The sequence below is a fragment of the Amblyomma americanum genome, chromosome 5, assembly GCF_052857255.1.
Source record: "Amblyomma americanum isolate KBUSLIRL-KWMA chromosome 5, ASM5285725v1, whole genome shotgun sequence".
Classification (NCBI taxonomy): domain Eukaryota; kingdom Metazoa; phylum Arthropoda; class Arachnida; order Ixodida; family Ixodidae; genus Amblyomma; species Amblyomma americanum.
The window spans coordinates 159,600,364-159,672,005 of record NC_135501.1 but is presented as its reverse complement, the minus strand read 5'-3'; the positions used below and the strand labels follow the sequence as shown (position 1 = coordinate 159,672,005).

General features: G+C 43.8%; 4 protein-coding genes and 2 pseudogenes across 4 annotated transcripts in view; all 6 read right to left on the bottom strand.

Moving 5' to 3' along the window:
• Positions 1-21,130: 21,130 nt before the first annotated feature.
• LOC144132857 (sulfotransferase 1B1-like) lies at positions 21,131-26,775 on the bottom strand. Its single transcript, XM_077665560.1, has 3 exons — positions 26,605-26,775; positions 24,406-24,881; positions 21,131-21,832 (listed from the first exon to the last, which is right to left on the bottom strand). The coding sequence occupies exons 2-3, from the start codon at positions 24,859-24,861 to the stop codon at positions 21,344-21,346; spliced, it is 945 nt and encodes a 314-aa protein (XP_077521686.1). The 5' UTR covers positions 24,862-24,881; positions 26,605-26,775; the 3' UTR covers positions 21,131-21,343.
• Positions 26,776-28,931: 2,156 nt separating this feature from the next.
• Positions 28,932-32,028, bottom strand: LOC144134290 (sulfotransferase ssu-1-like; annotated as a pseudogene).
• A 2,429-nt stretch (positions 32,029-34,457) lies between these two features.
• Positions 34,458-36,597, bottom strand: LOC144134289 (sulfotransferase ssu-1-like; annotated as a pseudogene).
• A 2,567-nt stretch (positions 36,598-39,164) lies between these two features.
• LOC144132856 (sulfotransferase ssu-1-like) lies at positions 39,165-41,445 on the bottom strand. The gene is made up of 3 exons (XM_077665559.1): positions 41,371-41,445; positions 40,473-40,957; positions 39,165-40,062 (listed from the first exon to the last, which is right to left on the bottom strand). The coding sequence occupies exons 2-3, from the start codon at positions 40,926-40,928 to the stop codon at positions 39,577-39,579; spliced, it is 942 nt and encodes a 313-aa protein (XP_077521685.1). The 5' UTR covers positions 40,929-40,957; positions 41,371-41,445; the 3' UTR covers positions 39,165-39,576.
• Positions 41,446-49,973: 8,528 nt separating this feature from the next.
• Positions 49,974-58,328, bottom strand: LOC144135202 (sulfotransferase 1B1-like). The gene is made up of 3 exons (XM_077667944.1): positions 58,173-58,328; positions 53,095-53,577; positions 49,974-50,733 (listed from the first exon to the last, which is right to left on the bottom strand). Exons 2-3 carry the CDS (start codon positions 53,548-53,550, stop codon positions 50,248-50,250), a joined length of 942 nt encoding a protein of 313 aa, XP_077524070.1. The 5' UTR covers positions 53,551-53,577; positions 58,173-58,328; the 3' UTR covers positions 49,974-50,247.
• Positions 58,329-65,946: 7,618 nt separating this feature from the next.
• The window catches only part of LOC144135201 (sulfotransferase ssu-1-like), a 6,715-nt gene continuing 1,019 nt past the window's right edge, over positions 65,947-71,642 (bottom strand). The window contains exons 2-3 of the mRNA XM_077667942.1: positions 67,768-68,237; positions 65,947-66,510 (exon numbers count right to left, since the gene is read on the bottom strand). Of these exons, the coding sequence (XP_077524068.1) occupies positions 66,025-66,510; positions 67,768-68,223 (942 nt within the window). The 5' untranslated portion in view covers positions 68,224-68,237 and the 3' untranslated portion in view covers positions 65,947-66,024. The remainder of the gene's footprint in view (positions 66,511-67,767; positions 68,238-71,642) is intronic.

The window sequence follows — 71,642 nt, the reverse complement described above, 5'->3', positions numbered from 1 at the left end:
CCAGTGAACTTTGCTCCTCTCACTCGGAGCGTAGTTTTAAGCGCAGAACATTATAAAGCTTATCCATGAGTATTGTCTTGATTCTTCGCTCCAATACTAGGACAACAAACATAGATTTAAATTGTGAGATATAGACTTGCTCTCTTGATTAATACGAACAAAATGCCCCTTGGAGTTTAAAGGAAAGAAGGTATGAATAATTTGTCCACTTTGGTCCCGGGAATCATAATTACTGACACAGCAAACATAATTGAAGTGGACGTCAGTGCATCAGGGCTGTCAGGACGTCAGTGCCGTCAGTGCATGCACACAAACGCATTTTTTTAATTGAAGAAAATAAAGCATCAAGCTAGCCTCATGCATTGCGCGAAAAAAAAGTTCTGACTACCAGCCGAGTGCGCACGCTCAGGAGACGCTATGCGGATGTACAGGGGGGGGGGGGGGGAGGGGGCACGGTGGCGTTACTAGAACGGCACAGACGACGAATGTTCGTTTTCATGCGTGCTCACTGCAACTGTCTTTTACAAAAGGACCCAAGTTCTGGTTCGCCAAATTAGGTGCGAAACCAAAAGCGCCTAATTTTTTAAAAAATTAGAAATAGCCAGAAATCCATTTTTACAGTGAACTATATTTGGTTGAAGCTGTCCTCTTACCTAAGCTAACTTTGAAAATGCTTCCCTTGCACGAATGGTTTCAATAAATCAACAATAAAAGGTTTTTATGCTTGCCATATCAGCAATACGACATAAAATCAATTAAACTTTGCCATCGTAATAAGATACCTCGGAACAGTTGTTTGCCAAGAAGTGTTTTTTTATTTTCAATGAAAGACAAATGGTTTCACGTAAAGAAGACGCATATATCCTGACTCATGCCGTGTTTTATTGTCCGCTGCCTTAAATATTGTATTCTAGAGGCGCCAGGTGCCGAGCGGCGATGCAGTGGTCCCAAGCTTTCCCCTGGCCAGGTGCTCGGCCGCTCAGGAAAGAAATCTGGGAAATGACAATTTGAGCACAGTCTTATCAGCAAAAAAAAATATCTTGCGCCGTGGCGCTTTTTGACCAAGCTGCTCTCGCGCCAACACAATCTCTCATCCTCATTATCATCATCATCATCAAGAGGAGCCGCGATCGAGCAAAGGTCGCTCCCCTAACTTGGCAACCAAAAATAAACAAAGGTCGCCAGAGCAACTGCGTTCCAAGTATGTGCAATTATTCATCGCTGCTTATGCACCTGCGCCAGCTCCGGGCTATGACGGGTGCCTGCGCCACCCGGCACGACCATGACAACGACGCGTCTTTCCCATTGCGACTATGCCTAGAATCGCACGCGTATTTGAACACTATGCGAAATGCATGAAAGCGGCGGGACTCATCCGTTGCCGAGTCGTGTAAAAACGTTGTCGCAGCGTTCGCCTGCCTCGAAAAAACCCGGCTGTGAGCTGAAGCTAACGGGAAGGTCCACTGCCCTCCAAGAGACGGTCGCCTCGTAGTACACTGCCCTCTCCGTATTACCAGCTATAGCGTGCTTGGCATAAAAGCTTCATCAAGGTGATCTCTGGACTCAGAGGTCACTTTACAAAAATAGCCATATCTAGTTAACAATTTCGCACTAACACATTAACGTCACTTTAAAACGATTGCCGTTTAGTAACAAGTATTTTTGTACTATTTTCACATCGCAGCTCAGCCGATTTCATTACTATTTTCTAGCTTTTTGAGTCAGACCTCTGTGCCAGAAACATTATGCAGCAGAAACGTTTACCTGTTGAGCGCGACCAGCATTAAAATGTCATTTTTATCTGCATTCCATTTCCGTGAAATCTTGTGCCTTCGCAAAGGGAATAGGATGAAGACGAGAATATGTCTGTACAGTTTACGACCACCAATTTGCTTTTATTGAGCTAAATTATTTCTGATAGTATGAAATTCCGCAGTTTTTAACATTATTGTGTCATCTTTGGCAAGCTTTATAATAATGTTGAAAGCTTTTCGTTTTTGTGAATCTGCATTCTCTGTGGTTATTTCGCACACTGAAATACAACCGATATCTAGTCCACTCTTGCGTAAGATGAGCCCGATAGTTTTCAAATCTTTACATCGATTTAGCAAAGCCAAAATTCATGCTGTTTAGTTAAATCTGCCCTCCTTTCAAACTGTATTCCCTGGAACAGTGGTACTTCTTCGCTTTCCGCACTGGGAATAAATATGTATATCTTGTTGTCACCGAAGTGAAAAATATGGCAAAGAAATCCGGAACACTGAATCTTTTCTGCTTGTGACCGCTGCCAGATGTGCGCTTAATTGCAGCTAGCTATTACAAAAATTCATGAGAGGGCAGCGCAAAAAACTGCACGGAACACAGCAGACAAACAGAATACACGAGAGCGCCCGTCCTGTCTTCCTGCTTCTGGTGTGTTCAGTACCGTTTTCTGCGCTGCCCCTTTATTATATAAAAATGCACCAGCTAGCCCAAAGACAAACTTTAGTTGAATGCAATGAATAAATTATTTCTCGAACGAGGCGCTCGACGTCTTTTCCGAGCGCCGCGATATTGATGTGCTTTCCTTTTCCAAACTGATACCGCCATTGATGTAGCAAGTTTCACGGACAGCAAATCGGAAATTGCTGCGCGTTTCCTGCCTCCAATCCTCTGCGTTCTTTTTTTACATTATTATGGTGTCCTTGGAGAATTTCTATAACCATCAGATGTTATACTTACTCAATATAAATGTTTACTGAATGTAGTCAAGCACATTTCTGTTGGTTAAGGAACAGGAAAGCATTAGTGCCGATTGATAATTGTCATTTTTCTGTCCTTCATACAGAAGACGGAAGAAGTGGACATATGCAGACATGTAAGTGCAATTAGCGTCTGACGAAACGCCATGCGTTTTTAGTTCCGGTTTCTCCACACACGCCGCGAACGTCTCTTTCTCCGCTTGTCATATCTCCGGACATAGCCGGACGACAGCCGCTTCATCGCTCAATATATAAGGGTCGCCTCTCAGAGATGGTCAACTAGGTGTCGGCCGGCAAAAGCGCCTTTCATTACGGACACCGGCTTTTGTGTGCGAGCTTCTTCTTCCGTCAGTTCCTGCTCTGCAGTTTAATTGTTTAAAGCCCATCTAGATATTTTGCGCACAACCAAGAGAGACCAGAGACTCAAGAACAAAGAAAAGGTAAGAACCAGTTGATTTCTTTTACTCGTGTTATAGATACGACATCGCGATCCTTTTTTCTCACAAGAAATGTACCCCAACACTTAATATTGGCCCAATCATTTTTTCGCAGTTAAAATATAGATCAGTCATATTCTCTTACATATCCACATTGTATTACATGCACGTGGATGACGCTACCCTTTCATCCAGCAAACCTTTCAAAACCTTATATTCAAAACTGACATTTCAACTTGCTAGACTTGTCGAATCGTGTCACCTTAATCACATAATTGTGAACTTTGTAGTAAATAGATTGATGATGTTTAGAAGCACTCAGGTATGTGTGCTTAGTTTTCGATAAAGAACACTGGACGTTCACGCCACTCCTGTGTTTTAATCCTTCGCGTAAATTTGTAATCACAGTTATACTTGTCTGTGCGCGTGCCTTCCTGAAGCAGAAAATAAATTTCGCTACATGGTCACTCCTCAAGCGATCTCTTGTAAGTTCTTCTGTGGTGATACTATATGGCACCATTACAATTTTCATTCACTGATATTCGTATCATTTATGGCGCTGTATCAAACCCTGTTAGCATCTATCATGTGTTCAACCAGAAGGAAACAAAGCGCCAAGAATTATTAGCAACACTCCTTTTCATTTTAATGTAAGCCAATTGCATCGCTCTTAATCCTCTTTGCCAAGCACCAGCACGTTAACTTCGTATTGAATTCACCGCCGAAGTTCTGTTCATAAATCTCAAATGTCGAACGTTCGCTGCAATATAATCTTTCTACTTCTTAAATGTAGAACTAGTTATAGAAAGCTCACTTCTCAATGTGCTTCTAAGCATTTATACAGTAAACTGAATTATTGAGTGAGATCAGTACAATCAGGACATGCATTTAAATGCGGTCTGAACTGTCCTTTATATACCAATATTTAATTTCTGGTTAACATATCTCGTCATTTTATTTCGTGCTATGCATTGTGTATTCTGCTTTGTGGGTAGTTAATTTTCTGCTGTGGTTCTTTTAATCATTTTATCCTCCTGCAAACCTACCCACTTTCTAACTTTAGTCTGTGAGCACAGGACCATCCCTGTTTTATTGTTGGAAAGTTCTACGACTTCATTTACAGTATAATTAAAGCTAAAATATTCGGTTTATACAGGCGAAGAGAACCGCTTGCTTGCAGTGCTGCCTGACACAGAGAGTAAGTTTTGTTTGTAATTGCTGGCAGGGGTTAAAGATTTCCTGAGCTTATGTTGCTCACGTGAAACTTAAAATATCTGCCCGTTGTGGAGACATTACTCAGGTCCCACATGTGGCTCTACCAAATAACAGGGCTCTCTTTTCAGTTTCAGCAAGTATAGACTTTTGTGTCAGCACATAGAGCGAACAATATTATCTAGAAATAATGTGTACAGTACACATGGTTTCTTCCAGTTTAACAGTCATAAAATTACGGTATTTTCATGCGGAAGTCAGAACATCACGTAACCTGAACCCTTTGGATTCTTGGAGCATGAGCACTGAGGTTCAGTTTGGTTTACAGGGGTTTGAAGCACCACACCTTTTAGACTATGAGGAACGCCGCAGTGAAGGGCTCTGGAAATTTCTGTCATTCACCGTTTCTTTTTCTTTTTCTCTTTTATTTCACTACCTTATTCTCTAATCTTATCTTCTTTCACACTCACCTGGAGTACGATACCATGCCGACAACCAGGCAGACGTCTCCTGTTCCATTAAAGTCCTCCTCTTCTTACTGACACCGCACATTACACGGGCCTCTTGTATTACACCTCCGTCGAAATGCCACCGCACTAGCTGTAAAAGAACCCCTGTCTTTCGGGTTAGCAGCCGAGCGCCATGGCCACTGTGCTACAGCAGCGACTCAAGGGCACTGAGGGTTACATTATACAACCGTGTGATCCTGAACTCCTTAAAAGATGCCCTGATTATGTTTAAAACTTGTAGCACTATTGTACACTTTAGCAACGAGCCATTTACCCAGATTTGAAGGTCTTAATTGTAAAGTTTACTACTTTCAGTTAGGTTTAATTTAAGTTTTTACTACTTTTAAGCTAATCGGCCATACTAAAAAACTACAAAGGCAGCAGGATGCGGTTCACACCACCGCACAAATCCATATACAGAGAAGCTTTGACATGGAGACTTACATAATTGGAACTGGTAGGCTGATGTGCAAATTCTTTTAAAATTCCTCGAGGTGTTTTTTACACCAAAATGCTGTCTGTTATTTTACTCTAAATATCCTTCTGCCGCTTTTATTGATACATTTTTTTCAAAATTCACGCTTGGTGCTAAAATTTTGTCGTCACCTCCTATGGAAATTTACTTGTTTATGCCACTACACTTTGGCCAATCACCCCATGTGGGTGTGTGCCATATGTTAAGAGGACGAAGAAGAAGAGACCACATTCGCGGTCATATCCAAACCTAAACACACTAACTAAAATTCACCCCACACTTTACGGACGTATTGGCCGCGGTGCCATGAAAAACCTGCACTTTATCACATAACATGGGCGTGTCAAAAAGTCGACGTCGTTTCAATTATACCAAACTCAAGTGTGGAGCAATGGGAGGTATGCTGTCCAGTGACTGCCGTGTTGACCAGATTGGTCTGATAAGCTGATGGCAGCAACCAGCGGAGCCCTGGATTAGGTTCAACCGACCGTTGCGGAGATGGACTCATCTGAACCGTATAAATGCACTTGCGCTAGAGGTAAATACAATTAGCCTGTCTACTTACTTTCATGAAAAAAGAGACGTTTAAAATATATGATGCAAACTAATAATTTGGCTTGCTTCTTAAGCAGAATTATTCGACAGAGGTCTGCCTGGCAAGGCAACGAACATAATTTAAGTAGGAATAGAACGCCATCCAAAAATGAAATAACGAGATGTTTCGGAATCTGGTCGCTTCCTTTATCAGGTGTGACTACGGGGAAATTGCCGCTTGCGTTTTTCAGTTCTTCATATATCCGTCATCACTATACGTCGGCTTAAAATAAAGGCCAGATGCAACTTTGCAGTCATATCAGATGAAGGAGCCGAGTAGGTTTCGAAACGTAATGATATATTAATTTTTGGCTGGGGTTCTTTTCTCACCTAAATTAGAATCTGTAACAATGAAGCAAGATACTGTAAAGTAGGCACACGTTAATGGCTCGCCGGTACAAGCGCAATACAACACTCGTAATTTAAATGTAGATGAACTGGTATCGTCCAGCTAGGAAGTATGAGGCAGAAAAGCGGTATGAGGATGCCAGCTTTTGTGTAAGGGATAAAGAAGGCAACGCTTTGAGCCACGGTAGCGCGGGGAATTCAGTACTTCGTTATTAAAGTATATCAGATGCGTCATCTTGGAGCCTGTTTGCCCTTTGCGCCCGGGCCTACTTTTCAGCTGCTCACATCAAATTCGATTCGGTTATCTAACGAAAAATGGTAACGGCATTGCATCCACCGCCTTAAAACATATCTATATTTTTCTAGGCTAAAACATTTAAATCAACGCACATTGTTTGCGCTGAACAGCTAAGCAAGAATCTCAATTTGATCAGCTTAATTGTTGTTTCTTTGCTTGCTTGCTGGTTTCCTTGACGCTTGCTTGTTTACTTGTTTCTCTCCTTGCTCGCTTGCTTGTTTACTTGCTGATTTGCTCGCTTGTTTTAAAGGAGTTTAACGTCCCAAAGAGACTCAAGCTATGAGGGACGCCGTAGTGAAGGGCTTCGGAAATTTCGACCTCCTGGGGTTCTTTAACGTGCACAGACATAGCACACTACACGGGAATCTAGAATTTTGTCTCCATCGAAATTCGACTGCATGGCCGGGATCGAACCCACGTCTTTAGAATCAGCAACCGAGCGCCATAACCACTCAGCCATCGTGGCGGCTTTAATGGCTTGTTTTGTATAATGGTTTATTTTGTGCGTTTTTTGTGAGGCAATGTTATTTATAGATAAATTTAGTTACAGAAAAGCAGAAAAGTTCTTTTTATCGTTGAATATTGTACTAGAAAAAATCGTTCCCGATACTCTACATAATCGGAGTAACCACAGGAGCGTTGTATTTTCTTTAGATTCTCCGAATGATTTAGGAATATATGTTTGTTTTGGGCAAATGCTAATAATTAAACAGCTACCCACGAATATTAAGCCCACAAAACATATGTATTGAACAAATTTCGACGCTTTCTTTTCGGCTGCTATTTTTTTTAACCAAGGGAACGGAGCAGCGCAAAAACAAGCAATCACACAAGAAGGACAAGACACGAGACGAGCGCTGACTGACAACTGAATTTTATTGAGCGGAGGCATGCCTTAAATGAGGCGAGCAACAGAGGTGAAAAAGGAGGAGAGCGGACAATCAACAAGGATATCAGCAAGCACTCAAACGTTAGCTGCTTCCAAAAAGTCTATTTCAGCTACAAAGAGCGATAACGAGGGAGTGCTGATGCAAGTGTCTGCATATTTCTTGATATAGTAGGCTTCCAGGCTAACACGCGCAGTCTTGTCGGTACTCTTGCCTAGAATCCATTTACCAGGAGTTTGGTACAGCAGTCTACTCAGCTTGTTTGGCAACCACGCAAAACAAGAATAGAAACTTTCATTAGTGTTCATTTCTTCCTGTAACAGAAAATATACAGATAGGGAAGGTTCCAACCGAAAGCAGCTTTATCTTCGTCGTGTAGCATCAGATGGTTCGGCTAGGTCACGACCCATTCGCACATGTACACACATTGGCTTATAGCCCTGCAGCGTGCGACTGAGTAACTCTATTGTAAAAACGTGCATTTTGGTGAATTTTCTGTCTCCAGGTCACCAGCTTTCGCGGCGTTTCCTAGCAGCACTCTGAGATATCTGATGGTGTTTCGTCAAAAAAAAAATTACGGACGATCAGTGGTTGCGTAATGTCTTTCTAAGCCACTGCCATCCTAGCCCAGGTGCCAGACTCAACATAAGCGCAAGAACATACAATTACGTCAAGAAATTTCTGACGGGGTGGACTACAGAGCAATGCGCCGGTGATCTGCGGCTCCAATAGAAAAAGCTCAGCAGCGTCGGGACCCTCCAGGGCTCGGTCAGCTCGCCGTTGTTATTCAACCTCGTTATGATCGGGGTGGCCAAGCGACTCTCTCAAGTCGAGAGGGTTCGGCACACTATCTACATCGACGACATCACGCAATGGGTTCCGGGAGGAAGCGATGGTCACATTGAGAACACGCTGCAAGAAGCCGTCGACGCCATCGAAGACCAGCTAAATGTATCCGGTTTGATCTGCTCACCAGGCAAGTCATAATTGCTGGTTTTACCACCAAAGTACATCAGACGTAACAAGAGCAAACCGGGACACTACGAGGCCATCAAGATCGTGACGAGGAACGGCCAAGTGATCCCGGAGGTCGACAAAATCCGGGTGCTCGGCATGATTATCGACAAGCGACGGGGCAACGGCGAGACCATTTCCCGCCTTACAGCCAAGATTATCAACGCAATACGTCTCATCAGACGGGTCGCCTACCGCAAGGCCGGGATGAAGGAGGAAAGCTTGATTCGGCTTGTGCACTCTTTCGCAGTCAGGCACGTCACCTACGTTGAAGCTTTCCACAACTGAATGCAATGTGAAAAGAATAAGATCAACGCCCTGATACGCCGAGCTTACATGGCGGCGCTTGGACCATTCGAGTGTACGAACACCAACAAGCTTCTGAGCCTGGGGATACACAACACCCTCGAGGAAATTGCGGAAGCGCAACGAACCGCCCAGCTGGAGCGGCTCTCTATAATCGAGCCCGGCAGGCGTATACTTTAATGTTTGGGCTTCAAGCCCAGGGCGAGAAAGGCGGGTAGCTACGTTCCTGTCCCGGACAGGACCCGGAGCCGGATTCGGGTAGATCTCATCCCGAGAAACATGAACCAGGAGTTTAATAAGTAGAGAAGAGCGGCGAGGGCCAAGTTCCTCATCGACTGTCACGCGAAGGACAAGCACGCCAGGTTCGTGGATGCGGCAGAATACCAGGGAGTCCGCGCGGCGTTTGTAACTACCGTCATCGATGCGTCGTCAGCCGCCAAGAGGGCAACGGCGAGCTTACTGGTCCGAGAGGCGTGTCAGGCGGAAGAGGTGGCCATTGATTTGGCCGTTGCTGATCCCGGGTGCTAAACGGTGTTGTGTGATTTGCGAAGTGCAGTGCGGAATTATGCCAAGGGAAAAGTGTGCGGTGAGGCTGTCCGCGTTCTGTGCACGGCTGACCTGCAACGAGAGGATAGGTGTGTTAAAATCAAGTGGTTCGCGGCGCATGCGGACAACGATGCGTCGGAGAAGCACGATAATCACAACGAGACGGCACACGCAGTGGCGCGAGCACTAACCAACCGCGCACTGGAACCGACCGCCCAGCGTGGTGTAGTCCCAAGGACCACATGACGATGTTCAACGAACTTACACAGTTTCACCGCCTGGCTCGAAGGACTTTAATTAATTCCCACCCCTGAACCCGTGGCGGAGGCGGTGCTGTTCATATAATTACAAACTGGTTCCTTACACACCCCAGTGTTAATGAATAATCTGTACCTGAAGGTATACGTGAGTGATGTGTGCCGCATGTGCCAGCGGAAGAGGGCGACCCTGACGCACATCCTAGGGAATGGCACCAAGTTTCCCGACGAAGCTTCGACAAGTGAAACGATTCCGCCGCGACTCGCGGCTGCGGCGGAATGCTATTACCTCGAAATCCAAACCTCGGCCGTCCAGCAGGACTCGGCGGCTCTTGAAAGACAAAGGCCGAGCGAAACCGACGGAACGTTGCCCCTCAGGTCGACCGCCCGCGGGAGTAACACGCGCTGGAGTTGAGTAGAGACCACCCGCTGAGAAGGCGTCAGGGTCCGCGTCCGGGCACCATTTAGTCATGGTGTCGTTCTGCAGGCGACTTAACAAAGTTGTTTCCTCCTCCTCCTCCTCCTCCTCCTCCTTTCTAAGCCATTCGTCTCTTTCCAAATGGCACCGCAAGTGCCCGTTGTCCTTGAAGTAAAGGTAGCGGGCAAGGCAACTATTTTCCTTTTGAATAACAGCGTAGGATAAATTTTACAACTTAATCAGTTGCAAATTACTGGCACCATATCCTAGTAACAAAATTTAGTGTGTCACAGCAAACTACCTTGAACTGAATAGACCTTACCCTCTTATATACACTTGTATTCACCGAGGTGAAGCGAGAACTTTAGGATTCTGTGTAGTTAAGCACTCAAAACATTACTATGTGAATCGAAGATGGTATAAAAACTTGAAAAGTATAAAAAAAGTATAAAAACTTGCTTTCTTTCCGTTTGTTCCACACAGAGTTTGGTGAACTGGGACATGGACCGAAACGCAGCGCTGGGAGCTTGCGTGTGCCTGCTGATAGGACTTGAAGTCGCCTACCCATGCGTTTGTAAGCTGCCCAGGAGAGCATTGCTACATTTGCATGACAGAACTACGTTATCAATCGTCCTCTGTGAAGTGTTTTAAGTAATTTTAATGAGACAAAATGACCTACGTTCACTTTATTGGAGATAAACTTCAGTGCTTTCTAAATGTTTGTCGTCCTAAAAACGCCCGTGCGTGCTTTCTCTAGGGAAACTAATTTACAATGCAATAGTATAGAGATAATGTGATAAATAAGTTCTATAGCCGGCATATAACTGTGTTCTTTGGTCTGATGGTTCTGCTGCCATATTTATTGTGAGAATTTTCATGGCGTTGCTATAAAGGTTGTCGTTTATGGAATTACGAAGTTTTAATTTTGAAGAACGTATTAAAGTAGTTTTCGGTCAAGAGATTGTAATGAGGTTGATTTCATATTTATTTACCAATATGATATTTACTAATGAAGCGGTCGTTTCGTCACCACTTGTGCATTTGTGTTTTTCGCACTACGAGTCGCGTTCCGTGACTAATCAGAAAATCGCACGTAGCAATCTATTTCTCCCCACATAGCACGCACTGTATCTATTAAAATACGCCCAGCCGAGCGCACACTGCTTACTCGTCTACATTGCTATTAAAGGTTTTAGCCTATTTCCTGTACTTGCCCTACGTTTCGCACGCGCCATATTCAGCGTGCTATGAAATATTACCTTGAATTACAGTACGCCTTCCTGATACAGCGCTGGGACTCAGCCACGATATCTCAGGTAAGGACCTGTAATATTAAAATGAAAAAATCATATAACGCATGCAACTGCACCAGTAGGGGACCTGTCTTCACGTGCATTTTTTTCGGACGCTCATGGATGTAAACGAACGAAGAACCAGAGTTAGCGTCCGTTACCCACTCTCTCAAAATTTGCATTTTCTTTTACTGACTGATTTCACCACATGAAGAAAAACAATAACCATAAAAGTGCAATTTTTCTTAGAAGATTATAATTTCATTTCTGCTTTCTTAAATATGAGTCTTTCCGCACTCCTAATTTGGCCCAAAGTCAACCGCCAGTTGTGCGGACGGGAATAAATTCATAAATAAAAATTCAATAACAGTACGAATTAAAATGTCTAAATTTTAATAAATGATATCGTTTTTCCTCGGTACTTATTATGTCCAATATTTGCTCGACATTTCAGTTCTGTAGCTTTGATTTTATAATTCCTACCAAATATTTTATAATTACTACTTTTAAAGTTTCATTCACAATAAATTGAAGCCTTCTTTTGTCTATTGCCAGATTTCTGTGACTCGTACTACAACAGCCAATTGGAAAGCGCCCTCAACTCCTCCCTCCAGTTTCCTGCTGTGGTCTCTTCCGATTTTGCTTCCGAGAAACAATATATAACTTGGAAACCATTTGTTGTTACTGGTTTAAATGGTCTACGACTCATGGGACCACTGAGTAGCGACTGCAACAATGAAATGAGGGTAAGACCAAAGTTGTATTACTTAAATCTGCAATTTCGTCACTTCGTTAATCATCAGCTGCAGTCTTAGAGGCCGCCTGTGAAGTAGTCAGTACTCCTTTTTTTCTGAAATCTGATGTCGTAGGCCAAACGAAATGCTCTATTGCATAGCTCCAACTGCTGTGTTGATTTCTGTTTCTCAGTCATTCCAAGATATTGTTTTTAAAAGAAAGAGGACGCTGCCTTTTCTTGAATTCTCCTAATGTTTCACGAAATATTAATCCAGCTGGAAGACCAGCCCTTCTCCACGTGGATTTTCCAATGCATGACATAAATATATCAATAGGTACACCCACACCGAGTGAGCTGCCACTGCGATCATTAACTAATGCTGCGTACAATAATGGTTGGTTGGCAGCTAAATGCCATCTTCAACGCCAACGATTCGAAAGGTAACATACATGCCTCACCTTTGTGGGTAAGAAAACGAATATTTTGTCCAGAAGCTGTGCGTTCACAGATGTCACTCGTCTACTAAGACGACCTGAAAAGTCTTCCAGCATATTGTGTACCGACACCATGAAGCATTACGCATACCTTAAAGAAGGCATGAGTGTATGAATCGCAGGGGACCACACCCTACTTTATGCTAGAGTGACTCCATTCTATGCAGCACACGCCGCCATCTGGTAGTGTGCAGTGTACTACACTAGCAATGGCAGCGTGTGGCGCATGGTAAGCGGTAGTGGAAGCAGTCCACGATGCGCTAAACCTGCCTAAATGCCGTGGAAGTGAATATTAGCCTTGCCTAACCCTTCTTCTGCGTTCCAGACTATGCTCAATCAACGATAAGTTTCTGTTCTAACAGGCACTCTGTGCACGTAATTACATTTACTGCAATTTTTTACCGTCGGTAATTTTTGCCTAACTGGTAATCACGAAATTCATGCATTAGCTTAGCCCGGTGGCTTTTAAATTTATAACTTTCGCCTCCCGTCTCGTACAGCTCTTTAGTGCTACCTCAAGGCTGGAATGAAAACTTATTAGGAGTCAAATGAAGCAATAGTTAAAAACGCCTGGAAACCAGTCGCGTATTTGAATGTTTTTTACAGCGCAGCCAATAGTTACGTACGTAAAAAAAGACACACTTCATCCTATACCTGAAATAAATTAGTTAATTTCAGGTGTTCCTTAGACAAAAACGAACAAGCCACTGTTTCCTGCCTTTATTCAGGATTGTCGCAGTACTCGAGCAAATGCTATAACTGAACAAAGTTAAATGACCCAGAGCTCTTCTAAGATGCACAAATGTTATATTGCTAATCATGAAAATGAAAGTTGACAAATGCCACCTCATGTCTTGTAGGTGCTCAAGTTCAAGCTAGAATCTACGATACCGGTTACGACATCGCTGCAGTGGGGCATCGGGCCTGACAGTCCCATCAACATCACGCATCAAGACTTAAGCATTACTTTGGAAATACCCGTGGATCGTTATATCTCATCGATTTGCAAAGCAAGCATTCGTGTTTCTGCCAAGCCAACGGTGGTCTCACTCCAATCATCACTGATCACTGTTGTCGACCAACATGGAAGTGTAAAGAACGCACTCTGGAACTTTATTGCCAAAAGATGGGCACGCGCAGCCATCGTGAAGTCGGTAGTAAAGGACCACATCCTAGAAATGATAAATGGGTGAGTTTTGAAGTGAAAGTTCACACCACTTTCTGTAAGACCTCTGTCGGAGGGCATTATTTAAGTCAGTAAGTTTCACAAAATTACCTAAAAAGTAAAATGGCGGCTTCATCTTCTGAAAGCTTCTTAAAGCGGGAATGCAGGGAATGTGAAGTTTCGCATTTTGTTAGACTAGTTCTGGGCCGGAAACCTATATTCTGCTTCGAAATTTGAATCTTTTTTGAAAAGCTGCACGCTAAATGGACTGCTGTCGTCTCTACTTTTTTCCTGTGAACGTCTATTTAGCACTCAACTTTTCTAAAACATCATGTGCCAACTATCCCGTCAGAAAGTCTCACTTTAGCACAAATAGGTAGCAAATAAGTCATTTTAACACTGAATTTTTCGCTCCTTCAACAACTTAACGAGAGTGAAAGCTCAACCTTAGGGAAGCGTAGGAGCTTTTGCAGCATTACGTCGAATTTTTAAAGAGAAAAGTGGTATTCTTATGACTGAATCGAAGATTTACGACAAACAGTAGACAAGACAACTAGGCAACCTCGTCTTCCCAGCATTCCTGCTATTGCTAGGCCAAAAGGACAGGACAAGAGAGAAGAACCACATGAGATAAGCGCGAAATCTACTTCAAATGCATTTTAAAATGATAACGTTTCTTGTACAATACCATGTACTATATGGAAGCCAGGGAGGCTGATTACAGGCGACGGAAGATCAAGGGCATATGATGGCCGCAGTATGTCGGGGCGCGCAGTTCTTGTCGCTGGTGTTCCTTGGTAAGAAGCTGTAAAAAATTTTGCACGGCCACGTGGCAGTGATACTTGCTGTGGTTGCAGCAGGTCAATTACAGACTCACCTTTCTACTGCATATCACGGGAAATATTTTCAATTTGAACAACTTGGGAGGCAACCTGCAACACGAAAAAAATCAGGAAAATAGTTGCTCGCTCACATAACGGTAATTTCACAGTGACCAGCGACATATTCCTTTATTGCTGATTATCTAAGCCTATTTCCTTCAGACAGGGAGTGGATCACACTATTAACAACCCGACGAAGCATTGCGTGACAGCGCGAGAGCTTTTAAACCTTGTGGAATTAATTCCATAATTGAAAGAGAACGAAACTCAAGTATGGACATTTTCTAAGCGGTCAACAAAATTTACAGTGATCATTTTGACGTGAGGGTAGCCGTAAAAATAGATTCTTTCATTGTTTCCTTTTCAATTATTAGCTTGTTTAAGACAAACACTGTCCATGTCTAGAATACGCAAGGAGGCTTTCAACATAATTTAGTCTGCACTTTCGGTCGTGGTTTATTTTATTACAGCTTAGTTTAAAGTAGCAAACACACACCGTAAAACGCGCCGTTGAAAACAAGAAGTGCACCATGCTTTGGCGCCACAGGCGGATCAATGTTGGCGATAAGATAACGGAAGTAAAATTTTATTCACTTTAACTAAGGGCACAAAGTGCTATTCTTCACTGCTCACCTTTTGAACCACGCCACGTGCAAGAAAGGTACCTAAACCAGCCATAAAAGAGTTCGTTCAGTTCGCGATAAATGGCGGAGCTAGGAAAAAATGCCTTGCTTTTAAACCTCGTATCCCCTTAAACCGAAAATTGCCTGAAGATGCCACTCAGCACTCCATTCTGCAGGCACATGCGCACGAGCATGGCTACACCAACTGTGCAAACTCTGGCATAAAGTGATAATCTAGACAGACATCTCCTTTCCGAAGGTAATTCAAAAGAGGTGCCCTTTATGTCTGCGCGGCTGCTGAATTTTCCGCTGTTTCTCGCAATGTTAGAAAATTGCGCCTTTCACAGCTCCCAGCAGTAAAGATACCTGTGTTTTATTTAAGCCGTTGGAGAGAGCTGTTTTGGATTGAACTCTGAAAGTTATTTGGTTTCAGGTATTTAATAAACTCCAAGAACGAAACCTACAGGCAGTACTCCTTAATTTATGAAATTTGTGCCCCCCAGCCTACCACTACGCAAAATTTATTCTCATGTATTTCCCGAAAATTTCCTGCATTGATTTTTTTTCGTTGCATTTACTTGTGCAGAAAATCATTTTCTAACGCATACACTAACTGCGGCCGCTCTGTGGCATTTCAGAAAACGCCTCATCATATGAGGTTTACGGAGCAACACAAAGATTATCCCGGAAGAACATTATGAAGCACGTATCTCATCTGTATCACTCATCTTTTCGATCGCCGATTGAGATCAATTGATGCGCAGAGACTGCTGTTGACGATTGACAGTGACAACGAAGCTCAAGTTGGGCAGATTGGACGGCGCTGATGGCAGGGCCGCTACCAAAAGACTTCACGCTTTAGCCTGTGAAAATTCATCGTTCAAGGCCCACAAACTCCAGCTTGGCTAGTGTGACAACAGCTGACTTTGCAAAGAGACACAAGGCTCCTGCTAGCCTCTGTGTTCTCCTTTATTGAGATATGATGTAAAATGTTCTACATGTTATGAAAGCGGAATGTGGCCGACGAATAAATACTAGACATGTATAATAACTGCATTGGCTCTCTTGTTAATTCATTGCTTGAACAGTACTCTTACTTTTTCCACACATTTTTCATATATTCCACATATTTTTATACATGAATGTCACCTTTAGACCTGTCGCTACAAACCAAAATTACTTCCTGCACGTCCCAAAAAAAAAACTAGATACTTAAATTGACCCTATGAAGCCGTAAACCTAGTGCAATTTAACACATCAGATTCACTGAGCTTCGACCGTTGAGAAATTAGATCATCCACCACTTTGGTTGAGAGGCGTATCCTGATCGCAGAGGGGGGGGGGGGGGGGGAGCGCAGCTCTCACTACGTATGCCCTGGCATAGCTTAGCTAAGCCACTAGCAATTTTTTTTCTACCACATTCAGTGCCTCTTCTTTCTCATGCGATGTCCTCCCTTTTTTCTTTTCCTTCTTCTTTATAGCTTCATTTTTCTTTCACTCTCTTTAGGATTCATTTGTGTCTTCATCTATGTTTATTTATACTTCTATTTCTTTCTTTTGTTGTCCGTACTCTTTTTCGACTCCTAACCCTGTCTCCCCTTCTTGTACTTCTTTTTTCTTACACTTCGCTTTCTTGACCTGGTTTTACCCTTGTCTTGCCTTTCATTCGCTTGCGAAACTCTACGACATCTATTTGAAAGGACTTTTATGAAACGACTACTCGGGGTGGAGTCCCAGTAACAGCTGCATGTCGCCATAAAATAAGAATTGTCACAATCCGTTGAGCTCACGTCCACAAGGAAGCATTTCTCTTGGTTACTTGATGTATGAGAATTCGTGCACAAAACACATATTTCGTCTGTTATAATCTACGCAAAAGCCTACAGGTCAGAAAGACGACGAGAACGAGGAGAAAAAAGAACAAATCATTTTTGTTTCGTACTATGACAATGGTACACGTCCAAACCCTGTTGTATTGGCGGGTATGCTGCGATATTAATGTAAAGTAAGGCACAGAGACGACTAATAACAACATATGCTGTAGCAAAGTCATAAGAGTTTACGAAATCAATTGTTAAAAACTCTTGATTTTTCTACAAAATTTCGGCAATTTTCTCTTTTCTGTCATCTAAATGACTGCTGAACTATTACTTCGCATCAAATTTATAAATCTTCCATAAAATCAAATACTGTTCAGGAAAAGATACAGGCACGATTTACTGTTTCGACCCCTTAGCATAGTCTTTTGTTGCACAGAATGCGTTGTGACATTTTGTATATGCATTACTCATTTTATGATTGTTGGCGCAGAGTGCCTTTCCTGCCGCAATAACAGAAACACAGGCCTGTACATTTTGCTGAGCAGGATGGATGTGTAGAAACAGAATTTGTCAGGTGCTTCTTTGATTTAGAATGTTGGCACTCATGTACTTTTTACAAAGGTTCGCTGTCAGGCCAGCATGTGACGCATGCAATAGACCGCCATCATCATCATCATCATCATCAGCAGCAGCAGCAGCAGCAGCAGCAGCCTGACTACGGCCACTGCAGAGGAAAGGACTCTCCATGTCTTTCCAATTATCCCTTTCCTTTCCGGCAGCTCCCACCGTATGCCAGCAAATTTCTTAATTTCATCCGCCCACCTAACTTTCTGTCGCCCCGTGCTACGCCTGCCTTCTATTGGAATCCAGTCCGTTACCCTTAAGAACCAGCGGTTATCATGCCTTCGATTTACATGCCCTGCCCAAGCCCATTTCTTCCTCGTGATTTCGACTAGGCTGTCACTAACCCACGTGAATAATGCTCCTTTATTCACAAGGGCAGTTGAGTAACATTGTACTCACCACTGTTCCTTCGTACGTGTCCTTTGTACTTTAAAGGAAACGAATGTCGGCCTTTCGGTGCATGGCACGAAATATTCTTCCGTTTGAATCCAGATCACGAGAACACCTCCGGTAGTTTAGTTCATAGCGCGAACGGATTAAAAGCGGCTGAATGCTCACGGTACAGCATTTCCTACGGCAAACTACTTTAGTATAACGAATAATGAAAGTAGCGTAAGGCTCACTGCAGATATATGATTGCTCAATAACGCAAAATCTCCATAATATGCCTGCAGTTTAGGATTGCTTTTAGTTTTGCATCTGCTTGGGCGTCTTGTGCTAAAACCTTTCGCACAGTAACAGGATTCATTTCATTTTTCATTTCATTTTATTACCTTAAAGGTCCGAAAAAGGGGTGTTGCATATGGGGTGGCAAGAATTAAAAACACATATTCACAATGAGAGGAAAGTTTTTAGATTTTAAACGAAAAGACTTGGGCAAGTGATGATGGCAACGTTGTTTGGAAGACCGTTCCAGTCTGCGGCTGCACGAGGAAAGAAGGAAGTGGAAATAGTAACGGTGCGTGAGCGTGGACGGGCAACTTGTAGATGATGGCTGGTGCGGTGAGATATGCGTGCTGGGGGAAGAATATAAGGTGCGACGTGCATAGGGCTGTGGAAGAATTTGTGAAATAAAGACAGACGGTCAATGCGACGTCGGAGCGATAAGGGGGATAATCCCAATGCCGTTTTTAAGGAGGAAACGCTGATGTCATAAGAGTAGGATGGATGAATCAAGCGAGCAGGGCGATTTTGAACAGATTCGAGGGCATTGAGGAGGTTTGCTTGATGAAGGTTTCAAATGGGCGATGCAAATTCTAGTTTGGACCTGACGAATGACTTGTAAGCTGATAACTTTACATGCTGGGGAGCATGGTAATGATGGCGCTTGAGGAAAACTAATGTCTTATTTGCTGACGATATATTGTGTTAGTAAAATGCAAGCTTCAAGAAAGTTCGCTAGAAATTGTTATGCTTATATACTTGCATGACTAAACTAGCTGTACGGGGACTTCAGGTAGTACGTAAAAGAAGATTACAGGATTACGGCGACGTCTAATGGACAAAAGATTACGTGGGTTAAGTTCCATTAGGCAATTATTTCACCACTCCTAAGCAGCATTAAGATCATCTAGAAGAGGAGATTGGAAAGCAGTGGTAAGAATAGCACGATAAAGTACACTGTCGTCAGCGAACGCGGGTATTTTAGATGTTACGTTTGAAGGCAGATCATTAATGCATATGAGAAACAGTAGTGGACCAAGCACAGATCCCTGTGGGACGCCCGACTTTATCAAGAGTGAGTTAGAGTTCTTATATTTAACAGAGACAAACTTCGAACGATTAGCCAAAAACTCGTTAATCCACTTCAAAATATGGATGTGAAAATTTAATCGAGAAAGTTTTATCAGCGGGTGTTGATGGGGTACTTTATCAAAAGCTTTGGCGAAATCTAAAAATACGATGTCAGTGTGTAGAATAGAATCATGGTTAGCCTTCAGATCGTGAATGAATGTAGCAAGTTGGGTCTCGCAGGAATAACCACGGTGAAACCCCTGCTGAGCAGGATGGAAAAAGCTGTTCTAATCAAGGAATGCCATGATGTGGGTATAGATGATATGTTCCATGACTTTGCAGGGAATACTGGTTAGAAAGATGGGACGATAACTAAGCGGCGAGTTCTTGTTGCCTATTTGTAGACTGGAACGACCTTCACATTTCTCTAGTCTATCTGCAGGTAACAATTGAATAGTGACTGAGCGAATAACAAGCACAACAGCGATGAACATATATCTTTGGTACTAATCAGTACTCAGCGTTGATATTGTCAATTCCAGCAGAGCATGAAAGTTTAGTATTTTCAATTAGTGACAAAATTACTGCTTAAGAAAATGTAAGAGGAGGCACAGTATCTTGAATATTTGCGGTGTTCGGAAGAAATTTCGGATGTTTCATTAGTAAACACGTATGAAAAGGCTGTGCTGAACATGGTGGTGCATTCGGTTTCACAGTCAGTTGGACCCAATCGAAGCATCGCTGAGGGAAATAGTGCGTGTGTGCTGGGGATTAAATGACTTGCCAGAACATACGGGGGTTAGTTGACAACATTTTAGGCCAATTGAAGTTAAAAAAGAGTGTTTGGCTTCTCGAATACTTGATAAATACGTTTTTTCGGCTACGTAATATTTGTCCTAAGCGTTCTGACTAAGAAGCAACTTGGCCGACCGAAAAAGACGCTTCTTTTCTTTTTTTCAAGACGTTTGAGTGTATTTGTGGGCCATGGGTTTTGAGCCCAGCCAAGGGATTTTCGCTAGTAAAAAAATTAAGACTACTTTTTTCTAGTCTCTCTTAGGTCTCTTTATAAGTTCTTCTTTTTTCCGCTTCCTGTTTTAACGTAAAATTGGACGCTTCTATAGTTTTAGACATGTGACCCCTGGCCTTAAGAGCTTCCACAAGACACCCAGAAGCTTTCAAGGCCAGAAGTCTTTCCTTACGTACATACAACCTGCCACAACCTGAAAGAGGTGAGTGCACAGCGACGAGCTGCTGCCCTAATAATGACGTCACGTTTGACGGCACTACGCTCTCAGAGAATAAATGGTTGTTTCTAAGAAGAAAACCAACGCCATCGAAGCTAAAGGTCACAATGCATTGTTTGGCGGCACCAAACGATGCACAGCAGCATGCAAGCAAAGGCAGCGCACATTTGAAATTTTGCCAATAATGACGTCACTTCTAATTTTCTCGCACATCACCGACGCAGTGAGTAGAAGCCTGAACATCGTCGCGGTTATAGTCAACGATTACGTCACCTTTTAATATACTAGGGCAAAAATTATTTGCATGCTTTCCCTAGAAGCACAGTAGATTCATAATATTTAATAACCTCGAATTCCAGAAAAATGGTTTTAGCTTCCCTAGAAGTCAGTTTGGAATATTTATTTGTTCATTTGTAGCGTGGCAAAGAACGCATCATGGCAAGGCCGCACGAATGCAATCAGCAGAACTCAGGCATTAGCGCTCGCGTTCAAGCCAGACACTTTTATTCACTTAGTTATTTATTTGTAATTCCTTACACGCTACAATGCATTCAGTAAGGGGAGCACGAAATTCCTGACAGGCATTGCGAACAGAATAAACAGTGAAAAAGGAAAACATGTAACCTAACTTTGTTTTCACCGTCGCCATTCCAGGTACCGGTTAGAATGTTATACAGCAAAGTGGTTTTCACGGCAGGTCAATGTCGCTCCAAAGATCCATAACGGTACTTCCCTCTGTCTTTCTCGCAATCCAAGCCTTTGTTTGCCTGATCTGATCGGGCGTAAAGTAGTTCTTCCAGTCACCCACGATTCCTTTCCTAACAAAGCCCGACCCCTCGTGCATTTCGCAGCTAGCCTCTCGCAGACTTTCTGGTAGCTTCGCGGACTCAGGAGACGTCTGGAAGGCCTTTTCGAGTACTTCTTTCACCTTGTCGATAGGTTTCTCTTTGAAGAATTTCTTCATGTTTTCCAAGCTGCAGGCGTCTAGGATCTTCCGGAGCAGAGCTTCATTATGTCGCAGAGCAGCGCCGTGCTCTTTGCTCAGGAAGTCAGCGATCCTCAGCACTTCCTTCTTAGTGTCCGCCTTGAGTTGCTCGTAAGTAAGAAACAGGACGTTGGCGTCTTGCCGGCGCTCGTACCACGGCAGCAGGTGATCGAAGTAGTCACCGTAAAGGACCTGGTCATGAAAATCAAGCACACAGTACAGACGACAATCAGGTTTGCGCGAATTTGGTGAGTGATTATCTTTGTTAAAACTAATTTATGACCTCTCGTTTTTGTTTTTGCGTGTATGCGAAATAATACAATGCTGAATCCTGCATTTGATTATCAATAATTCTGCATTATTTATCATGAGAAGTAGATTAATTAGACACGCGTCCTCAGAGCCCCCGAGATGTGCGCAATCAACTTATTCTTCTCTGTATTGCTTAGCAGCACAGCGAAGTAATTCTTATCCTATAATAAGATTAAAGTCAATGCCTGTTACCAACCAACAGCCGCCGCGTTGGCTTAGTGGTTGCAGCGTTCGGCTGCTTACCCGATAGACGCGGGTTCGATCTCGGCCGGGGCGGTCGCATTTCGATGGAGGCGAAATTCTAGAGGCCCGTGTACTGTGCGATGTCAGTGGACGTTAAAGAACATCAGTTGGACGAAATTTTCGGAGCCCTTCCTATTGCGTCCCTCATAGTATAAGTTGCTTTGGGATGTTAAACCCTCATAAACCAAGCCTCTTACCAACGTCACCCAAAATTTGTAATTCACAGTTTTCCTCACACTTCTGATTGCCATCATGTTTGGGGCACAACATCAATTTCTAAGGTCTCTAAAATCCATTTATTCTATAAATAAATGTATCGTTTCCTTTAAATAGATGCACTATAACTTGCACATTGCAGGGCTTTTCACAAAGTGGAACATAACAAAAGTCATTATCTTTGCAGTAGAGCACTTGCGTAGCTACTACTTCACCCAAAAACATTCCTACAGCCGAATAACAAATACAACAAACTTAAAACAGAATACGGCCAAATATCATACAGGCACTGAAAAACGGTGCATCCCGCTTTCCCGAAAACATTATTATCATAAATTTATCCCAGAAACATTGCTCGGCTACGGGATTCTAAGTTAGATACGGGGGTTCACATTCAATCCTCATGTCTTGCATGAATTATCATTTTAAGCGCTGTGGTATACATTATTCTTGTGATCTGAAGCAATTCCGAAAATGTTTCTATTCCGTCCACCAATATGTAAACGGGGGCCGCGGACCACTCAAGCTGTGAAATAACGGCTTTTACCTTGGCTCCCGTCATTAACTAGTGAACGGACCCCAAAAAATGAACTGAAACTCGGTGATCGACCCGCCACGGTGGCTCAGTGGTTAGAGCGTACGACTACTGATCCGGAGTTCCCGGGTTCGAACCCGACCGCGGCGGCTGCGTTTTTATGGAGAAAAAGCGCTAAGGCGCCCGTGTGCTGTGCGATGTCAGTGCACTTTAAAGATCCCCAGGTGGTCTAAATTATTCCGGAGCCCTCCACTACGGCACCTCCTTCTCCCTTTCTTCTTTCACTCCCTCCTTTATCCCTTCCCTTACGGCGCTGTTCGGGTGTCCAACGATATATGAGACAGATACTGCGCCATTTCTTTTCCCCCAAAACCAATTATTATTAAACCTCAGTGATCGCTTTCAAAAGCACAATATACGCAAGTGACATCAATTCTCTTACCATGATGATGGTCAATCTACTAAACAACGATGATGTCGACACGAAAAGCATTATAACGCATATTTTTTAACACTGATATGGACTAAGAAATTATGTTAATAACTTCTGCAAAACCGGTCGTGTGTGATCAGTAAGCGTGTGTTACCAAAATATGGTAAAAATGGGAATAAACGCGAAGGGTTTATGTGGATAGAGTGTTGACGTTCAAGTTAATTGCTTTGTAAAGTGGCTTCAGCGTATTCGTAGGACCAACGAAGGCCAGGATAAACGAGCTCGTGGCACGGGAACGGTTTGTAAGGTCAGACCAACAATTAAATGTGTAATCGTTAGATCACAGAAGAGTTCATAATATTAACAGAATTATTAAACATCGCTCCCACCTGGTGATAAAAGGTCCTTTATTCGCACCTTGAATCTGTACGAAAGCAATTTAGTCAATTAGGAAACAAGAAATCGTGGAGTTGAACTTCCAGAAGCACCGATGGAATACTAGGAACCCCGCAGTGGACGACTCCTGGTTAATTGCATCCACTCTAAACCTTTACTGTCTGCTTAAATCTCTCATCACAATGTTGTTTTTGCACTTCGCGTCGATCGCAAAGGTTCCACCGCGGCGGGTTCTTTGAGTGGGTTATTTTTTACGAGGACTGCGAGCCGTAACATATGGTCACAGCTGGTGGCTTTAAGTCACGCCTGCTCACGTTGTAGCGAGCAGAAAAATGGTAGAATAAATAAACTCTCATGAAAATTCTTGATATCCTACATAAAACACAAAAAAGAAATAATACATGAATACATGCACTAACCTACCTACTTTTAAACAGGAACAGGAAGTGAACACAGATATTAAAAAGAATATTCCCCCAGGGAAGTAAGAAACAAACAAGGCTGAATTGGTGGCGAAGCCTCCTGCATAATCCACGTGGAGAACGTCTCACCAAACACACAAAAAAAATTGTAAATCGCAACGAAGAACTTGCGAGGAAAGAACACATGGGGCCAATAGTAGCAACTCACCTTTCGAGACAGGAACAGGGAGAGAAACCTTTCAAACGACACGTCGGTGAACGACTTGGGCGTGAGTCCCTTGAGGAAGTGGTAGTAGGACACGGCGCAGTCATAAGGGTTTCTAGCAACGTAAATGTACTTTGCCGACTCAACGGGTCGAAAAACGCTAGGTGGCAGGTGCGTCATTATCGGTCCGCTTTTTGAAGGATTCTCGGCGGCTGCTGCTCCTACCATTTCCAAGTAAGGACTCATGAGATTGAATTCGCCGAAGTTTCTTGGCTGCTTTGCTTCGTTCAAGATGTTGTAGACAATGAAGCGTGCCCAATTCGTGCCGCATTTAGGGTATGTAACGAGAAACACGTCCCCGGGGCGCGGCTTGTACTTGATGGCCGACCGGATTGTTTCATCGCGAAATATTCGGTGCATCCACACGCCTTCCACGTCTCGGTACGGTCCTTCGTCCATTGTGGCACCTTTTTCTGCCCCTAGAAACACAATAAGCAGTCATGGTACAAGTCAATTTTAGGGCCATGCATATTACTGGCAAAGTACACTATAGCTTGCAGATCAAACTGTCGCAAATACGGTCAGTTCTGAGAACAGCCAAACGCCTATGCTTAAGTAGGGCGTGAGTATGGATTCGTTGTTGCTGACTAACGCACCGCGTATAACAAAATTGATCGACATGGACGCATAAGTTTTCATTTGCACTTATGTAATGGCTTATGGTAACATATCTATTGCATAAACTTTGAATCGGCATCTCTCTTGGCTAAGTAACAAATTCACTGGAAAACAACTGCATAAAAAATAGCCCAATGCTCTTCTGGCAGTAAAACGGCCACAAATCGAAGCCCCTAGGCTGGGAGTTCCATGAAACTACACCGCCTGCAAATGAGAAGTCAGAACGTTCGCCCAAGTAAAATAGAGGAATCAATTTTGCTCTTAACCATTTACACGGGAGACAATACTCATTTTGTTTGTTGCTTGTTATTTTATTTTTACTGAAATTATTGGACGAAACTACTTCGACGCCATTGAGACACGTACGTTCAATAAACAAGCTAGAGTTATTTCAAGCATTTTTTATCGCAATGGGAACGTTGGTGCATTGGCGTATTTCCATTATACATTAATTAGAATTCAATTTGAAACAGTAATTGTCGGTGAACTTTGTTGGCCGTATGTCAGTGCTTAACGTACGTGTAAAATTTCAAAAAATTCTAGAGATCGCAAAAATCTGTTACCTTCCGATCTCCCTTCTAGGTGTACAGCATACCCATGAGTATATGCTGCCGTATTGTCATCAATCAAAAAATGCAGAACCTACGTTTTCTGTAGAATAAATACTACTACGCTCCAGTGCACTACGGTATTGCGGTGTTTTGTTTTCTCTAATGCTCATGGTCCTAGAAAAATGGCATCCTACCCTAAAAAAATTTGGTTCACAGCTTTTTAGGTGAGGCGCCGTCAGAACTGCTAGAAATCATAAATGTCAACTTCGCGAAAACAAATTTTCTTTTTTTTTGGGGAAAGACGAAGGCTTTAACGGAAATTTTGCTAGGTTGAAAATGTCTAGGGCTTGAGGGCGTGCTTTAAAGATCCAGTGCTCTGCGGATCACATCTACTACCGATAATGTTGGCACAATTACGATAAACACATAAAATTATGAGCCGTCTGGGACGTCAGCTGCAGTTTGCACCCTTTTTTTACTTCCCAGCAACATGTTCTTAATTAGGGTGATTTGCACAAACTGTCCGGAATATATAATTCTATTTAGGATGCGAAGCTTTATTACTAAACCAGACCTATGTTCAAAACTTTTTGCACTTTATCTACAAAACGTTTTAAGAACTACAAGGTAATTACAATGGAACTGAAGTATATTACAGTATTCCGCTCGAACCTTTCCTTTGTCACCTTTCATTTGGTGGCAACAACTTCTGCAACCTGAGCTGAGAGCTTGAAAGCAGCTCAACCGCTCGTTCTGGCTCACGAGTCTCGTATGATGCAGTTGTCTGGAACTCTATGTTAACGCCAACTCTACCATATGTTTTATTCTTGAGAGGAGCCATTGATTTTACGCTTTATTATAAGAACATGTTAGCTTCAGGCTTATAGAGTTATGCTACGCGCGATTGCAATATGTCTGACATTTACAACGACCATATTTACTTAAAAAGAAAAAGCAAAAAAGAAAGATTTACCGGGAAACCTGGATGCGTTACTTCTGACGGCCTTCTCCACTGACTTTGGTAGTCTCTCTTCTTTTGGTGCGTTCCGCTGCTAGGATTGAAGATGGTGGCTCCAAACCAGCTACAGCCTTTACAGTGGCGTATGGAAACCGTACTGCGATACCGTTGCGCCACAAGAGCCGCAAGGCGAACGGGTAAGATTGCGCGCCATCTAGCGCCATTGTCTCCAGGTAGGAGGAGGGGTGTGCTCTCGAGTGCTGTTGCCGATAGCCCTGTTTTGGCGCCCCGTATCGATATCGAGGTAAAGTAGTCGGACTCAAGATAGCGACGTCGGATGTTGGTTCGTGCGCTACAAAGGCTAGTAGATAAGACATCCCTTCAGCCGCAGACAGAGCTCTAGCGTTCGCCTGATTTTGTGGTGAACAACGGTTCGTTACGAAAATATATACGGAGCTCTCAATTAAACAGTCTCATGGTGCGCAGTGCACTGTGTGTGGGAAGTTGAAATCTATTACCCCCGTGACCAGTGTCTATTAGCTTGTTCTTTAACAATCCCATGGTGACCTCTTAAAACCAGAAGCGAGATGTCTTTCGGGGTCAAGGTGGATTCCCTCATGAATCGACTAATTATATCTGTCGAAAACCAGATATTTTACATATAGCAAGACTCAGATGTAATCACTTTTCTTTCAATGATCACCTGATGAAACGGCCCCTTGGAGATGTGTAGGAAGCAATGCAGTCGGCCAGCATTTGTATATGAGATGTCTGACTGCGGCAGCCAGCGCATTCGTAATAATTTTTGAGGACTCCTTTTCGAAGGCTTCAGAAGCAGAAATTGATGGAGATATCAGTGCATCCAGATGCGTCATCCATCGATGGCAAATTTCGCTGCCGAAAATTTCATCTTTAAAAGTGACGCTGCTGATTGCGGCTTAGCTTCAGAATTCTGAGTGTTTGTAGTGAATGCGTGATCTGAAAGGCACAAAACTGGAACACGAATAAGTCAGAGGCCGGGATGAGGCACTCTTAAAGGAATTTTTTTTCTTTACAGTGGTGCACTATAACCTCAAAACCGTACACTTCAACGATCGCAGTGCAGCATAATGCATACCACTGCAATACAGTTCGAAACGACGGCTAAGAAGCCAGTTGCGAGTGTAAACAGGCTTGCCCCTAAAACAAGTCAGCGGCGCACTTCGGATGGATACAGCGCAGTCTGATGTCGGTAAGTTGATAACTTCGCACGGGAGTGTCGTCTATTTAGTAAAGAAGGCTAAAAAGGCAAGGATGCTTTGCTTATTGGTGTCTGCTTCGGGCAGGATCTATCTCCGACATTTAATTTCATCTCAATGTCTATTTCAATCACATTAGGAAACGACTATCATTTGTGACACTTATAAGCATAAAACGCATTTTTTATGCTACACACGCAATATCCAGGAACAAAGCATTTTAAACAACGTTACTTTTTTCTTCTCAGCAATATTGCAAAATAACTGCGGGTTATTCCACGTGCAATATAATTTTCCTTAGAGACTTTCTCGGAATCTAGAAAGCCGGCCCTAAAATCACGGAATAAGAGTATCCAAAAAATGGGGTCAAATCCTCCACTCCGGAATTTCTTGTCAAGAACGTGTACAGAGGTACGCGCTTTGATCTCTTGTTTTGCTCTATTTCTAGCTCTGCTTCTTTTTTGTCGACTAAAGCTTTTCTTTTTGACGGTTAATCGTACAAATTTATTTTCACCGCAATTTGCGATTGCGACTATAACAGCCAGGTTTTTGCGCTGTTGTTTTCATCTGTTTTCTTTCTTATATATTCCTTCTGGCCCTCTACAACTAAGTCTCCACAGGCGCCCGCTACGCACGAGCTGGCATCGGTACTCGTGACGCACCCCTCTGCTGCTGTCCGGAAGGTGCGGTGAGCATCACTCACCGCATTATTCTCCCAGACATAGAAATAACACTCCAGGATAAGACTCTGCAACTAATACGGTACACACTAAAGTGTTCAGAGCATCGTCTTCGGCCTAAATGGTAGTTTTACACCACTAAGCAGGCGTTAGCATGCGTTTCAAACATAGTTAAAAGTGAGTGCTTTGTGTTTATTCAGCATAAATTAATTTCCCAAAGCATCTGTTACGACCCCTTCCTTCGCTTTGGTGAGTTTTATTGCGCGAAGTTTTTCTTCTTCTGGAGGTTACTGGGTTGCACGAGGTGAAGATTCCTTGCAGTGCTTTACCAGGTAAAAAGCACCGGAAATCTACTTCTTTTTTTCTAGTGCCACGCGTATCAGAAAAACTATACCAAAGCTGCAACCTTGATATTTTTAGCATGTTACGGTAAGTATAAATCATTCCAAAGCGTCATTACTTCACTGCCATGAGTCTTTTCTGTTATCCAAGTCTTCATCAGTTTAATCTGCTCCGGCCTGAAATAGTTTTTCCAGTCACCCACAATTCCTTGCCGGACAACACTAAATCTCTAATGCGTCTCGACGGATTCTATCTCCATTTTCGACAACAGAGCAAACCCATGACAAGACTTTTTTTACGCCATTTCCACCATTTTGCTCATCCGCTCAGTTGCCTTGCCCTTCAAGAAAGCTCTCATGTTTTCTAAACTACAAGCGTCCAAAACTCTTTGAACTAGCGCTTCATCTTGTTCCAAGGTGGCACCGTGCTCTTCGCCGAGGAAGCTCCCTATTCTCAGGACTTGTGCCCTAGTGTCGGCTTTCAGCTGCTCATAGTTCAGGAACAGAACGTTGGCGTCACGTTGGTGTTCATACCACGGAGTAAGTGCTCGAAATAGTCTCCGTAGAGAACTTCACATAAGAAAATAAGCGTGTTCAGGTCAGTGAAAAGGATTTTTCAGTTCACGCTGTGCGCTCATTTGTTTCCCTCAGCATGTAAAACGATATCGTCAAGCTCACTTTATTTTTGGTCTTCTTGGGCGCTAAGCATCAATACAGATTGGCTGAGTAAGAACTGTGGTGGTCTCGCAGCTCACGCAATGGAAAACATTTTGCCGACGTGCATTCATTTCTGAATAATTGGAACACGAATTTATGGTGGTCATGGACGCAAGTACGATGTGAAGATTCTTTTCCTTTATGAGCAAGAAATAGCCACGCGCACCCCTTCTCATGCCACTCTACTCGCTACCACTGGTCTTCAAACGTTATCAATAATACCTACCAGAAGATCGATTAAAGTTCCTGTTGCCGCGGTGGCTCAGTGGTTAGGGCGCTTGGCTACTGATCCGGAGTAGCCGGGTTCTAACCCGAGCGCGGCGGCCGCGTTTCGGTGGAGGCGAAGCGCTATTGCGCCTGTGTGCTGTGCGATGTGAGTGCACGTTAATGATACCCAGGTGGTCGAAATTATTCCGGAGACATCCACTACCGCACCTCTTTCTTCCTTTCTTCTTTCACTCCCTCCTTTATCCCTTTCTTTACGACGCGTTTCAGGTGTCCGCCGATATGTGAGACTGATACTGCGCCATTTCTTTCCCCCAAAACGAATTTTATTTTATTTACATCCGCCACAACGCTTACACGACAGGCGGTGGTAAATATACTACGTTCCCCCAGAAGTGCTGATCAACGCAGCAGCATGATCACTTATTGTCGGAATGGCCTTATAGTATCGTCGCCTTTTAATGCTCATTCTTTCCAACAGCCCTAAAGGAATCGAAACTTCTGGACCCTTTTGTCACACGTGAAAGTTAGTTGATCAAGCTCAACAGACGGTTAGAGGCCATCGTCGAAGCTTATGTGGAAACTCACGCTTTCTACTGTTTTTTTTCCTGAGCTTTTCTTTTCTTTTTTCGTAATTATCGCTTGTCGCTCAGACCTCGTTGCCTGAAGTGCAGTTCCCTTTTTCTAGCGTAATCTATAATCCACAAAATGCATTGCTTCGATTCTGGAGAGAGAAATTTAGGCGGCGCATCCTCTGTGTCTCCCGCGAAACTAGATTACAACTCGTGGAAAAAAAAAAAAAGCCAGCGCGAAGGATGGAGACACAGAACCGGAACACAGGAGGACGCTGTATTCCTGTCCTGTGTCTCCATCTTTTGCGTTGGTTTTCTTTCTATATTCATGTACCGATTCGCCCAGCTCTCCTGTCTACTGAATCCTCGACTGCTTTTTTCTTACTTTATGTTTTCCTACCACTGCACCGAAGAGCTATTGTCCCCGGACCATTCTCTGATATAGCTGCTCCTATTGGCTATGATTTTCAATCTATGCCCGCATCCTGCGCTCGAGAACAAGAGTGGCGGTATCGTAAATAAACGAAAAAATTGAGATTTCTTGTCATGCTTGTGGTGCCTGTCGTTTGCTTAGGTCAAAAGTAGTAAATATATACCATCAATAGTTCATAAACCCTTCTCACCATCCCATATCGACAGAGCAAGGCTCAAGTTAGTTCGAGTCGTATCGTCCATGCAGCAATCATTTTGCCTCACGCGAACCATGTTGTAGGCTCCCGGTGCTCGACGAGTAACCCGGAAACGGGAACGCTTTAAAATATCCAATAGTGCCGCATCTAAAGGAAAGGTGATTCTCCACAAGGTTTAAAAACTTTTTGCACTACCCTGTTCAACACAAGTCGACTAATTCGATAGGACCATAAACCTCACAACTGGACCATATGGGAGTACACAAAATAAAGTGAAGAAAGGTAAAGGGGTCTTCATACGAGTGCGCAAAAGAAGACAAGTCCTCTTGTCGAAGCGTTGGCTAGGGAACTGAGGCGCCCCCTCAGCTATTGTTGTCTTTGTTTTGTACTGTCCACAATCCCATCTCCTTGCCCACTCTCTACCGTGGATACAAAATGCTAGAGAACTTTTCAAGACGATTTACTCAGATGTTCTTTCTCTCCTCTATTTTTGGATCGTTATTTCTTTATTTGCTCAGTACGCATAGTGCCTTTGGCTCAAGAAGCGTACGAAACATCAGTTTTACCTTTCCGGAAAGGAAGAGTGGAAGGAACGTCTGGAAGGAGACGTCCGTGTAAGTTTGTGGTTTGAGGCCCTTGAGGAAATGGTAGTTCGAGACGGCACAGTCGTAAGGGTTCCTGGCAACGTAGATGTACTTTGCGCATTCGGCTGGTCGAAAGACGCTAAACGGCAGGTGAGTGATTATAGGACCGGTTCTCGACGGGGTTTCAGCCGCTGCCGCTCCAGTTACTTCGATGAAGGGGCACATGAGACTGAATTCGCCGATGTCCGTTGTGGGTTCAGCGCGAGTCAAGATGTTCCAGATGATGAACTGAGTCCAGTTTGTGTCACATTTAGGGTCCGTCACAAGAATGATATCTCCTGCTCGTGGTTTGTAGCTGATCGCTGACTTGATCGCCTCGTCGCGAACGAAAATGAGCACCGGCACGCCGTACTGTGCACAACAGCGTACTGTGCACAACAGCCTGACATCCATCTCAACTGTTTCCAAAGCAATGGAAGAATGATGACTTCTTTGGGATATTAAGTGTTTTACTAATAGGCTTTGCTGATCAATTCGACGCCACAGCGTGGTGTCGAGTTCGAAGAAAGCGCCAATAAAAGTGGGTGAAAAGTTTATTTCCTTGCGGATTTTACTGATGATCTTTTATGCAGTGCGCAACGACAACATTCAGAATATCAGGTGCGATTTATTCGCTGTTTTATGTATTTTGTGTTTTTGAGCGAATAAAAGCGCAGTACCAGGAAACGAGCACTGCGGTCTTTACTGTCTATGCTTCTACCCATATGCCGCCGCGGTGTCTCAGCGGTTTTGGAACTCCCCTTCTGACCCATAAGACGCGGGTTCGATCCCAACCGCGACGGTCGAATTTTGGTGAAGGAAAAATTCCAGAGGCCCGTGTACTGTGCAATGTCAGTGCACGTTAAAGAACCCTAGGTGGTTGAAATTTCGGAGCCCTCCAATATACAGCGTCCCTCATAGCCTGAGCCGGTTCTGGACGGTAAACCCCCATAAAACCAAAAAGCTTCTACCAGTGGCCATAGTCTCCCCGCAGTAGTAAACCACTGCTGCGACCTCTCTTTTTCATGCTGTCTACCTACAATGATTCCAAGCGCATGCTGCCAGTTGGACTAACGCTTTCACACAGATATGCGGGCACTAAGTTTTCTTTCTCATGTATTTCTGGATTCCGTTTTCATAATTTACCAATTCCGCCATGAATGGCGCAAAATGTCTTGGCCGGGAATAGTACTAAGGCTGCAGAGCCGAAAAAGTTTGAAAAAAATAAGCGCCTACACCACAATAATCCTTAGGGAAACTGAGTTGAATAATTCATTATCAAGTAAACCCAGATGCTCTCAATTAAGAAAGAACGCACTACTATATAATGGGCGTAAAGTGGAGAGCGAAAATTATTAGCAGAAATAATGACGGCCGGATCGTTATCACGTTTGCGAAGAGCGCCGGCCGACTGGCAGCGACTTTTGTCAAGGGCGGCGCTTTCCAAGCGCCCGAGTGACACGGTGGTGCCATAGGCGTTAGGAGGTGCTCCGTGACTCTACTTATGACCTTTCTTACTTATCTCTGTCGTCGTGCCCATAGTCATCTGCGTTTTTATTACTGTTTTTTTTTCATAAGCATGCCTTTCATAGCAAAAAAAATAAAAAAGAAATTACGCAAGCGTTGACTGTCTGCTCAACTCCCCTTGACCCCAAGATTGAACACGGCCTGGAAATCTCGTTATTGGCATGTTCGTTTTTATTGCTCCGGTGAGATGATCAGTTATTTGCGATAATCCTTATTACTCCTACTTATACACCGAGTGGAGAATGTACACCTATCTTTAGTGCTGGTATTAAATTTGTATCACGCGCAGTCAACTTGTTTGCAGTTTCCTATCGTCACATTCACTGGAACCGTTTCAAAACTCGCTTTAAATCCTGCGCCATCTTGGCGTCGAGAGCGTTTCCAGATAGAATGGGAAAGGTAAAACTATTTTTTGAAATAGGCATAGGGCTGAAAAAAATGTATTCTATTTCCGGAAAAAATGCTGAGAACGAGTTTAATTTATCAGAGGCAATGATTAAAGCCGTTCATATATTCAATATTTGTTTAATCATACCTTGTCTGTTATGCGACGAATTCTAACGCATAATCATTGCCTTAAACAGGAACTCACACCCCCATGCAGCGACGCGATTTGGAGGACTGCAGATGGAATGTCACTGTTTTCTGGCCTAGTGCTTAGTGAAAGCATTGTACCAAAGTGCACACCTGCATACCAAATGCCCCCTTTGCCACCTCTTTCAGGTTAAGTATTTACGGCTCAGACTATATAGAGAGCTCAACGCGGCAAGGAAAGCTCTCTATCTGCCAACAAAGAATATCGGAGTATTCGCCAGTCCTCCTGTGACTGACCTATCTACTTCTGATGCCAGCATGACCCTTAGAGAATGGCTCTACATTTATCCATGCCAACACATACAATTTCTCTCAGCGCGAGCGAACAGAAAATATCTCAAAATGAAGCCTGTTGCTTGCATTTGAACGTATAATATAGCTATTATCTAGACGTGAGACGATCCGAAATTGTGGCTAGTAAATAGAAATCGGAGGTATTGGCTCGGAAATAGAAAACACTAAACCCAACCTGGGATACAGCTTAATCTGATCGCTGAAAAAGTTTCATAGCAGGAAGGTTATAAGTAAGTCTGTTTTGGCTATTAACATTTGCTAAGAAACGTTTCACAGTTACTCTCAGCCTGCTATGTTCTCCGGTACAAAGTGCGCACCACGGTTGTAACGAATGCATACCGCTTAGCCGAAAATATACGTCTCTTCAGTGGCGCGTTAACTACGTGCCTGATGTTAGAAGTTGTAGCTGACTTAGCAGACATTCCTGCTCACGGTAGGTCGCAGTCTTTCCACAGCGTCATTACCTCAGTACCTTTACATTTTTTCGCTATCCAAGCCTTAGTTTGCGCTGTCTGATCGGACGTGAAGCAGTCTCGCCAATCGCCCACATTTCCTTTCCGCACAAATCCTGCCTCCTCGTCCATCTGAAGCACTTGTGTCTTGGTATCGGACTTAATCTGCTCTTAGGTGATGAACAAAACGTTGGCATCATGACGATGATCATACCAAGGAGGAAAGTGATCAAAGTAGTCACCGTAGATTAACTGCGATAAGATGCGACTACTTCAATCAAAAAACAAAAATTTGGCGAGTTGCGCATCATCCAAGCTCATCTGTTTTTAAAGCGGCATGCGATGGTTAGAACTGAAAAAACACTGCAGGTTTGAGTTTACCGCACACCATTCTCTGCGACTATAGACAGTTCATTCGTCAGGAACAAGTGACGCAGTCGAGAACCACATAACGTACCGTCTTTGCCAAAAGTAACCAATCAACGAGTTTTCCTTCCTAACCTTAGAGCACACACTTAACGTAGCTCCTAAGGAAAAACGCTAAGGCGCCCGTGTGCTATGCGATGTCAGTGCACGTTAAAGATCCACAGGTGGTCGAAATTATTCCGGCGCCCTCCACTACTGCACCTCATTCTTCCTTTCTTCTTTCACTCCCTCCCTTATCCCTTCCCTTACGGCGCGGTTCAGGTGTCCAACGATATATGAGACAGATACTGCGCCATTTCCTTTCCCCAAAAACCAATTAAAATTAAAAAAAAGAAAAGTAGAAACCGTCGCCTTATATTTAGGGACCTTTTGATCAATAGCAGTACGATAAGGGCTCTAAAATACTACTGTAATGCAAATCCCATTGCTGCTTTCATCTGGCAAAGGGGTACATATAGAAATCCAGTTTCAGTAATTTACTTGCTTACAACATAGATTTAGGATGCTTATGATATGACCAAGCAACGCTGCCATCAAAATGCTTACTGCAAGAATGACAAGCGCTAACAAGGCGGTGACTGCATTTTCTACTACCAAAGTACTGATGCGTTTACTCAATTTGAACTTCCGGTTGAAACGTGACGAGCCATTAACGTCGGCTTACCTGCCCATTCAAGAAGAGAGAAAGGAACCTTCCCAACGTGATGTCGGTGACAGTCTTCGGCGTGAGACCCTTGATGAAATGGTAGTAAGAGACAGCGCAGTCGTAAGGATTCCTTGCCACGTACATGTACATCGCATGCTCAATCGAGCGGAAAACTCATTAGAAGTTTTGTCATGATGGGTCCCATTCGCACGCCTTATAATATTTGAAATGATGACCTGCATCTAGTTGGTGCCACACTTAGGGTAGGTTACGGTTATTATGTCACCTTTCCGTGGCTTGTATTTGATGGCTGAACGGATAGGTTCCTCACGGAAAAATGTGTGCATCCACACACCGTTGACGTCTCTGTACGACTCTTCGTCCACAGTCACCATATTCTGTGCCAGTGGAAAGTCTGCGAGGGAGTGAAATATCATTCAATAATGGGTTTCCTCAAGGACGTCCACCCTGAGCTCTTTAGTTATTTACTCTATGAGGATAAGAGAAAAGTCACCAATACTTATCAGTTTGTTAGGGCGGCTCTAAACTGGAAGGACATTCTTTACAAGCGGCAGTATGACCTTAGAGGGCGCTATCATAACGAAAATAAAGGTAACAAGACAAGCGAACCACGCCACCAGTAGGAAACAAATTGCCATATTTCTTCAGGTAAATTACCTCGGTCTGGAGTAACAGACTATTGAGACATATATTAAATAAATTCACAGAACATAACAACACAGCAGAAGCCCGGCGCCACCTGAAAACAGAGTACGCCATCGAAGGAAAGGAAGGGGTTGACTTTTCAAGCAGCGCAAGTCCTACTGCAGCAATACAGATTGCTGCAAGGATAAGGCGAAAATAGTGAGGAACTCTCACAGCATAAGAGTCTTCTAGTTCACAACTTGCAATTGATTTAGGAAATGTTCAGTGTGTAACGTCAATAATGAAATATTACTAAATTGGAGCGAATGAAGAAATATGTGTTTAACTTAACAGGAATAAAACACAACTTTGAATGCGGCAGCAGTAACGCCGTATCAAACGTTTCAAAGTGAACTGAAAATACTAAAAGAGATTTGGTCGCTCCAACTTGATACCCAGAATGTTCAACACTATTGCGGAGTAGTGTCGCAGTCGCATAACCAGGCAGATTGACAACTAGGAAGCTAATAGCACGCACGAGCCGTTTGCAGGCCGAGCAGGTTACATGATCAAAATAAAGTGTAACACCACCGTAAAATACTCAAATCACACTTCAACTAGTTCTTGTACGTGCTTTTACCTTAGAGAAACATCCGACTTCGGGGCAGTTGTTCCGAGTACGTGTTTCCGTGGCAGCGGCTACAGACTACATTGAAAGAATTTCCCGACAAGGAAAAGACGACGCAACCTTCGTAGACATATGAGAAGTAATGACGAAGTACTCGCTGCGTGTCCTTCACACCAACCAGTGCACGTGCAGTGGACGCGTGCGTACTTCCCTCGATTGTACGCGCGCCTCGAGCGGCGGGTAAGAGTAGGCTGCGGTGTCAATACTGCCATCTCGTTGATAGCAGGTCTGCTTCAGCGGAACAAGAGTTAGAACTGAAAGAGGAGAACCCCGCCATAAACGGTGGATCTAAGGGACCCACCGAGTTCACAGACAGGAGGGGAGGGGGGGGGGGGGCAAGCAGTTTATCAAATATCGTATTTACCACCACCAGTAGCGGCCGTAAATTGTCTCGGGATGCGCTTTAGCCTACTAAAGGCAAGAAGAGCGGGTCCTATCTATTCCCCCTGCAGGAAGCTTCTCTGATTTGTACTGCGCACTGCACTGATTCGCAATACAAACTTTGTTTCGGTCTGTTTCATTTTTGTCTTGCCTTAAAGACCCCTTCCGGGGTGTTACATATTTGAGGAGATTGCATATAAATGATGATTGCAAATTTTGCAAGTGGCGGTCGTCGCAAGCGGTGATGGGCAGGATATGGGAAGGGCGTTGCAGTTGATAGCTGTTCGGGAAATAATAAGCCAGCAACCGGAGCGGTCGTAGTTAGTGGTCAAGTAATATGAAAAGGATGCTTCGTGGGGTGACATGTCCCTGCTGGTGAGTTTATGCAGGGGTGATGATTGAGCAAACTCTCGCTGCTAAAACGGGCTAAAGGCTAACGTTAGCCTTTACTTTTCGCCTTACCGTTTTGCCACGTTACGCCGGCGCAGCCGGCATTCGATTCCGCCACCTCGCGCTGAGCAGCCGGACAACTTTGCCACAGGCCAATAGCGGCTGATGTATGAGACGTAGACGAACACTGAAGAGCCCAAGTAAAGCTGCAAATGGGGCTAGTTGCTTTTTCATGTTTGGCTTGAGTTGTTTCAAGCCTTTTGCATGGAGTCAGAAAATGAAGGCACGTGCTTAAAAGCACTTCAGTCATGTTCACAAAGCGGGAAATCGACGTCTTCAGGAAGTGAAAAATCTGAACCCGCCACACATCCCCACAAACAGCAGACAAAAACAAGTTTACTCACGGTCCATGACGCAACCATTTTTGAACTGCTCTTTCATTTTATTTTTCTTTAACAAGTACTATAGAATGAATTTCCCGCGCTGTAAAACCAGTTGACAGTTTGCGACCTTACTGTATGTGTTGCTTTTGTGTCTGGTGTTGTTCGTGCCCATGCATCACCTTTGCACCAACTAGCCCAGCAACAAGTTCTAATTGAGGAGGACCAGCGCTGCCTTCATTGGCGATGAAAGCCGACTTTAGGAAAGATTAACAGTACCTCAGGTTACAAGAGCTCAACTTTCCCGACGATTACTGACACAAGTAATAATGCCATCAGCGAATCAGAATTGCGATATGTGCATATGGCAGATTTATGCAGCAGGTTTGTGTAATTTCTGCATGTAACTAAGCAATATATGCCACTTCAATATGAATTAGGGTCCCATATGGCATGTTGTTCATAGTGACACAGTTCAGCAAAGCTTAGATGCCTGGAAGGCATTCCACTTAGTAAGCAAGATGAAGTATATCTCATTAAAGACATTTAAATTCAACGCTGCTAAACGCTTTCTCTACTGCGTCGCGAAAAACTAGGTTTTCAAAACGTAACTTTCAGGTGGGGTTGGTGCATAACCACTTAGGCGGTAGCAACAGCGCTGTATAAAAATTATTTTCGAATCGCTGAAAGCATCGGAGCTTATTTCTTTGCCCACTGAGCATAGCCTGAGCAGTTATTACTCGCAACTTAACAAATTTTGCAGCTAAAGTGACGCCACACAGGAACCATATCGTTAACATACAGTATCCGTTCAAAAGAGCATTTCGTAACACACGCAAAAATTGAATCTCTTCAAAAGCTCCAAGCTTTTTTACAGCCCGATTTTCAAATTCAAGGCAACACAAAAAAAAAACTCGGTATGAATACTAAGTTAGCCACGCTTAGCAGTGTCTGAAAAGCAGGAAATCGTGGCACTCATGGAAGCTTGGTAACGAAGCAGCCGCAACCGCCTAAGAAATTTAAGATGGCGGCGCGCCCGCCAACAGGACACGATGGAGGGCTAAAGAGTTATCAAAATCTTATAGCGTTAACAAAACGGCTATCAAACGCACAAAAATACTAGGCGATATGAAAGGGTAATCATTATGATCATCAGGCTATTTATTATTCAGTGTGTAAGTACAAGAGAACAAACACCTCTTTTCGGTACGTGTGCCAAAGCCACTAGTGACTTCTTGTCGCATGCCAATCCAAAAACACTTGTATTCCACCAAGAACTTTTTCCGTTTTCTGGTGAACGCAACTAGTATTTCTAAAGTCAGTCAGCTTGGCAGCACGACCGTCGCCATGGTCTTGCAAAAAGTCAGCAGCTCAGCCACTATCAGCGTTCAACAGTGACCAGCGCAACGTCCTGGCAGCTTAGTTGAGTTTCATAACATTTCCCGAGAACATTAACTAGCTGTCTTACCTGCCTCATGTTAGTTGTTAATTGAATAAGCAGCCGTCATCTGACTTGCAGCACATGCAACATATTCATGTTCACGGCAGGTCGCAGTCCTTCCATAGCGTCATTACATCGCTACCTTCAGTTTTTTTCGCGATCCAGGACTTCGTTTGTGCTATCTGGTCCGACATGAAGTAGTTTCTCCAGTCACCCACAATTCCTTTCCGCACGAATCCGGCTCCTTCGTGCATCTCAACTTTCTCCTTTGGCGTGTGTTTCGGCACTTCGAATGGCATAGACTTTTCTAACGCAAACGCGGCTGTTTTCTTTAACCTCTCTTCTGGTTTGTCCTTGAAGAAGGTCTTCATACTCTCCAGACTACATGCGTCTATAACTCTCTGCAGGAGGTCTTCATCTTGACGCAGGCAGGCGCTGTATTCATCCCCCAGGAAGTCTGCAATACGGAGCACCTGTGTCTTGGTGTCGGATTTGAGTTGCTCGTAGGTGATGAACAAAACGTTGGCGTCATGTCGACGCTCGTACCAAGGCAGAAGGTGATCAAAATAGTCACCATAGACCACCTGTGCAAAATAAAAACCAAATCATGTATTACATTAGTAATCGAAAACGAAATTTTCTTCTCTGATGAGTCAGTCTTAATCAAATTAAAAAAATAGAAAAATGCAGGTTACGTATAGCATAGAACCTCACTCGGCTTTCTGTACACGTTTCTTGATTAGTCAAGCACTGCTCGCTGCTATCCGATGCGATCACATTATATGCATCCTGAATGGAGTGCAATGAAATCATTTTCAATTAACTTAAGTATAGGAAGTTCGTGCGTGACCAAATTACGGTTCCAATAAAAACGATCGGCATCACAATAAGCAATGATAGTGCCGAGCTTATAAATTTTCATTCATTAAGAACTAATCCGCTTCTGAAACTTCCCCTCGTTAGAGGCGAGGAGTTTAGAGTAACGTCAGCTTACCTTTCCATTCAAGAAGAGAGAAAGGAACCTTTCAAAGGAGACGTCGGTGACAGTCTTGGGAGTAAGGCCCTTGATGAAATGGTAGTAAGAGACAGCGCAATCGTAAGGATTCCTTGCCACGTATACGTACTTCGCGTGCTCCACAGGAGGAAAAACTCTCATTGGAAGGTGTGTCATGATGGGCCCGATTCGTGCCGGATTCTCAGCGGCTCCAGCTCCGGTCATTTCGATGAACGGACACATGAGGGTGAATTCGCCAATGTGGGAAGTTGGTTTCGCACGTGTTATAATATTCCAGACGATGACCTGCATCCAGTTGGTACCGCACTTTGGGTAGGTGACTGTTATTATGTCACCCTTCCGTGCCTTGTACTTGATGGCTGAACGGACAGATTCCTCACGGAACAGTTTGTGCATCCAGACACCGTCAACGTCTCTGTACGACTCTTCGTCCATGGTGGCTGTATTCTCAGTCAATGGAAGGTCTGCAGTAGAAGATCAATATCAGTCAGTAATGCATTTCCTCTAGTACGTCCAAACTATGCTCTTTTATGATCGCATACTATATAAGATAAAAGGAGAGTTATAAACGTGTCTACGTTTTAAAGGGTCTTTGTCAGAGCAAGTGGCTTTTTTTACAAAATGAAGTAAAGACTTTAAGCGTGCTCTTTAGAAGCGAAAATATCCTATAGTGCAATCGAACTTGAGAGCAGTAATATACGAATAGTGGTCTTTCTTCAGGAAAACAGCTTCTCTCTGCATGTCGTTGATATAATTTGAAACCAAGCGCAATCACGGCACGTACAAAAATTTAGCGGCTGCACACCTTTGGCGAGATTAGATATCAAATAGTAATTCGACTAAAATACTAATAACTGCCACGAAATATGATATTCGCCGGAATGGGGCCTGAGGTTTTTCTTATAGTACTGTCATATGCATGGGGCAGCTGGCATTTTTTTTTAATCTGTGAAGAAGCGAACAAAGAACAATCAGGAATATCGGCACTACTGTTCAGCACTGATCAAAACGGAAAACGAATGTAATAAATCAAGTCTTATGAAGTCATAACTATAATGTAATAAACGAGTGGTGGTAAAGAACTAGGTAAATAATGCGGTAGATATTTTCATGTAGTATGTCGAATATATCATGAAAGACGCAAAATTATCACTACGGCAGTGTAGATTATCAGCTGCGTGGTAGTGATAATGTTAATGAGACAATAAACAACGGAATAAAACACGAACAGTAATAATGTAAACACAAGTAATATTGGGAATAGGCTACCATTTCTTTTTACACTTTTGCAAATAAATGCGGTTATATGAGCCACCTCAACGTCCTTATAATGGATCAGCCATTTAATACACTGCGAAAAGAGCAGTAAACGAACTGAGTGAACCGCTAACAAAGGGGAGATACCAAATCACTTGAGAGCTGGCAGCACAGAGAATTAAACACGCCAGATAAAGAAAGAATTCAACTTAATCAAAGAGACGCAACTGCCTCAGAAACTATGCAGGTTACAGCAGAGGCAATGCAAGAAATAATAAAAATTTAACACCGCTTCACAGGGTCCTCGTAGAGACCTTTAACTTGAGATGAATCTTCAGAATCAATGTCGAATAAGAAAAAAGTATTTCTTTATGAAGAACCTGTGTGGGAGGTTGAGAGAAAAGAAGTTATTTCGTACTAAGCGCTACAGGGTGAATTGAAGCATTCCAGATCATTTCTCTAATATTTCCTCTAAGCTAACTTTCAATGGGGCTGGAGTAGTATGACTGATTATTTGAATAAGCGGTCGGTAGAGAGATGACACATGTGCCTGCAGCCTGCGGCGGTGGAGGAAGCGAACAAGCCGACCACCACGTGGTAACTAATTTTAACTTGGTAGGGCACGTGTTTTTACTTCTACAGCAACGATGCGCCGCGGTGATGTAAGTAGTGCAGAGCTTCTACATGTCAAAGTGTATAACCGATGCTCATACTAATACTAAATTGCATTTATACAGTCATTTTAATTGCAGCGGCATTAGCAATACTCTCGATCTGTTTACAGCCTGAGGAGATAAACCCTGCATAATAAAGCATAACAGGCGAGTAAAATATCAAAATAAAGTATGAATGAGTTCCTCTCACCTTAGCGAAAGGCCCGTCTGCGTGCCGGTTGCTTCTACTACGGTTTCTTGGCGGCTGGTACGCAGAGTTGGGAAAAAATATCCCATGCGACCGCACAAGGCCACGACGACGATGTCTCCGCAGACTATTGTGAGTTAATGGCATAGCACTCGGCGCGTGTCCTTCGCACTGGCGCGTCTACATGAAGTAGACACGTGCGCATTTCCCGCTATTGTGTCGCCTATCTTGAGCGGCGGGTAAGGGCAGGCTCCTGCTTCAATATGGCCAGCTCGATGATAGCCGTTCTGCTTGGGTGGAGCAAGAAGCGAAACTGAATGAGAAGTACATGGCAATGGAATGTTCAGTAGCATTCGGTATTCTACACTAAGCGACGGGCAGCTCGTATAACTACGTGCTCTACGAAACCTCCTCGAATTGCATTTACTTAGGCTTTTCGAACGTAGAAACAAAGTATTTCAAGATATGGCATGCCCTACATTCTCCCGGCATTCAGGTTGCGGATGACTAAAAACAGGTCATAACTGTAAATTCCTGAATTGTATGCTGAAAAGGTGTTTTGCACAAATAAAGAAAATCTCTTTTTAGTAGCACAATGAAAGTAATTTTTATGAAGACAGGAAGCATGCATTCATAATAAAAAAAAGCCACGGATACCCCGCCCAAAAAAATACATTGGCCGAATGATAATTGAAATAACCAATCAATTACTAGTGATTACGGCGAGTGCCTGTAGCCATTCTCTTAAACTTAAAATGGCTAAACTTGAAAGAAAGACTTATTTATTCTTTTTGGGACTACCACGGAGGTTATAGAGGAGGAACGTTGTTGCTTAGAGAGCTAAGAACACATTAAACAATATTCAAGAAATCTGAATGTTTTTTTAGTAACGCTTTTTAAAAAACGTGCGGTCCAAACGAAAGTTTACCTTGACTTAGTGCTAGTAGTTAAGTTTTTTTAAGGCAGTGAATTGTATCGAAATGACTTGATCAAAAATTAAGTAACAGGACTATATTGTCATGTTGCATTTTGATTAGGGTATTAATAAAATAATAGCAGTCCAAGAAGCAGTTCCAAAATTTCGGCACCGTGAACAAGAGGGCGTCGAAATGCACACCCATCAGCTGTCAGATTACAACTGTAATATGAGAGAATGACGTTCACAACCAATAAAATAAAGCTAAGGGAAAAATCCGGCGAAATACAAAGAATACGATTGGCCCCTCTTTAGCATATACTTCAGGTGATATTATGAATTACACTACACAAGTTCCTACTCTTTAGGTGCTTGACATTTGCAGCCTAGGGAAAAACACTAATCTGAAAAATGTTCAAGTAGTCAAGGAGGCGAAATTAAAGAAATAAGGGCTGAAAAATTGCTGTGATTATTCGCACATTAGCGCATAATATGCATTCTGAATAAAAAATTTCAAGAATAGATTTAAAATCTACTAACAACGGTCAATATCGAGGCAATAACGAGCAGTGCCGCACTTTTACTGCTACTATTGCATCACACTAGTTATTAATGTAGCATTGCAGTGCAATCTCTGTTTCTTTTACCCAGCCTTTATATTTAAAGAATTTTCAAAACTGCTCTTTTCTCCCTTCCATCTTTCTTGATCGCAGCTACGTGAGCGAAACCTTAGATATCTACATAGGCTGTGCTATTTTTGCTTGAGGTTTCGTTTACATACCGTTAAAAATGAAGAAAAAATGCCCGTGATGCGAAAAAGGCCAAAGCAAGATACTCTACCAGCCCAGTGCTTCGAGAGAGTTGGCAGACTAGTTCATGACATACATCTCTTTATTTTCTACGACTGAAGCTTGACACTTCTATTTTTGGAATTCTGCTCGTTTTAAATCGTGTTTCAGTTTCCCAATCTGAAACACCTTTCCATCCCGGCTAACAACCATTACATGCCGGATAAGCTAATGTCAACCTAAAATAAAGTCTTCTTCTGAAATCAGTTTCGTGATACATAGCCTGATGTAAATCTTGAGACGAATGCGCAGTGTTGTCACGTTACGTAGAACCACGCCAATTTCTAGAGGTACGAGGGTCTGCGCTATGCTGAAGCTGTATAGGACACGCGTGTCATGCCTGGTCTGGGCACGATGGATGTCTCCTCGCGCAAAACGCATTGAATGAGGTGAGCTCTTCTCATCGTGCAAAATGGTACCTTGCCTTTCTTGATACCCAAGTGGTTGTGACAGGTATCTTCGGCAACCGTCAAAAGCCTAAACCGTGGTCGTTCTATGGCTGGCATATTCTGAGCACTAGCGGGCTAATAATAATAATTGTTTTTTGGGGAAGGAAATGGCGCAGTACCTGCCTCATATATCTGGTAGGGCACCTGAACCGCACCGTAAGAGAAGTGATAAAGGAGGCAGTGAAAGAAGAAAGGAAGAGATAGGGGCCGTAGTGGAGGGCTCCGGAATAATTTCGACCACCTGAGGATCCTTACCGTCCACTGACATAGCACATCACACGGGCGCCTTAGCGTTTTGCTCCTATAAAAACGCAGCCGCTGCGGCCGGGTCCGAACCCGGGAACTCCGAATCAGTAGACGAGCGCCCTAACCACTGAGCCACCGCGGCGGGTGCCCTTGCGGGCTACAGTTTACGATTTAGTGCTAGAGCACTAAAGGCTAATCCGAAGACTCAAAACTAAATGCACCGCTTCAAATGACGCTGAAACCTGGACAGCGCATTGCGCTGTCATAGCACGTCAACCCTGCATTATTGCTTTCTGTGACAACATCCCTATGCACCATAAAACACGATTCACCCCTGAGCTCTACGTCGCCATTCTGTGCGAAGAAACACCAATCTACACACAGTGCGAATTAAACCACTAAGCCTCCCATGTCAATGTCATTCTTACAGAACACTTTGAGATGGTAATGAAGGAAAATAATATTTATGGGGCAAGGGCACCATTCGGATAAGAGTGCCATGACACGAGCACTTTTCCGCCTACGCAAGGTGGGGTCAAAAAACTATTTTTCAATCATTTCACTCTCGAAATCTGAGCACGACGCCATGGAAAACTCCTCCCTACTTGAAATCGATGGGTGTAGGGTGTCAGTGGGGATCGGATCCCGCAGATCCTGCATAAGAGTCGGATGCTGGAACAAATAAGCTACCACTGCTGTACATTTTATATGTTTCCAGTGGCATGACCTCACGAAATGAATGCAATACTTCACAGGCCTTTTATTTCCCTGCAGTGAAAGAGAAAATAAGGTGTAATGTCTGGTTCTTCTCTGATCTTCTGAAGCTCAATTGATTAGGTTACGACTCTTAGCACAGAGCACCTTGACAAAGGAGGACAGTCGACGGTCGAAGAACAAGTTAAAGCGGACTTGAAACAAACATTTAAACTAGTGTACAAATACCACACGCACGCGAAACAGATATTTAACACTCAGGGACCCAGACTACGTACGTAACCTTAGACCGCTGGAGACGGGTTTTCGAAAGCCGAGGTTCACATTTCATTCTTCATGAAGCCTGATGGAGAGCTAACAGTTGTACATGGCACAGTCTTTTATGAAACCACACTTCCGTTCCTCACGTATCCACAGATTACAGCCTTCTGCGTACCTGCCGCCCCTTCCACCGCGCCGCCATCCCATACCCTTACAAAAATTTCTTTAGACAGTCTATAGACTGTCCATACACTTCTGTCTATAAAGTCTATAGACTCTCTATAGACAAATACTAGAGAAAAGCCTTCAGGCAATACAAATCCTCTACACAGTCTATAGACGATCTATACATTTATGGCCATGCACTTTTAATAGGCTATTGTCTATAGATAGTCAATAGACTATAAATAGACAAAAGCATCTATAGGAAGGCAATGTAGTTTATATGAAGTCTATAGACTCTCTATAGACAATTTTTGTAAGGAATAGGCGTGGAAACACTGAGTCAGCAGTTAACTCGCACAAGACTAAGATTTCTCTCCATCGTTCTTGAAACGATCGGCGCTGTTGATTGCGCGAGTGACCTGCGAAAAGCTGCACAACTCTCCTCCCAGAATATTTACGCGCCTCTAATGTCTTGCTGTAACTCTGCCGCCGCTAAGCATTTTTTCACAAGGGCGAAGGCCACGCGCCGAAGCGCGCTCGCGGGATCGGGTGCGCCTGCCGTCCAGAGTGCTCGAAAATATATCTGGGATGGGCGCGCTGGTTTGACTTTCCCTTCAGTGGCCTTACGGAAGGCATCCTAAATATAGGCAATGTAGAAAATTGTCAGGTTCGTTAATGCTACTTTCTAAAACGAAATTACACGAATGCTATTGTAGTGAAAGCAAAGCAAAAGCGCATTTAAAATTTCCGCTCTAGTCACAGTTGTCATTCAGCCTTTGCCGAAAAATGGGGAGTCTACATCGCGTACGTGCATGGTGCTTTTTAACACTCTGGTTTCCAGCACAAGCGAGCGAAATATATATTCAATTACCGTTTACTGGGATTTTTATCCGCTGTAATAGAGACCGCCCCCGCTCGCCCTAGTCCCAGAGGGGATGGTACCTTCATTGATCTCTCCTCATCCGACTCTCTTCACCCATTTCTTCAACCCGTGATCAAGTGTCCATCTATAAACAAGCACCTTCCACCCTTTGATTCCTCTTATCCCCTACCTCCTGTAATTTGCAATTTTCGCTGAAGAGCAATTCAGCCGATATTTTCCGAGACAGCGGTATAACTTTCCTTCGTGTAAATTTTAAAATGGTGGTCAGGATGACAGCAAACACAAAAATCAAATTGAATTTAATGTAAGCTTACAAGCCTCGAAACTACACCTCGCCGCTGAGATATGCCTCACTGCAGAGTACTTAAATGATTCTCACCACCCTGGTTTACTAAAGTGCACTGATATCAAACCCACGCAGGCATTTGTTTTTTTCTTTTTACCTCCATAGAAATGTGGCCGCCGTAGCCAGCATTCGTTTCCCCACCTCGCGCTGAGCAGCAAGGCAGTTTCGCGACCATGCAAGTGCGGTTGGCTTAGCAGCAGTAAGCTAAGCCTCTGTGAAGAGGAACTTCAGAGCGTCAATGATCTCGTCCTTCATGTTGTCTCCTTACAGCGACATCCACCCTTGTGAGATGGCAAGATATTGCTTGCCCCATGAGGTTTGGTTTCAAGGAACGAAATCAGCAGCGGCTGTTGGGGTAGCTCCGGCGCCTAAATGCGACAACAGAAGGGCTTGACCACTTTAATTATCACAAAAGAGTGCAGCCAATACCAAAAATTAAAAGAACAGTGCTGAGCCCTAAGAAAAAGTGCATTTCCTTTTCTCTCATGACGCACCAGGTGCGCGCTATTGCGGCAATGAGTTCACCGTCTGATATAGGCGGTATGGTTCAACCAATCTTAAATTCGATATGTATGCTTCATACTGGTTCTCGAACGCTTGTTTGAAACGAGAAATGTTACTGAGCGAAGCGTCTCTACACGCTTGGGGCTGCATTTATTATTTATCTGGTTAACAGGAAAACAGAAGAAATGGAGGCCAGTAGTGCCTTTGTTACTTGTTTTAGAAGTCTTCTGCCGCCCTCGAAAAGAAAAAAAAATAAAATTCATTCGGTGCAAAACATGCAAGTTTCAGTCTCTCACAGCAGCTACAGTATGGGCCAAGTCAACGAGGAAAAGTTTTCTGGCATCTTCCGCCCTAAGATAACATCTGGAGAGCAACGAATACTTCGAAGAGCAGCTCGGGTTCAGGACCCCTCGCTCCAAATTCTCATTTGGAATCCAGGCCTTCAGGGACTACGAGAGAACGAGGCCGCCTGCGCACCCACTAACCGGGCTCCCGACGTAAACCCTACCGATCTGGATCAGGACGCATGTGCTATCTCACGCATGACGCATGAGTTATCTCCACTCATTACAGCTCCTCTGAAGAGGCTATCGAAAGCGAGCGAAAAAATAGTTCTTAGACTCTTTACTAACACTCTACTGGGCCCGGCAGTACTCATATATTTCGACCCTTCCTTCTCTGCCCCTGCTATCTCTGCGGGGAGGTGGCTGACACCTTCCACGTAGTCTAGGCACGCCAGCATAATCCTTCCCTTCCTCCCCTAACCGCTTCTCCTACACGAGAGAACTGGGAGGCATACCTGCTCGGCTGCCTGGACCTACCGGCCTAACAAGCCCTGGTTAAGTGAGCTCGAGTAGCGGCCCAGATTATTGGAGACCCTGAGAAAGAGACTTCACCTAGTATTCTAAATGGAGCTGCCCACTAGGCGCTGCTCCCCAGGCAACCTCTCTATAAATATTGTTAATAAATGCTTTTCACCACCGTCACCTTAAGAAAGAGTTTCGTGATAAGTTTGCGCTAGAGGTCAAGTCGATATCTACATCTCTCGAGGAAACTATAGCAAGTCGCCGATGAAGCTACGAGAATCAAAGCGCGGAGAGTGACGAAGTCCACTCTATTCATTGATTATTAAGGCGAAAGCCTTTAATGGCTCATACTCGCCCGTCCGATGTAACGCTGTCTTCTACGAATAACGCCGCCACTAATCAAGAGAGCAGCAAAGGAATAGTACCATCAGAGAGAGGGAAAAATGTAACCCGCACTCTAAGTTTGATGACTGTAGAGTGACAAGTTAATTAATTATAGCTAATTACACCGAAAAAAGAAAGAAAACAACCAAATGCGTCGATACAGCGCGGACGTCGACGTAGCGACGGGAGAAGGTAACGTCACACCCGAGATCTTCATGGTAACGGCACGCGCGCTGGTGACGCCACCTGCGCGCACCCACCAGAGAAGCCAGAGAAGAAGAACAAGGCCAGAAAAGCAGGCCGCGGGCGCCAACAACGTTTTAGAGGCAACAATAACAACAACGTCGTCTAAATCAAAAGTGTGGCAAGGTAGAAGCCTTTGGAAGTGCCACTGGCACAGGAACCTGCAAAGCTGGAATCGTATTCGGCAAGGCCAAAGGCTTTCGCTTTGCCGCGCTTTAGATTGGCAAAGTGCTCCCATAATTTTTTCTTCCGCGTTGTCCAGAAGGAAGCGCCTGATGCACTGCACGAGCGATTGCCGTACCCTGTTCCCCAAAAAAAGAAAAGACAGCCGTGACCCGTTCCTGCCCTTAGCTGCTCGACAAAAATACAAACAATAGGCTGCTTCTTCCGAGAACGCGTGCATTGTGAAGGTGTCAAGGGGGCGTTATGCTCTGCGCATCACTTGTCAGGCATCCTGGTGTGCCTTGTCACGACCATTGTTTCCGTTATCTCAAAAAGGAGGGCGAAGTGCTCTAAATTGGTTGGGGGGCAGCGCCCCACCATGTCGCAGCACCTAGCTCGCTGACGAGAATTGCAACGGTTTTATCTCCTTTCAGCCAAATAAAAAGGCGCATGGTTTTTATTCACTTCACAGCTCGGCTTCGAATATGCTCCTGGGGTGTTGAAAGGATCTTCGCTAATTTCCACTGTTCATCGTCAACGCCTCGGAACGGTGAAGTGAATGTAATTCTTGAAAGATTACAGTTAAAACAAGTACAGATAAGAAAAAATTAGAGGCCTGAAAATCAAATGGAGATTTCATAATTGTCTAACATATACTGCGCCCTAAAGATCTGCTGTATTCCTTGGTGCAGACAGCGAATACGTCCTGTTAAGGAAGGTCACAGTCTTCCCAGAGTGACATTATGTCACTTCCCTGAGTCTTCTTTTTGATCCAAGCTTTCATCTGTTCTATTTGGTCCGGCGTGAAGTAATTCTTCCAGTCGCCCACAATTCCTTTCCGCACAAATCCCGCACCTTCGTGCATATCGTGATTGCCTTGCGGCATATTCTTCAACATCTCAATGGACGGACACTTCGCCGCCGCGGCCTCCGCTATCTTCTTCATCCTGTCTTCTGGCTTGACGTTGAACAAGGCTTTCATATTCTCCAGGCTGGAGCCGTATACGACTCTCTCTAAGTATGATTTATCCACACGCAAGGCGTAGCCGTATTTTTCTCCCAGAAAATCCCCTATCTTGAGCACTTGTCCCCGGATGTCCGCTTTCAGCTGTTCGTAGGTAAGGAACAAGACGTTCTTATCGTGACGTCGCTCGTACCAGGGCAGCAAGTGGTCAAAGTAGTCGCCATAAATGACCTAGAAAGAGGAAAAAAAGTCCATATTTTCTTTTTTATTCTGTAATAGCGGAAGCAATCTTCTGGTCAACAGATTTATAACTTTGTGCTTAAACACATTATGACCATTTTTAAGGCCGTTAGCTCTTACTCATCACGTTTCTCTATTTCTTTAATGTCTTCTACCACCTCCCTTCGACGTGAAATTTTCTATGTCCGAGGAATTCAAGATGGCCACCCCCTCACCCCCCACCCCCATACTAAATCGATATAGCAACCAAACTGGTGATTGATTGGTGACGTGATTAGTATATCAAATTCGTGATTGATTGGTGACGTCACTGATATATCCGATTGGTGATTGATTGGTGACGTCGCTTACAAATGCAAGTTATCAAATTCGTATTTCCATTGGTGTACCTGACTTTTATCTCATTCATATCAATTCTAGTAAACCAAGCAGCTAACGCTCGTTACTTCAACGTCTTCCAGTCGGTGGTGACACCTTTTTTCTTGTCACGGAGAGTGGCATTACCGCTCTTTCTGCTTGAATATTTATTGCTTGGATTATTTCTTCCTTAAAAGTAGCTCTTCGCTCAGCCATTGATAAACTTAAATTTTTCAGTATCGTTTTCTAATGATTGAAGTCGGATTCTTCTCTTCCAAAGTTCAGTTGATTTGGCGGAGGACTCGTAGCTCAAAGCAAGTTCGAGAGGCTAGACAAACCGCTAAAAGAGCAAAGTTGAAACTGAACGTCAAACATATAAAATATGGCACTGTCCGCACATAGTGTCGATGCCCCTTGGATCGATTTCTGTGAGTTTATTAATTTTGCTATGTTGCCTTCAAACATTTTCAAACAGGCAACGCTCTATTTTCTTCAGAACCTAAAAGAAGTGACATTTTTTAAACCGCTAAAAGCAGGAGGAACGCCTGCCTGAAATTTCAAATATGCATGTAGGCGCGGGCGGTTTGAGGGGCTATGGATTGTATGAATGGAAGGCATGTTTTTAGTGATGTACTTTCAGTTCCGTCCCGCCACACTCTTTCACCTACCGCGATGCTCATGCATCGTTGACCAGTTGTTACATTTCTTCTTGGGTGAGAGTGCGCCACAGGTCTTTGCGTGCATCACTTTACATTCTCCTTAGGCTCCAGGAAACTCTACCGTGTACAGAATAAACGAATTTAATGCAGATGCACGCGTTTCTCCTCATGTGTTTTGCGTTTGATTTTTCAGGCAGCGTACATTATGTCATAATTTGTGCCTTAATTTGATTTTTTTAATTAACATAAAAGGAGATGTTGATGACTGACTGTGGCACTGGCGAAACCTTTTCACTTAATGGGACAATAACACTTGAACTAGGGACATAACCTCATCAAAACAGAGTTACGAAGCACACAATCCACAAGACAAATAATACAACGGACACAACAAAAATGCTAGCATAAAATATAAAAATGGACTATAGGTAATGATATTACCTAATGACATAAAATGAGGATATAATACAAGAAATGATGCTTATTAATCACAGTAAACGCTTCTGCCACGTTGATTATATTATGAACTGTTACCTGGCTGTTCATCCGTTCATAGCATCGATAGCCTTATGCACGGAATTGTTGAAGATCTATTCAAGCGTTATTGCTTGGAGGCGGCAGTCTTCTTAACTGTTGGCAAATCCCGGTGAGTTCGGGCTGAGTAGTTTGCTTTGATAAGTGGTACATGTGCGTAATTCATTTCCTTTGCCGTATAACACTGCTGTCTACTCTCTATGGTCCAATCAATTAAATTTATATTTACTTCGGAAATAACGTGAAAGGGCTATCGATTCCACCAGCTCTTTACATGTTGCCTAGTGCATGTCGGTGTATGCAACAGCTGATTGCAGTACGCATCACGAGCATTGTTCAAGCGAAACCCGGGACATTTTATCTTTCCCTCATTGCGTGATTGATGAGAGTAGGGCAGTAGGGACGGCGCCGCTGTCATTGGAGATGAGCGCTGACTTTAAGAAAGCTTATAAATACCAAGATTTACAAGGGGTTCGTTTTTGCTATAAATAATGACGTATGTCAAGATGTTATCAGCGGATACAGATTTTGATAGCCACGTATTGCCTCCTTTATCACCTCGGTTGTACGGCTCGTGCGCAGGCAAGAAGGATATACGCTTCTGTAATGCGTTTTAGGGTCCCGCCTAGTATATTTCTCATAGTGAGAATTGGTTCTTTATTTTGAAACTTACCACCATCCCTTCTGCACCCGCCTGGTCTAGAAAGCTTTAGATGGACAGTTTGCAACCCTAATCAATTCAAGCGTTTAACTGACACGTCACGTTTTAGTTGTGAAAGAGAAAACAAAATGCATAACCTACCTTTCCTGACAGGAAAAGTGAGAGGAACTTCTCGACGGAGAGGTCAGTGAACGTCTTCGGCGTAAGTCCCTTGAGAAAATGGTAGTAAGAGACGGCACAATCATACGGGTTCCTGACCACATAGATGTACTTCGCGCAGCTCATTGGCCGAAAGACGCTTAGAGGGAGGTGTGTCATGATGGGACCCATTCTCGAAGGGTTCTCCGCAGCTCCAGCTCCGATCAAGTCAATGTAGGGGCACATGAGGCTGAATTCTCCGATGTCGGATGCAGGTGCTCCGTGCGTCAGGATGTTCCAGATGATGCACTGCATCCAGTTGGTGCCGCATTTGGGATATGTCACGGTGAAGATATCTCCGTCTCTGGGCTTGTAATTGATTGCAGAGCGAATGGCTTCGTCACTGAAAAACTTGTGTATCCACACGCCATCGACGTCTCTGTACAGTGATTCGTCCATTCTTTCTCGGTTCGCGGCCGGCGGTAACTGTCAAATACAAGAATGGGCAAAGTGTCAGCGCGAAGTAAACTTCTCATGTCTAAAAAGGCAAAGCAACAGTTTTCTGACATCTTTTGTAAACTGAAGATAGAGAGCTTAATTTTTCAGTACTGCAGCCTAAGAATAAAATTTCTGAGGGCACCAAAGTGTACTTACGTGCAGGAATGAGAAAGCATGGAACTTCCTACAATGCGAATTTTTTCTACGACGGCAGTAGACCTTGCATTTTTAGAATTTTATGATTTTTTTATTTTTGTTCGGAAATGTTTTTTTTACTTGTCGATTTTTATATTTAACTTTTCACTTTTTTGTTTTATTTTCATTCATATGTATTTTTTTGGCTTTTCATTTTGTTTTATTGATGATGTCATCAGTTTGATTGACCGCTATAGTTCGACAATTTTCCGCGAACAACACTGGCGAGTCATGAGCCTATGAAGGCTTTCGCCTTAATAAGGCCCGACCAAGTAATACGTCACCTCTTGATGACGCTTGGCGGCCAACAATACTAGAAATCTGGAGCTCGCTTCTATGTTGATGCTTTCCAGCCTGTTTTTTTAATTCTCAAGCAAGGTGTTTCGTGACCGATCAAAATTTATTCAAAATTAAAAACAGAGTTAAATTACCCCGATTACCTCGTAGGCTGGGCTTCCTTGGTGCTGTTTCGTGGTTTTGTTCCTGAAGCTTCCGGAGTATTGCTCCACTTAACAGGTTGATTCATGTGCGCATTATATTCTTTTATAGCTAATCAGTTGTTGTTGTTTAGAAAATAAAAACATCTCAGCCTTACGATGTACTCATCCGGCACGGAACAAGCAGAGTTTTTTGGCATTTTGTTTTTAGCCTGGGTATCCATAGTGCACGCCGTTTCTTTTTCTTTCAAAATGAGCGTAAAATCTGGCCTTGAAACCAGGAGCGCAGCGCTGTGATCTGCGACTTTATTAATACCATACCTGTAATCCTCTGAATGCGCGATTAAAATAAAATAGTAATAATAGTGGTATCTCTTACATCAGGTGCATAAACCTACATTTATATGCTTTGTAGAGTTCATGTTGACAGGAATGCGGGGTTAGAAAAGGTGCAAACTCCCCCTGGCCTTGAAGCCTGAATTTATTGAGTGCTGCAAGCACGGTTCTGTATATGGTGAGAGTAACCTCCTTATTTTGTTTTGGCGAACGTCTCTATGTTACCGATTGCACGAAACATTCTTCAAGCTAACCATATAGAGCAACGAAAAGAAAACGATAGGTAAGTCTCGCCATTATGTTGCAGGCATGATATCGTACGAAAATGGGAATCAGGCTGGTAATTTAAATTTCCGCTAGCAGAATAGCCCCCTAACGACATGGCGGTGTTGTAACAAGTTTTATGGTACGTATAAGGGACGATACGCGCCAACATCAAGCCATGATGACCAGACCGTTGAGAGCTTCTATGAAGACGTGGAATCGGCAATGAACAAAGCAAAATCACAGTACACTGTACTGATGGGCGACTTCAATGCGAAGGTGGGCAAGAAACAGGCTCACGACCATGCGGTCGGCGACTATGGGATAGGTTCTAGAAATAGCACGGGAGAGTTATTAGTCGAATTCGCAGGTATAAATAATTTACGGATCATGAATACCTTCTTCTGCAAACTATAGAACAGGTAGTGGAGCTGGAAGAGCCCCAATGATGAGACTAAAAATTAAATCGACTTATTACTATGCTCTCAAACTGGCATCGTTCAGGATGTGGCCTTCCTAGAAAATGTTCGCTGTAGCTACCACAGAATGGAAAGGTCTCGAATTAGCTTAGACCTGAAGAGGGAACAAAAGAAGCTAGTGAAGAGGAAGTCCATTAACGAGTTAGAGGTAAGAGGGAAAAAAGAGGAATTCAGAATATAGCTGCAGAACAGATATTCGGCTTTAACTGAGGAAGACGACTTTCATGTTCCTACAATGAACGATAATCTGACAGCTATCATAACGGAGTGCGTAGTAGAAGTAGGCAGTAGGACGGTTCGACATGATACCGGCAAGCTATCTCAGGAGATGAAAGATCTGATTAAGAAACGCCAAAGCATGAGGGCGTCTAAGCCTACCGACAGAATAGATCTGGCAGAGCTTTTTAAGTTATTAAATAAGCGTAAGGTAGCGCATATAAGGAAGTTTAATATGGAGATAATCGAGCATGCTCTAAAGAACGGAGGTAGCCTAAAAGAGGTCAAGAGGAAACTAGGCATAAGAAGAACCAGAGGTATGCGTTAACAAGGAGGACAATGACATTAGCAATATGGATAACATAGTTAAAGAAGCCGAATAGTTACACAAATTTATGCAGTAGCAAATGTAATCAGAACGTTAATAACAGAGATACTAGCGCACAGCAATGCGTCATCCCGCCATTAACGAAAGAGAAAGTAAAGAAAGCTTTAGGAGCAATGTTTAGGTGAAAAGCAGCTGGTAAGAATCACGTAACAGCAGGTCTGTTGAAGGACGGAGAGGAGATCGTGCTAGCAAAAACTAGCCATCCTGTATACGCAATGCCTTATGACCTCGACCGTACCAGAAGCTTGGAAGAACGCGAACATTATCTTAATCCACAAGAAAGAAGACGCCAAGGACTCGAAAAATTACAGACCGATCAGTTTACTATCCGTTGCCCTACAAGGTATTTACAAAGGTGATCACTAATAGAGTAAGGGCAATCTTAGAGTTGAATCAAACAAATTATGAGGCAGGCTTTCGTAAAAGATATTCTACAATAGATCATATTCACAATATCAATCAGGTGATATAGGCATACGCATAATATAACCAACCTCTATATATAGTCTTCATTGATTACGAGAGAGCATTCGACTCAGTGGAAACCTCAGCACTCATACAGGCATTGCGTAATCAGGATGTAGAAGAGCCTTATGTCAAAATACTGGAAGATATATATAGCGACTGCACAGCTTCCATAGTCCTCCATAAAGTACGCAATAAAATTTCAATAAGGAAGGGCGTCAGGCGAGAAGACACGATCTCGCCCATGCTATTGACCGCCTGTTTACATGAGGTATTCCGAGGCCTGAATTGGGAACGGTTGTGAATAAAAGTTAATGGAGAATACCCAAAGAATCTGCGATTCGCTGATGACATTGCCTTTATGAGTCACTCAAAAGGTGAACTGCAAATCATGATCAACGAGTTAGACAAGCAGAGCAGAACGCTGCGTCTAAAAATTAACATTCAGAAAACCAAAGTAATGTTCAACAATCTAGCAAGAAACCAGCAGTTCACAATTGGCAGCGAGGGGGTGGAAGTGGTAAGTAGAACGTCTTCTTAGGGCAAGTAGTGACTGCTGATCCGGATCATGAGAGCGAAATAACTAGAAGGATGAGAATGGGGTCGAGCGCATATAGCAGGTACTCTCAGATTCTGAATGGCAGTTTACCAATATCGCTCAAGATAAAAGTGTACAACAGCTATATCTTACCGGTACTCACCTACGTGGCAGAAACATGGAGGCTAAAGAAAAGGGTTCAGCTTAAGTTAAGGACAACGCGGCGAGCCATGGAGAGAAAATTGATAGGTGTAACGTTAAGAGACCGGAAGCGGGCAGAATGGGTGAGGGAACAAACACTGGTTAACGACATTCTAGCCGAAATCAAGAGGAAGAAATGGACTTGGGCTGGGCATGTAATGCGAAGGCAAGATAACCGCTGGCCCTGAAAGGCAACGGAGTGGATTCCAAGAGAAAGTAAGTGTCGCAGGGTGCGGAAGAAGGTTAGGTGGGCGGATGAGATTAAGAAGTTTGCAGTCATAGGGTGGAAGCAGCTGGCAAAGGACCGGATTAATTGTAGAGACATGGGTGAGGCATTTGCCCTTCAGTGGGTATAGTCAGGCTGATGATGATGATCATGAAGCCCTTCGGCCCTTTTTCCAAGTTCAAACCGTTGGTGCGCCACACTTTTAGCCCGTGTGATATAGTTTATTTTTTCTAAAAGTAATATTTGAGAGCAATACGCTGCAGTTATTGATAGTCTCAATGCGTAAGAAACGGCTGTGTCATCGCAAATGAACTATGAGAAATTTGCGACTGCTGTCAAGACGAATTGGCTACGGGAAACGACAGCTAAATATAACGCGACATATCCTTCTCCTAACGTGACGCCATCTGGCATGTGTGTGCAATAAGGAAACAGTGTTAGACGTAATGAAGCGGAGACTAACTCGCACACTTCTTCTTGTCTGCGCCTTTAATGCCGATTACGAAGTGTGCCAATAATGCAAGGTAAGGCCTAGTAGCAGTTCTATATTGTTATCACTTGACCTATAAAAAAATAAGAAGTGACAATGGACAAACGTAGGCATTGAGAATGTCTTTTTCGGAATTACTTTCTTACAAACCGCTGGTAAAAACCGCTGCAAAGTGCTCCACGAAGAGGAAATCGTGCGACTTATGTCTTTCGAACCATTATTTGCAGAGAAGCCTGCATTCGCAAATAAAAATGCTGTCTAATGGTAATACCTGAACGTTCTAGTAGCTCGCGAACGTGTCTGGCTGTGTGGGCAGTAACAATCAGAACCCAAATGAATGGAGCTCACCTTATTGTGCAAGGTTTCTACTGAAAAAAACTTCCACGTCTCCCTACCGGTGCGTCGGCGTGGCTTCCAAGTCGGTAAGTAGCAGGAAGTATAACTGGGCCAGTTGAACAATAGAAGGGCGGGAGTGCTTATCGCGACTGCCTCCTCGCCCCAAAGGCGGCTCTTAACTGTGGTGCGCCAAGAACCTTTTATGAGGCACAGGAAATCGTCCTTTGTCTCGACTATCTCAGTGTGTCAAAGCTAGGGACCCAGCAGTCGTGATAGCGCCATGTGCTGATAATGGTTTCTGGGTATACTGGTGGACAGCACGTCTGCGCACTAAATACAAATGACTAAAAAAGCCTCCTCGGTAGCATAGTGGTTATGGCGCTCGGTTGCTGACCTGAAATACGCGGTTTCGATACCAGCCGCGCCAGTCAAATTTCGATGTAGACGAAATTCTAGAGGGCCGTGTACTGTGCGATGTCAGTGCACGTTAAAGAACCCAAGGCGGTCCCAATTTCCGGAGCCCCTCACTAGGGCATCCCTCATAGCTTGAGTCGCTTTGGGACGTTAAGCCCCCACAAACCGATGATTCTCGTCGGACGTAAGATGAAATGTTATCAGCTTTCCTTTGCAGATTGCGTAGCCACTGTTGTAGTTAAACAAAACTACTAGCGGTAGATTGCAGCAGTTTACCCTTGACTCCCATGCCGCTTGCGGAAAATCGTACCTAGCTTTCTTAAACGGCTGCTATGATGCTGCTGGCGACAACGGAGACAGTTCAGGTACCGCGAATGACTTGCGCGGCAGAAACGTGCCGTGCGATATCAGCTGATTGCTATAGCAACGGCATCGTTCATGTATGCTTTTTTTTACTTATTGCGGCGAGGTTTCACCGCTACATCAGCGCTGACGCTGCGATCAGCGGCCCCGTTAGGAGGAGCCTGGCTGGCACTTTTTTGGTCATTTGTGTCCAGTGCGTCACCGGTGCTGTTTACCCACCTAAATAATCTTAAACCGTGGGCTCGGCTGACCCGAAAGGAAAGTGAGTGTTTTTCACGAATTGCGAGTGCTACGAAAGGTTGAAAAAGCTCGTCAGATGCCACGCATGGGTACTGCTTTCTGCGGCAGTAGACAGGCTCTTCCAGACGGCCTAGGACAGCGTTTACTCAAAGCGGTGAGAAATTTTTGCACCATTTTTGAAGCTCAGTTTATACTGTAGCACAACAAAACTGAGAAATTTCAAATGCTTGTCGGGGCTGGATCTGTGTAATCACTTATATGAGTGAAAACTTCAGTTTTTGACAATAACTGTAATTTTTTCCTAATAATTGTTTTATAATGTCAGTAAATTTTGGTTGCGCTGATTATTGTTGCTTTTGTTTACTTTGGGGGAGTTATTTTATCGTTGATGCACGATTCTGGCGACCCGCAATGTGAAGGCAGAACTAGCAGGAATATCAAAATAATCCAGTGTTCTGGCAAGGTGGCATAAGAAGGCTTGAAACGATTATGAATTAGCAGCTATTAAGCCTATGAGGAACCCTTTAAAAAGCCAAGAGGACATTAGGCATAGACCGAAACAAAGGAACCCATCGCGACACAAGGCATACGACAGTGTCTGTGCCGGTTTCAGTAACATGGTTAAGTTCACGAATAAATGATAAGAAAATAAATAGAAAATGAGAAAAAAACAGGAGATATCTACTGAGGTCGCTTTAGAACCCTGGTTACAAGGAGAGCAGATTATGCTTGCAGTGCTCAGAACGTGACTCAGAGTCAGCCATCGATAAAGCAGTGCGTGACACTAGGAAGAGAGAAAAAGGTGCTGTAGTGAAGGGCTCCACCGTATCTTCGGCAAGAAACGGCACCTCTTCCTCTCTTTCTTTTTCAGTCCTAGCTTCCCACCTGCAGCGCAGCTGCGGCAAAGGAGCCCACGAAGATATGAGACACTGCGCACTTCCCTTTCCTCAAAGGACGCAGCCGGTGGTAGTGGTGGTGGAAACACTCATGTAATCATCGAAGGAGTTTTGGGGGTCGTGACCTTAAAGGTCACGCCCTTACAACCCCTAGGTGGGATGTCTGGCATTGGCGGTTGCCGCAGCCCGGGAGCGCCGCGCAGTTCAGTGCCGCGTTGACGAGGTGCGAAGTAAGTAGTCCACGACGCATGTTCGCAAAAAGTATGCGCCGTGGGATGCTCGTAGATTCGCCATGCCGGCGGAAGTGAATATTCTCCATTCCGACGGCAATGCTCGTAGATTCGCCATGCCGGCGGAAGTGAATATTCTCCATTCCGACGGCAATGCTCGTAGATTCGCCATGCCGGCGGAAGTGAATATTCTCCATTCCGACGGCAATGCTCGTAGATTCGCCATGCCGGCGGAAGTGAATATTCTCCATTCCGACGGCAATGCTCGTAGATTCGCCATGCCGGTGGAAGTGAATATTCTCCATTCCGACGGCAATGCTCGTAGATTCGCCATGCCGGCGGAAGTGAATATTCTCCATTCCGACGGCAATGCTCGTAGATTCGCCATGCCGGCGGAAGTGAATATTCTCCATTCCGACGGCAATGCTCGTAGATTCGCCATGCCGGTGGAAGTGAATATTCTCCATTCCGACGGCAATGCTCGTAGATTCGCCATGCCGGCGGAAGTGAATATTCTCCATTCCGACGGCAATGCTCGTAGATTCGCCATGCCGGCGGAAGTGAATATTCTCCATTCCGACGGCAATGCTCGTAGATTCGCCATGCCGGTGGAAGTGAATATTCTCCATTCCGACGGCAATGCTCGTAGATTCGCCATGCCGGCGGAAGTGAATATTCTCCATTCCGACGGCAATGCTCGTAGATTCGCCATGCCGGCAGAAGTGAATATTCTCCATTCCGCCGGCAAAGTCGAAATCGTCGTGATATACGAGCTGAACGGGCAAAACCGCACTTCCAGCGGTGGTGTTGACGGTAGCTGCGCTGCGACGACGACCGATGGTGCCGTGGCGGGCGGCGAAGATGGAAATGCTTCGACCGAGACAGCGGCTCCGTAGGTCTAACGCGCGGCCGCATCTACTCAGTAGCCGGAAGTAAGAGAGCGTCGGAAGAATGCCTTTACCAACCAGCTTTCGCTGATTAATACTCTAAGTCGGTAAGCAATTTGTTCTTTTTTTTCATTTGTTGCCTACTCTCACATGCCTCGATTACATAAGGCCAAAATTTCATAATCAGAAAACATGCTATCAAAGTTGACTTATTGCGGAGCAAGGCATGAGAGCGGGGCCTAAGAAAGATGTCGTTTGACCCTCCCGTCGTCTCTTTCCTACCGAAGACTAAACATTAGTCCTTAAGTCAGCACAGCGCTACCTTGTCCCGGAGTTAGTCTTCTCGCTGACCATGCTATCTCCGGCGGCTAACGATAGGCATTACTCCCGAAAGGGCGAACGATCGTTTGGACTGCAGTGTCTAGCTACGTGCTGTAATGTTGCTGTCTAGGCTCTTTTATACGGCTGTGGTGCTTGCTGGCCTAATTTCGTTAGACGTATGTGATAAATAAATTGTGAAGAAGAAGCTGGGCCTCGCCCGAGTGCACAGCTGTTTTTGAAGCTGCTAAGCACGCAGAAGACTGCCGCCAGATCACAAGGTCGCTCACGACGGACAAACACGGGCGCCAAAAACATCGCCATGACGAAGACCAGCTTGGAACGGCTTTCCCACCCAGTTCACTTGTGTGGCTGTGGATACCCTACAACACTACCGCTCGCTCGAAGAAACTTATTTCGAAATACCATGGCCCCTACCCCGTTCTGGAGCGCACGTCATCATACAAGTGTATTATTGTGCCCCTCACGCCGTCTGTCGATCTCCGCCGACGCGGCTTCGAGACTATGCATCTTAAACGCCTCGAACCGTACTACGACCCAGTTTTTTTGGCACGATGAGTCGCCAGGATGACTCATTTTCTCCCTGGGGATTCTGTGAAGAAGATTAAGGACATTAGTCAAGCCGTACTGCCATCGCTGAGAGCGAGAGTATGCTCCGCCTGACCGATCACGGACCGTGTTTCGCCGCCGTGGTTGGAACAATTCATCTAAGCACTGACATAAGCCCTTGTTGTAAAAGATATAAATTTTAAAGCAAATCTTTGCACTTCGCCTGTTCAAGTCACAATATGTTCGCAGTCAATTATCTATTTACGTGCTCAACAGCACATTGTCAAAAGTGAGAGCTGGGCAACGTCATTGGACTTTGAAAAACGGTTGATGGTGAAAAATATTTTCGAGCCCTTCCCTACATCAAATATTTGGCTGTTCAGTGACTCCCTAAGTCATCCTTGCCTTCAGAAAAGTGAGACAAATACAGCATCTTTACTAACCTCACTACCAATTTATTGATAAGGCTGGCGAGTTATTTTAATTTCATTCCCACATCAAAATCTTCCAGACCATCACCCAATTTATTGGAAGTCGGTGATGCAACAGTAATGACCAAATTAAGATTACGTTTCAGTGTATTTCGCTTTCACAACCGTCTCTCAATAACACTAGCCGTGTTATGCGAAAGTACCTCGCATGAGCTATTCAGCTGCCGTCTAGTCGTGCGTCAGCCTCACGTTTTGCACCGCAGCTGGCGATTGGCATATCATAACACTTATTAGTAGCTTTGTAGTTTTCACAAAATAGCTGCTATTTTCCGAATACAGTGTGAAGACAGAGGTGATTTGGTTCCGTGCAAATAAGTAAGTGAACTGCGAATTTTGACTACGCCATTATGCTACACCAGGTTTATTTTGTAACGTGGCACTCAATCACGTCGAAATTACCTGGAATAAAAAGCCAGAATTTTGGGCCTCCAACGAAAGCGAGAACCGTGGATAAATGTATCTGCTAGGAACGGCTTCCTTTAAAAAAACAAAAAAACAGGCACCCTTGAAAACAGTCGCCGTAGTTAAACGAATGAAAAACTATTATTCCTTAACAGCGATCTTCGCTTAAAAATTTTACTTGTCCCAGTAGGCACTCTTTAATGGATGGATAGAAGGTAGGAACGCCCCCTGTGGAACGGGGTGGTGGCAGTTGCCAGCATACTCTGCTTTTTTTCTTCATTTTTATTTACATGGTTTTTAAACCAAAAAATTCGCCACTTTCTTTAAATACTTTTCACTCCTACACTTCTCACGTTATGTCACCTCTCTGTTTTTGAGCCACCAATCTTTCAATTGCCTTCTGCTAACTTCCACCACAGGTTTACGTATTTGCTCGACCATTGTTACCTCTAAACCCTAGGGCCTCAGGGAGCGTGACTGTGCTTTCATCGACGTCCGGATGGATACCATCACGTTCTCGTACTGCATGAGGTGTTTAATTATATCGACATATCTTACCTGCACAACACATGTTGTTCTTGGTTAAATTTCCTTTTTAGCCGAGCGTTCTAGGACCGCCTGATCGAGCTTCAAAGAGCGGGGCAGTGTCTCTTGAGTTATTATAGAACGCTTCCTTCCTGTTATGTATTTTTTCAGTGTCAATACAATTCTACACTATCGCGTAGTTTTAACATTAGGGAATTTCTATTACTGATCGAGGCCAATTAGTTCTGCTGCTGGTCGCATCCGTGTTGCTCCACAGACCGGGTCAGCTCATCTCTTCTAGCTCATTACATGTGAGTTCAGGAATGTAAACAACAGTCGAATTAAGGTTACTGCTGCCGAAACTACACTCGATGACAAGTTACGTCTGAAAAAATTTGTTTACACGACTTCTACAATCGCCTTCATCGATCACAAGAGCCCTCTGATCTCAGCCTACACGAGGAAGGACACCAGCACCGAAAGAATATGGGGCGTTTCACCTCAGATGTTCCCCTGTTAAAAAAATGCTTTTTGGTTTAAAAGAGCGCTTTTCCGAGGTTAGTATTTTCAGCGTTGTAGCGCATCAGAATGTAGCTAAGACGTGCTATTCTGTAGCACAATCAAGAAATATTGAGTAGGTAACTTTTTAACTATTGCTCTCAGTCTTCTTACTTATAGATAGGCGTGTAGCACACAATAAACGATATCTGTGATTTTTCATAATTCCGAAAAAAGCACTTGCCTTCCCTGCTGTGGCCCAACATTTTTTTTAGATTTCAGTGAGTTACATGCACTGGAGGGGTTGCTTTGATTGCAAGAATTTCAAAAGCACATATATTTTGACTTGATGCAGGCAAATTTTGTCGGGCTACAGCACCGAGGGTGAGTGCATTTTCGAAATTAAAAAAAGACAAATAATGCTCACGGTGGGCTACACGCCTCCCAACAACGTCTCTCAACAATAATAGGCAAAAAATTGAAATATTAACGTGAAATGTTAACGAGCGTACTAGTCAGCACGTCTTAGTTGTATTCAGAAGCGCTACACCGCAGCCAATGCTTCGCGATAAAAAAAAAATTGGTGGTGGTTTGGCTCTGGTTAAACCTGGAATGACGCGATATCTCCAGCTGGCTAAGTGGGACTTGATTACGTGACCAACCACGTGACGAACCACATGATCAGCCGCCGGCAGCTGCTCCGCACCACGTGACCAACCACGTGACAGCGTAGCGGCGCAGCCACGGCGCTGCCACGCTGAAGGCTCGAAATGCTACGGTAATGTAGCTATCGCTACAAAAGCGCTCCTCTAACTCAAGAAGCCTTGGTTTTTCACAGCTCCTTAGGAAAAACACCCGGTGTTTTGGGTAAGCGTTTTTTCGCTATTATATGTATGAAACGCAGCACGTACTTTTTTCCTTTGCTTGTCATGCCGCGAAGGCTGAGAGAAGCGCTGCTATGATGTGTGTCGTCTCAACGGTGACAGTGGCGCGTCAACAATTCAGCTTAGGTTAACAGCCTTGGAAGGCCCCTTTAAGCTCCCTTGGAGAGGCAAACTGTTCTATACTTTACTACCTCATGACGCCAAAAATAGGCAGCTTTTCTACAGCATTAATTTCTACGGTGCTCTGGAAGAGAGGAAAGTGAGACTTCAATGCAGTTACTGGTTGCAAAGACAAAGGTTTTCCTCGATGCAGCTACGCAGATACTGAATGGGCACGGACCGGGGAGCGTTGCCGCTAACATAGCAGCTACGCTATGATTTCACATTATTTGTTTTATATCACGCCATCTAGACATAAGAACTGGCATTATATTCTTATTGTTTTTAAGTTGTTTAAGGAAATTATAGAATTTAATTACAGTGTTAATAGGAACAGAATGACAAATATGGAAATCGATAAAATTCATTTGTAAAAAATTAAGACTTCAAAAGGCGAGCAACATTTCTTCACTTAGTATTTGCTGTTGGGTATGCAGTACAGAAATAAACAGTGCTGGGCTGGCAGGTACAAGAATACCTATGAAATGTCGTCTAATGTTTTTTAAAAGTCTCTTGGGTGGAAAATACTTTAAGTCGGGAGCAGAAGACCAAACACTGATGAGACGCAGCTAATGATTGATTTGAAAAAAAAAGTGTTCCTGGTTATATACACGAAAGCATGGTCTCATGTAAAGATGGTCACAATACCTGTGTGTTCGAGTTTTTCCGGTGAGTGTTTTATTTTACCTACCGAGCGCAATGACAAAAAAATCGCACCATGTAGAGCACGGAAAAGTTTTGTCGATGCGTAAAAATAATCGCAAGAATAATTTTGTTGTCGCTCAAAATAAATATTAGTTCGAGGTATTGCTGTTATAAACAGTACAAACCGTTTCACAACGCCTGTACTGTCTGGGCTTGGAAGATTCAAGCAAACTGAACGATATGTTCAACATGCATGACGTCTGCTCATTACATTCTTTTATGTTGTGCCGTTTTCAATATTTTATTATTTTCTAGTTTACACCATATGCAACATAGAGGGGGTCACGGCAGGCCATATTCCTGCCAGAGCCTCATCACGTCACTTCCGTGTGCCTTTCGCGCGATCCATGCTTTGGTCCGCTCAACCTGCTCCGACGTGAAGTAGTTCTTCCAATCCCCCACGATTCCCTTCCGTACGAATCCAGAACCTTCGTGCATCTCCACCTCGTCCTTCGGGAAGCCTGTCGAAACTTCAACTCGTTCAGACTTTTCTCCCGCTGTCTCGGCAATCTTCTTGACCCTCTCCCCTGGCTTTTCCTTAAAAAAGACCTTCATGTTCTCGAAACTACTGGCATCCATCACTCTCTGGACAAGGGCGCCGTCTTGACGCAGAGCGTTTCCATGTTCCTTGCCTAGGAAATCGCCAATCCTTAACACTTGTTCCCTGGTGTCCGCCTTCAGTTCTTCGTAAGTGATGAACAGTACGTTGTCGTCATGCCGACGATCGTACCAAGGCACCACGTGGTCAAAATAATCGCCGTAGACGACCTGGAAATAAAAATAACGTTTTATTACAACACGTGAATTGGTGAACAGTAGCCCTGCATTTTTACTGCCATTGCAAATGGTTTTTACGTATGAACTACCTATGTTCGGGCGCCATCTGATTGCTTCTATTTACGTATCAGTTGACAGACATATCAGAACTCGACGTAAGGTAATAGGGTAAAATAATGCAAAATAAATGAACGATGGTATAAAATGCTTTCACTACGTAGCTGAGGCAAACGAAAGGGTCCGAGTATTCGCAAGAAGTCGTATTGTATCAAACTGATTGGGAAGCGTAATCAATATGCAATGAGCACTCTGGCTGCTGAAATTCAAAAGAAAATCACAGTACGGCCAAAAGTATGCAACCCGATTGCATTAGCGCTAGGTTTGGTGGCACAGCAGAAAAATTTTCACGCGCGTATTCGGTTTTCTTTTCCCGCATAGTCAAACAAGGGACATTAATCCGAATTTGCCCTGGACAGTAGTCAATCTCTGCAGGGCTTTCGAACAAAACGCCTGCTGCACCCCAGACAGAAAGACGCCAAGCAACTAAGCCTCTATCCGCATTCCACCTCTACCTTCTGCCCTTTCCCTCTCTCTCCTTTTCGCTTTGGCTCCGGTCACCTCCCGTCAATCTCCCGCTTCCTCCATTCTGATATCCCAAAAATTTGGAGAGGGCGCTGTGGCTCACTTGTTAAGGGGCTCGGCTACTGATCCGGAGTAACCGGGTCCGAACCCGACCGCGGCGGTCGCGTTTCGATGGAAGCGACACGCAAAAGGCGCCCGTGTGCTGTGCGATGTCAGAACACGTTAAAGATTCCCATGTGGTCGAAATTATTCCGGAGCCCTCCACTACGGCGCCTCTTCCTTCCTTTCTTCTTTCACTCTACAATTTATCCGTTCCTTAAAGCGCGGTTTCGGATGGCCACCGAGATATGCGAGGCAGTTACTGCATCTTTTATTTTCCTCAAACAAATTTTCAATTTCAATGTACTCCTTTCTATTTCGGTTTTGTTTGGTTTAGGGGGTTTAACGTCCCAAAGCGGCTAAGACTATGAGGGGCGCCGTATTGAGGGGCTCCGGAAATTTCGACCACCTGGGGCTCCTTAACGTGCACTGACATCGCACCTTCTGTATCACCTGCCAACACACACAAACGTCAAGTGAAAAGCGGTAGATGTCGCTGCGGACGCCGTTTGCGAAACTGAAGAACGCGTTAATAAGAGTTAACACTCTAAAATATTTATAACTTACCTTGCCATTCAAGAACATGGAGAGAAACCTTTCGAAGGAGACGTCTTTGGTGGTCTTTGGCGTAGCACCCTTTATGAAGTGGTAGTAAGACACAGCGCAGTCGTAAGGGTTCCTGGCGACATAGACGTACTTCGCATGCCTCACCGGCCGGAAAACACTCATTGGAAGGTGTGTCACGATTGGACCAATGCGCAACGGTTTTTCGGCAGCCTCGGCTCCCATCATATCGAGGAATGGGCACATGATACTGAATTCACCGGCATTGGTACCAGGGTTTCCCCTGGTTATGATGTTCCAGATGATGAATTGCGCCCAGTGGGTTCCACACTTGGGGTAGGTAACAGTGATAACGTCTCCGGGCCGCGGGTTGTATTTGATGGCAGAACGTATCGCTTCATCTGGGAAGATCTTGTGCATCCGTACGCCTTCGACGTATCTGTATGATTCTTCGTCCATCACCGCCTCGACCTCTGTGCCAAAGAATAACGAAGAGAATAAGTTGATTAACCTGATGAGCATGCCTTTATCTCTCTTCTATAGGTTCTATAGTTCTATAGATGTTTATGGTTCTCTTCTATAAGAAAGATGCCTCATTTGAGCGAAATGAAAGTTTGTATACACAAAACTAAATTAGAATAATATTATTATTAATAACGTATTTTGGTGACCCACACCAAGGACATGGAAAAAGTGGAACGTATAGGTGAAATATAGAAGAATGCACACTTCCTTCTTTCCTCTTGGAGCAACATCAGCTTCCAACGTTAAAACACACATGAAAATAAGCCTCCTTCCGCTGCCTGGTAAAGTTTTTCTGAAAAAAATCGCATTAAACTTCAAAATAATATTCAGCTGGCTACTACAATGCAAGTGAGGTCTACTAAACCCGCACTTCCTCTGATAATTTATAAAAACACACTTATCTGAAGAGTTTTTTTCTCTATAACAATGAAGGAATGGAACAAATTACCCCCGATCGTTTTTTTTTTAATCCAGCAACTGACTAACGTCACTGGAATGTCTTTGCTCAGGCAAAGGCGCCTTAAGTTCCAACGTTTTAATCATGTGTGCCCTAAATTCCTAAACCGTATAGAGTTGATTTGTTCTCTTGATATTGTCTTTCCCTTTTTTGCTTTTGACTGCGTTCGTTGCAATTCCCCTGCTGCTACGGCCACAGCATTTGGCCTGCAGTGTGGATAAATTAATAAATAAATACGAAAAGAAAAGGCGCAGTAATTGTATAACTTATCAGTTAAGGTCGTACATAACTACTACAAGCGGGAAGGAATGAAAGAGGTAGTGAAAGTAGGAAGAGAGAGATAGGCGCCCTCTGTGACTCTGAGTGATATGCAGAATAATTTCGACAACTTGGGGTTGCTCAGCGAGCAACTATACGAATGCTCGCGGCGGGAAAAATCTTTCCCGGTAGTTTTCTTCTCATATTTTTATATTAGTTGCTCGATTTTTCTCTCCTCAGATATCGGAAAGAAGTGAGCAGCAAAAAAAAGGAAGCCTTCATTGCAGTTATTTCATGAAGTTTTTGATAAACGGCGTCGTGTACTTCAACATTCCGCAATAGAAACGATGTAAATTTATGTGCAGGGAGGGAAGAATCACCCTTCGCACATTGCAAAGATTGTCATTTATTGTTGTTGTTAGCCTTTCAAAAGATGGCACATACCCACACTGGGGAATCGGCCAAAAATTGGGAGGCAGAAATTATTATATTCCTGTACAGAATAAAGACAGACAAAAAGCACGCGGGAGTGCAACACCGGAGGATTTTTTTTTAATTCACATTCGAGTACGTGCGTTCGCGATTTTTCCTTCAACATACGTCTTTCGGTTTAATTTGAAAAATCATGTGGCTGAACGTTAAAAGTTTTTTTTTTTTGACTTCTAACAACATCCGACAAAGCTAGATGGTTTAAACTGTTGCTTACAGATTCCCGGGAGCAGCATTTCATGAAGTAACTACCTCGCTACAAATACCTTCCAGTGCTGGATTTCTGCTTTTATACAAGATTTAACAGAGATTTGGATTAAGTACGAAGGATTGGGTGAGCCGAAATAATGAAACTGAAGCGTCAGCGCAACGATATTGTGTTGCACATTTCGCGAGCGTCAGTACACAAGGGCTTAATTTATACAAACTTGTTCAGCCAGTTTTTATTTTTATTTTTGGTTATGGCACATATGATCTTTCAGGGCCGTTTACAAACAGTGAGGGAACTGAAAAGCGATCGTTTCACGCTTAAGCAATTTCTCGACCATACAGATCATTAACGCATTGTTCAGTGCGTTGTGCCAAGAAGTTAACCGACTCGAGGCGGTGTAAATTCATCCGGAGCCATCTACTACATATCTCTCATAGCACATGTACACGGTTAAGACGTTGAACAACATAGCGGTCAAACTTTTCAGTTCTTAGTTTTCGAAAATTTGGCGGAATTTTTAGGACGCTTTTTTCAGACCGGAATCATCGGTTTTTTTTGGTGAATATAATTTCCTCATAATTTCCTGTTTTGTTTCAGTGATTTTACCTAGCTTTCTTTTGCGGTCAAACATCAGTTCTACTTTAAGTGTGTTTGAAGAAAGAAGTGCTGTCACACACAAAAAAAAGGCGGAAGCAAAACATTGAAACCGGTTGACGAAACGCAAGTGAAGTTGACTTCTAAAAGTAGGGTTAGCATGTTAACGTTACGTTATTGCACAAGGCTGAGTGAAAGGGCGGGACATCACAATCTTTGTGAGAACATCGGTGCCGCAACTTGTACTAACCGCCGCTTTTGGGAGAACGTCGCACGATTAGCGACTTCGGTGAATGTTTTAAGTGTCGTTATTTGCATGTAAGACACCCGTTCAATAAGTGCCCGCACTAAGCTGGTATTTTAATTTCTCTATGCATTGGTTCTTGCCTTGAAATGGGGATTGCATAGCACAGCACTAGGTCTCTGAATGCCCGATTACAACAAAACAGAAATAAGAATGTTTTTACTACGTCTCGTCTATCAACATATAATTCTGCGCTTTCTGCACTTGAAAATGACGATCGATATATTGTAGTCGTATTAACTATTAGAGCAGTAAAATCTCCCCCGGTTTACCCTGAAGCCCGTACTTCATGAGCGCGGCATTGTTCTGCACGTGGTTGTCTTATCTCTATATTGTTTTGGTTAATGTTGTCTTATCACTGAACGCATGAAAGATTTGCGATTTGCACGTGGGCAATATACAGCACCGAAAGAAACTTGATAGAGCAGAGTGCTTAAATCAGCCAGTGGCTCCTGAATGAGAAAGGTAAATTCATGTTCTAAGGAAATAGTTTATGGGCTTTAACGCCCCCAAAGAGACTCAATCTATGAGGGGCACCGTGCTAGAGGCCTCCGGATAATTTACTCTACCTGTTTTCCTTCAACTTGCACTGATATCGCACTGTACACGTGCCTCTATCATTTCACTTAAATCAAAATACTACCTCCTTAGCTAGGATTGAACCCGCGTCTTTTGGGCCAGCAGTCAAACCCCATGACCACTGAGCCACCGCGGCGGCTTTACTTTATGAAACGGTTACCGGGAAGGTGTTTACTTTGGTGCTTAGAGTATTGTCGCCCCACGCCATTCTGATGTTTTCAGAAGTTTTACACCGATGTATAAGGACGACACAACCAATGGATCTTTTCCTAAATGTTGCATTTCTAAATCTCGTTCAGACGTGATGTGAAAAAACCCTTAATCCCTTCTTTCTCTAAATAGTAGGAATTGAAATGGTGCGATTCTGGCGAATTTCGCTTAACGAATCCTTTTATTCAACGCTTATTTGGGTTTATTAAATCTCGGCTGCGCTTGCATGTCAAACGCCTTTCGCCTATATC

Coding starts and splice junctions, on each gene's coding strand:
- LOC144132857 (XM_077665560.1), bottom strand. CDS start 24,861: ATGGACGAAGGACCGTACCGAGACGTGGAAGGCGTGTGGATGCACCGA. Junction 21,833..24,405: donor CCCTGTTCCTGTCTCGAAAG/GTGAGTTGCTAC, acceptor TTTCATGACCAG/GTCCTTTACGGTGACTACTT.
- LOC144132856 (XM_077665559.1), bottom strand. CDS start 40,928: ATGGACGAAGAGTCGTACAGAGACGTTGACGGTGTCTGGATGCACAAA. Junction 40,063..40,472: donor CTCTCTTCTTGAATGGAAAG/GTAAGCTGACGT, acceptor TATTTTGCACAG/GTGGTCTATGGTGACTATTT.
- LOC144135202 (XM_077667944.1), bottom strand. CDS start 53,550: ATGGACGAATCACTGTACAGAGACGTCGATGGCGTGTGGATACACAAG. Junction 50,734..53,094: donor CACTTTTCCTGTCAGGAAAG/GTAGGTTATGCA, acceptor TCCTCTTTCTAG/GTCATTTATGGCGACTACTT.